The following is a 72,089-nucleotide window of genomic DNA, read 5'->3' as shown; positions in this document are numbered from 1 at the left end:
AGCAAGGAATGTAAATAACAGGTAGATAAACTAACAATTAAGAAAAGTTCTAGCAAGGGTTGATAATTGAATTTCCTATCCTCATTATCATTGTCAATTGTGATGGTAATTGCCTTTTGCTCTCACTTAGTTAGCCTCTAATAATGAAGGAAAGTCAAGTGGGTAAAGTTAACTTAAGTTCACAAGTCCTAGTCAAAGACTAGCGTTAGTGAAGCTCAAGCCAACTAGCAAGACTCAATCACCAATCAATTAAAGACCTTTGATAATTCAAGAGTCTCCAATTAATCAATCCAAGCTAAGAATATAAAAATCTAATTTAAAATCCAACCAAGCATTTTATCAAACACTTGGTGGGCACAAAACAAAAGTACAGAAAATTATCAGGGAATAATAAAACTTAAGACTAACAATTGCAAGCATTCAATAATAACAAACGAAGAAAGGAGCAATAAATATGAAATATAAAACTGCATTAAAAGGGAATTGAAAGTAACATAGGAGTTCATAAACTAAATGGGCAAAATCAAGGAATCAATAAGATAAGTAGATAACTAAAGTGCTAAAACAAGTAAGAGTAGAAGAAAACTAAATTAAACTAAGATAAAAAGTCTGAAATTGAGAAGAACAAAAAGAAATCCTAAAACCTAGAGAGAGGAGAGAGTCTCCCTCTATAGAAAACTACATCTAAAACCTAATGTGTGAATAATGAGGTGTGTCTCTTTGATTCTCCCACTCTGTAGCCTCTATTCTGTGTTTTCGGGCTTGGAACTGGGCCAAAAATAGCCCAGAAATTGCCCCCAGTGTTTTCTGATATCTGCAGCACGTGATGCTTTGTGACGTGTACGCGTCGCCCACGTGTACGCGTTACTTGACAAAATCCCAGTCACGCATACGCGTCGCTCGTCTGCTGCACTGGTCACGCGTACGCGTCGCTCACGCGTTCGCGTCGCTGCCAGCTTCTCAAAACATCATTTTCTTGCGTTCCTTCCACTTTTGCATGCTTCCTTTCCGTCCTCTAAGCCATTCCTGCCCTATAAACCATGAAAACACTCAGCAAACATATCATGGCAGCGAATGATAATAAGAGGGGATTAAAATTAACAAATTTAAGGCCAAAGAAGCATGTTTTCAATCATAGTACAGAATTAGGAAGGAAAATGTAAAACATGCAAATTATATGAATAAGTGTGAGAATAATGGATAAAATCTACTAAATTAAGCACAAGATAAACTCTAAAAATGGGTTTATCAAGTGGCTAGCCCTCATTAATACCAAGGAGGCTGAGCCTAAAATGGTACACACTGTTGAGGGACTAAATGAAAAAGAGACTCAAGAAGAGGCCGGAAGCACATTGTTGCACGCCCCTCTTAGGAGAAGAAAGCTTGAAATACCACACCCTCGGATGCCTCAAAAGGAGACCAAGGATGAGCACTACTCACAATCCTTGGAAGGCTATGAAAAGCTGTTGTTCAATATTTCTTTTGCTGAGGTTTTGGAGCAATGGTCTCTATCTACTAGAAGAAACATCTCTGATGCTGAGAGAGGTGAATTAGTGATGAGGTTACAGAAGGATTACATGATTATCAAGGTCCTTCAACCTCCACTACCCCCTGACAAAGGAGGTACTACCATGCAGTGTACAATACTAAAGCCTCCTCCCTTGATGAAAACTCATACAGTTTTTTCAGACATCAAACTTAGTTTGGTGTTAGACAGTTACCACCCACCAAGAAAGAAGGTCCTAAGAGGAAGATGCATAGGGAATGGAGAAACAATACAACCCCTACCCTAACAAGCAAAGAGAATCAAGCTCATCACACTAAAAGAAAGCTTGTTAGGAGGAATTCAAATCTGAGGGCACTAATCTCCTCCTCTTCTCCTATGGAGTCATTTCTATTAACCAACTGGAAGAAGAAGAAGAAGAAGAAAGTCAGCAATAAAGTGTCAAGCTAATGACATTAACGAAGCGCTTGTTGGGAGGCAACCCAACCATGAGTAGCGTATTTCTGTTCGTATTTCTTTTGCTTATTTTCCTTTGAGTTTATTTTAGTTTATTTTTAGAGTTTTCCCTTGTTTTTTAAGGTTTGTGAGTGCAGTAGTTGGAATAGAAACAGAAACAGTCAGAGTTGGAAACAGAACACCCTGGAGCAGAAATCTTGCTGGCGTTAAACGCTAGACAAGGAGGCCAGAGTGGGCGTTCAACACCCACAAGAGGGCAGGGAATTCGAATTCCCTAGCCTCCTAGGACCAGTGGGTCCCACAAAAACTTCACCTACCCCACCTAACTCTCTCATTCCTAATTGTTCATATTTGCTCGAGGACGAGCAAAATTCTTAAGTTTGGTGTTGCAAAGGCTTTACTTTTTTACTTCTACCACTCCTAAGTATGGCACCAAAGACTGGTGGAACCTTAAGGAAAAGGAAGGGAAAGGCACTTGCCTCCACTTCCCTTACCTCATAGGCCATTTATGCAATTCAGCTCAAATTGTCATAGAAAGAGACATCCTCATTGAGGAGGACAAGCACATAGACCACAGCATGAGCATGTGGAGCTGCCTCAACAAGAAATCCCTGAGATGCCTCAAGGGATGCATTTGATGCCTCAAGGGATGCATTTTCCTCTCCAAAAAATTTTTTTGGGACCAGTTGCACACTTCTCTAGGAGAATTGAGCTCCAGCATGGATCAACTAAGGATGGGACATCAAGAGCACTCCACCATCCTCTATGACAAAAGAGAAGAACAAAGAGTTATGAGGGAAGAACAACAGAGGCAGGAGCGTGACATAGAGGAGATCAAGCACTCCATTAGATCCTCCAGAAGGAGTAGTAGCCACCATCACTAAAGTGGATTCGTTCGCCTATTACTTTTTTGTTTTCCATGTATTGTGTTTTATTGTCTGTTTCTAGTGCATGATCATCTGTCATTATGTATTAAAGTTATGAAATGTTCTATGCATCTCTCACCTTGCTTAAAAGAAAAATTATTTTAATTGAAAAAGAAAAGTAAGATGCATAAATTTCAAGTTTTATCTTAAGAATAGTTCAATTATCTTGATGTGGTGGCATTGCTTTTGTTTTCTGAATGTATGAATGAACAGTGCATATTTGAAATTGGAATTAAGAATGTTGGCTCTTGAAAGAATGATGAAAAAGGAAAATTATTATTGGTAATCTGAAAGATCTAAAAATTGATTTTTGAAGCAAGAAAAAGCAGCAAAAAAAAAGCAAAATGCAATAAAAAAATGCATGCGGAAAAAAAATGGATGAAAAATAAAAAGCAGAAAAAGCCAATAGCTCTTTAAACCAAAAGGCAAGAGAAAAAAGCCAATAACCTTTTAAACCAAAAGGCAAGGGTAAAAGGATCCAAGGCTTTGAGCATCAATGGTTAGGAGGGCCTAAAAGGAGTAAAATCTTGGCCTAAGAGGCTCAAACAAGCTGTCCCTAACCGTGTGCTTGTGGTGTGAAGGTGTCAAGTAAAAGCTTGAGACTGAGCAGTTAAAGTCGTGATCCAAAGCAAAAAGAGTGTGCTTAAGAACTCTGGACACCTCTATTTGGGGATTCTAGCAAAGCTGAATCACAATCCGAAAGGGTTCACCCAGTTAAGTGTCTGTGGCATTTATGTATCCGGTGGTAATACTGGAAAACAAAGTGCTTAGGGCCATGGCCAGGACTCTAAAAGTTGTGTTCAAGAATAAAAAAGAATTGAACTAAGAGAGTCAATAATATTATCTGGATTCTAATTTCCTAAAGAGACCAACACTTCTGAGTTTCAATGGATAGTGAGATGCCAAAACTATTCAGAAGCAAAAAGCTACCAAGTCTCGCTCATTTAATTGAAACTGAGCTTCATTGGAAACTCTGTGATTTATTGTATCTTACTCTTCTTTTTATCCTACTTTATTTTTGGTTGCTTGGGGAAAAGCAATAGTTTAAGTTTGGTGTTCTGATGAGCGGATATTTTATACGCTTTTTGCCATCATTTCATATAGTTTTTAGTATGTTTTGTTTAAGTTTTATTAAGTTTTCATAGGTTTTAGTAAAAAATTCACATTTTTGGAATCTACTTTGAGTTTTTGTATTTTTATGCAATTTCAAGTATTTTCTGGGTGAAATTGAGGAGCTGGAGCAAAAGTCTGATTCAAAGACAGAGAAAGCACTGCAGATGCTGTCCAGATCTGACCTCCTTACATTTGAAAGAGCTTTTCTGGAGCTACAGAAGTCCACATGGAGCGTTCTCATCGGCTATAGAAAGCTAACATCCAGAGATTTCTAGAAATATATAATAGTCCATACTTTGTTTCAGAATTGAAGGCCCAAAACTGGAATTCAATGCCAGCCTCCTGTCATATTCTGGCATCCAGTACCCAAAGGAGAAGAGACTAGCGCCCAACGCCCATAAAGGACCCCCTAGCTAGCATTCAATGCCCTAGAGGCCTTCTAGCACATGGATCTCAATCAAGCTCAGCCCAAACACTCACCAAGTGGGCGCCATAAGTGAATTTTAGCACTAAAAGACTGTTTTATCCTTCTTATGTAATCCTTAGTCATTAGTCTAGTATTTATTTGAGAACTTTTACATCTTTTATAGACCTTTATGCCATATTTCAAATTCTATCATTGTATTTTCTATCAGTGTGAGTTTCTAAACCTCCTAGGTTGAGGGGAGGAGCTTTGCTGAGTTTTATGGATCAATAAAAGTATTAGTGTTTCTTTTCAATCCATGTTTGATTCTCGATTCTAAGATGTATCTTCGTTCTTCATCATTATGAATGCGTTGAACTGGAACAAGGTTATCTTATTTTATATGGGTTCAGAGTGCGTCTTTCATCGGACAATGATGAACCACTAGCTTGATTATACATCTCTTGGATGGCTAATCCAGAACTTCGTTGGGGACTTCTCGAGACACCAGTTCAGCCGAGGTATGGGGAGATTAGAGTCTTTGTGGTAGAGGCTAGAACCCAAAGGTGCAGCATTCTCTGATTCGGAAGATTCGACCTTGTCTGTAGCATTTTAAGTAGGGTCACTAAGGAGAATGGACTACAGGAGCTTCACCCTCAATCAGAATGGATCCACACCAACCTTGGGGTTCAAATTTGGAGGAGCATTGGCAACCTCTCAACTGGAATTGATCACATACAGCCTGCCATAGAAGAAATCATTCACAGTTGAAGAAGACTGTAAGACCAGAGTTATCTAGAAGAACAAAGCATCTCCAAGCCTTAACCATCTTCTTATCGCTGGTTGTAATCAAACATTGTAATTCCATCTTATTCCAATTGTATGCGCTTTAATCAATATACCTACTTCTTCTTTCCGCCTGACTAAGATCTACAAGATAACCATAGCTTGCTTTAAACTACAATTCTTGTGGGATCGACCCTGACTCACTCAGGTATTACTTAGACAACCCAGTGCACTTGCTGGTTTAGTTGTACGAAGTGTGGAAATTCGTGCACCAGGGATAGAACACAATAATTCTTTCAAGGTGTTAAAGGCAAGTTCTTGTTCTTGATCCCATTTAAAGCTGACATATTTCTTGATGATTTCAGTTAAAGGTGCAGCGATTAGGGGTGACAGTGGGGCAGGTAAGGGAGGGTTTTTGCCCTACTCGACCCCGCCCCGCCCTCCTTGCATTGCACTACTACCCGCCCCACCCCTACCCGTAGGTAGTAGGCTACTCTACCCTAACCCGCCCCCACGGGTACCCACCCCGCCCCTACCTGCCCCTATAAAAATTAAATGACATTTTAATTTTTACACATTCATATATAAATTAAGATACAAACTTAAAATGCATAACTAAATTAAAATACAAATATAAGATTCATACAATGTCATACAATGTCAAATAACTAAATTAAAATAAAAACATAAAGAAATTACATCATTAAAATATTAAAAAGTCTTCAATCCTTATTCTTGATCACTTTCCACATCTTCATCATCATTAAAGGTTTGAAGGTCAAGATTCAAATCTAAAAGTCAAAAGAGATAGCAATTAATATACTAATTACCATTATATAAAAAATTAACATAAATGAATATTAAGTAATATATCACCTTTATTCTCTAAAGCTGCCCACAACCAACTTTGGCCACACATCAAAGCTTCAATTATGCTTTCTTTGAGCTTTTTGCGCTGAGGAGAAATCACATGACTACTTGTACTAAAAGTAGATTCAGAAAAAATAGTGGATACCAGAATGGCATATATATCCTTGGTTATTTTTGCCAAAACTTTAAATTTCATTTGATTGTTCTTCCACCATTTCAAAACATTAAAGTTAGGATCATTTGGAGGATGAATTTTCTCCTCAAGATAATGATCAAACTCAATATTCACACATGAACCCCTTGCCATTTTTCTTCTTTTAAGATAAACCATATAATCATCACCCCCAAATCTTGTATTCAACTTTCATCGACTTCTTTTGTACCAACATGTGACACATCAGAACTCATTTTTTATTGTATTCATTACACAACTGATGAATTCTGTCAACTTGCTTGGAATATTCTCTTGGATCTGGATACATTTTTTCAAATTGAAATTCAACCCCAACTATCTTGTACCTAGGATCTAAAACAGCAGCAACTCCCATAATGCCATGAATCTCATTCCAATACTTCTCAAATTTCTTCTTCATGCTAGATGCCAATAGAGAACTATACGTGGGCTTGCTTCATAACCTTCAGTTCACCAACATCACTTAGCCACTCCAGTTTGTAAGGATTAGGGTGTTTGGTGCATTTCAACCCTAATTTTGTGATCAATGTAGAGTTAGCAACGTTTGTATGACTTCTAGCATCAATGATCATGAGTCCAACCTTGACTCCCAATAAAATTTTTGTATAAAAGATATTCTCACACTGTTCTAGATGATCGTCCTTGGCTTGTACATTTAAGATCTACCTAGTAACAAGGGCCTTGCCACTAATAGCATACTCAATGATATCATCATTATCTATAGCATCAACCGAATGTGGCATGTCCTCATACTCATCTGAGTTATCAGATTCCAAGAAAATATCATTCGCTTTAATAACCATGGTCCTTTTATTTGGACACTCGGAAGTATAATGGCCTAATCCGCGACATTTAAAGCAGGTAATGTCACGATGCCGTGTAGGAGGTTTAGAAGTGGAATTAGGCATGTGCATCTTCCTGTGCTGGTCTGTAGATTTCTCCTTCGATTCGGTAGGTTTGGATTTAGTTTTCTCCCCAAAATCAGCACCACTAGAATCCCACCTTGAAGTAGAGTTGGAAGAAGTACGCAGCCCTTTTACCTTTTGCTGTTTTTCCACTTTAATAGCCAGATTCACCAGGTTTTTCATATTCACAAATGGGTGACGTTCAACAGTATTTGTCATGTCTGGGTTCATCCCACTCAAGAAACGTGCCATAGTAGCAGCCTCAGACTCCTTTTCAAGATTTGCTTGGATTAGCAGCATCTCCATCTCCTTATGATACTCATCTACAGACTTAGAACCTTGGTATAACCCTTGGACCCGTTGATGTAGCTCCCCGTAGTAGTAAGAAGGGACAAACCGTTATCGCATGACCTTCTTTATCTTCTCCCAAGATTGAATTGGTGATTTTCTATTCCGTCTTCTCTTTTTGTCTAGCTCGGCCCACCAGACAAGGGCATAATCCTAGAATTTCATAGCCGCTAATCTTACCTTTTTCACTTCAGAGTAGTTGTGACAATGAAATATGAGATCCACCTTTCATTCCCATTTCAGGTAAGCTTTAGGGTCACTTCTGCCTTTAAATTATGGGATGCGCATCTTGATAGCATTGAGGTTACTATCAACATCATCCCGTAGTCCATGACGTCGAGATCTAGGTGAAGTCTCCTCCTCAAACTTCACAGAAAGATTATGAATAGATTCTCGGACCGCACTCTTCGACTAGGGGAAAAAGAATTGATTTAGGAATCCATGTCATCAAGACACTGTTCAATTCTTGCGAGGATGCCAGCGACTGTGTTGATGTAAAAAGTTATTTGTGGATCAAGATTTCCTTCGTTGCTAGCCATCAATAAACCTGTGAAAGAAAAGACCTCACAACACTCTTCTCACGTATATCACTCGGAGTAGGACACTCATGTTAACACTCAATACGTGGCTTTTACCCTCTGTGGAGCTCACCACTCTTGTCTTTTTCTACTCTTGGATTGCTTTAACAAGTTGAACTTCAGAAAATGAGGAATTGAGACACTAAACTAAGATAATCTGAATGATAGAGACGTTCAACTTGACAAGAAGACAATCAAAATATATCACAAAGGAAGAAAAACAAGAAGTGATACTAAGATGACAGAAACTAGCAAAATTGAATCCTAATTGGAACCCAAAGAAAATTTGGAAAGCTAAAACAAAGGTCAAAAAATTTGAAATTTTGATTTTTTTTACGGTTTTTTTTTGTTTGCAGACATTAACTTTAATATATGGAAATTGCAGTAACGGATTTTAAGTAAGAAATTTTCGTTGTTTTTTTTAAGCAACTGAAGTAAATTTGCAGAAATTGAAGAGAAAAATAAAGAGACTAAGCAAGAATCCTGGAACGTACCGATAAATAAGAATTTACTTACGACCTATAACTGATACCAAATGATAAGAAATCGATTGGGGATTAGGGATTTATCACAATAGATAAGGATTATTTAGTAAAGGGCACACCCAAAAAAACACAGCGAAAACACAAAAGATAAATAGGGTTTTTCCTACTAGACCTCTAAGAATCCTGTTCTTAGCAACTTAGGTCACAAGAAGGGGCTCCCTACTAGAACTTCAAAGAACCTATCCTTGACAACCTAGATAAGAGAGAAGAAAACTGAAAGCAACCACCATGCAAATCACCTTAGTGTTGGATCCCTCAATCTTCTTCATGCAATAAGCAAAGCAAATCACTCACCTCACTTAATCACACAATAAAAACTTGCTAAAAGCAACGAAAAATTTATTCATCAAAAGTTGTGTAAATGATCTCACCAAAAGTATTTAAATAGGCCCCTAACAAACTAAAAAAGATAAGATAAGATTTTGAAATGTAAATCAGATTTGATCTTTAATAGATTAGATCAGATTTGATTTAAATTTTAAATTTTAAAAAAATACTACTAAGCAAATCAGAACTAAACAAATCTTCTAACAAACTCTAACCGCAAAACAAACTAAAACAAATGCGTAAATTTTTGAAATTTAATGATAAATTATACTTTTCACTGAATTAGGCAAGCATTATTGGGCTTCTTGCTGTCCTAACTTAACCCAATGGGCCTTGCCCATTTTTTCTTAGTTAGAACTTGATGTAACTCCTTATGCATAAGTGCTGCCAAGTTTTCAAAGCTCTCCTTGAGTGTTTTTGCACGTGCTCTAGTGATGGGGCCCTCTGGAAGTGTGAAATTTCCATTCTGCTTTTTTTCCTTATAATGGCCCAGTTGTCTTTTCGAGCATATATCAATAGCTTTGGCTTTATCCTTCTGGGATGCATTATTTTCAGCCTTAATGGTATCTTCAAGATCCATTGAATTAAGATGAATTTCAGCATCTAATATCCATGATAAATAGTTATTTCTAGATATATCAAGAGCATTAAATTCAAGATGATAGAGTTTCGACATAATGAAATTTTGTTACCTAAGTCTTCCTAAAATTTGATCAGAGTCTCGTACTAATAACGTGTTGTGAAATAAATAACTAAGGAAGATGTACTAAATATAAAATAAAGATGTGTAAATAGAAGACTCTATATTAATATAATAACTCAATAAAGATGATTCATATATTTTTATGCAGAGAGAGAGAGAGAGAGAGAGAGAGAGAGAGAGTATTTTATTGCTATGTATATTGTAAGAGCCTTAAGCCTCTATTTATATATACACAAAGCTTTGAATTTTCAAACCTCATTAATTACACAGTAAACATTCTTTCATTGAAAAACTGAGCCGCCCAAATATTAATGGACATTCAACTCAACTCTCATCGTTGTCACAACAGGTAGGGGTGCATAGACCCGGCCCGGTCCGAAGGCCTGGCCCGGTCCCGAACACTTTAGGGACTAATTTGGTGTGATTTCATCGAGTTTAGGGTCGGGTACGGGTCTCAAAAATAGACCCGGTCATTATTTCGAGTCGGGTCCGGGCCATAGCTCGGGTCACCCGAAGTCGGCCCGGTGGCCCGGTCATCATACACAATTAATATTTTGTGTTATTAGTGATGGATCATGACTATTCTTATGTGGAATTTAAGTATTGTAAACCTTAATATTTTGTGTTATTAGTCATTATAAGACTATAAGTTAATGTTTTATGTTTAGAATGCATAAGACTTTAGACTAATATATAAGATTGTGTTATTTGTATTGATTTAAATATTTGGTATTATTAGACAATATTAGTATTGATTGTGGTTATGCTTTAATTTTGAAGAAGGGTTGGTTCTTGTTATATTTTTTCTAAGTGAATTTTACCATGTTAACTAATGGTTGGAGTCTTGAAAATTTGGATATTTTAACATGTTAGCTTACAAGAAGATATCAACGTAATGTAATGTTAACGACCCGGTTTTCACCCGGTATAATTGTGGCCCGAAAGTGTATTGGTTTTATCGGGTTTAGGGCCGAGTTCGGGTCTAATAAATAGACCCGGTGTATATTTCGGGCCGGGTGTGGGTCACATCAAACCCGACTTCACCCGGCCCATGTGCACCCCTAACAACAGGTACAATCGATTTTTGATTTCAGGCAACGTTACTTATTCCGAGTACCGAATCACTGGATTGTGTTTTTTTATAATTTTTGTACCTCAATACTAAAATGCGTAACACATATTTAAATTAGTAAATACTCTATTAATTACATATTTCGATAAATATTAAATTTATTTAATTTAAATAAAAAATTTCTTAATTTTAATGTATACTTAATATTTTTTATAATCAAACAAAATTTACTTTTTTTGGGATTTAATCATCACTATTTATTTAATAAAAATCATACATTATATGCACGAGCATATCATACAAACTAATAATTTCAATGGATACAATAATGCAATTCGTAAAATCATTATTGGATGGACTTATAATGCACATGACCATATTGTACAAACTAATCATTTCAATGCAATTCGTAAAATTATTATTGAATGATTATCACATACTATTATTAAACCGAATGCGACCTTTCAGATTCAAATCCTTTACGGCAGGGGGAACCCCTAGCAGGTCTCCCCTCAGTTGATCCAAAGTGGTTCTTGAAAAGCACCCATCAACACGTCACTATCATTTTCCTTCTCATCTTCAGAGCATAGCGCCAATACCCCATCGTACCACGTCGGCGTCCCATTCTCATACGCATTACACGTCAGCCTCCTCAACCCACTCCCATCCAACCTCACCGCATACAAGTCCCCGTACGGCTGAAACTGGTTCGGCAACGACACCGCCTCCGCCGTCACGCCCCCTATGTTCGCCGTGAACAGCAACCACTCTCCATTAGAGCTAAAGAACACGTGATTTAACCTCTCCCTCTCCGCCAATTCTCCCTTCGCCACTTCAACCCTCCGCAAACCACTACCATCAGGCTGCACCACATAAATTCCAAATACCTCTGGATTCGTTGGGTTATGCATGTTCGAAGAAAACGCAATTAGATCACCCTTAGGTGACCAACACGGCATCGTATCGATCCACGCTCCTTCCGTCAGCCTCCGTAAACCGCCGTTAAACTCGCCGTCAACAGCGTCAACTATGTATAAATTCTTGTGCCCTGATCTACCAGAACGAAACACGATGGATTTCCCGTCCGGAGAGCACGACGGGAAAGCGTTGTTTCCGGTGCCGGATTTGGTCAGAATCTTCATCTTAGATGGAATCTCTTGTCGGTCATTGGTTAGATGGTCCAGCTCGAATTCTATCCGTGCGATTTCAACCGTTTTCGAAACCGACTCGAAAATTGGACCCACGGAGGTGTATATAACGTGCTTCTCCGATGGGCTCCAAGAGTTGTAGAAGCACGTGCGTCCTTTCAGCAATGTCCAGCGCTTCGAACCATTGGATCTGATTATCTTGACGCCGCCGTTAGCGTCAAAATCGTGATTGAAAGCAATGAAATCACCGCATGGGGAAAAGATGGGGAACGAACCGTTTAGTCTCAGTAACTGTAGGTTCTGAATTGGAGACTGAACAGGATCAAGATGAGGGTACGTGGACTCGCCCTGAGTTGGGTCGCCTCTGAATCGGTGGTACCCAAGGTACCGTGAGTTGCGAGATACGAAAGGATTGTAATGGTGGAAACTTGGATTTATTGTTTCCGTGACTGGTTGAAACGATTGCAATTCAAGATCAAAGATCTCAATGTGGCGAAAACTGCTCCCTGGCCGGCGAGTTGCGACGGCGATACGCTTTCCATCGTGCATTGCCGCCGGCGTGAAGCAGTGTACCCCTGCCGGCGTGACCCGAACCGGCGGGTCCGATCGACATAGCTCCGAATCGAATAAATCAACCCGGAAAATGCTCCACCAGCCATCCTCTACAATTCTATGGAAGAATATCGTGTTGTCTTGTGACCAAGTCGGCCATCCGCCACGCTCACTCACGACGACGCGATTCTCAGGTTCGGACTCAGAGAAAACAACGATTTCCGTTTCAAGCTCTCGGAAATCGCCGCGCCACAGTCCGGAGCCGTGGGAAGCGACGGCCATGAATTTCCCGGTGAGTGACACGGCAGGGCTGTAATCAACCACACCTTTAGGTGTAATCCTAGTCACTACTCCATCGACGCTGTCTACGGCGGTGGAATAAACGGCATTCCAGCTCTTGAAAACAGTTTCAGGTTCGGGTGGCTCGTGGGTCGAAACGAAGTAGAGTTTGCCGTTCTTAATAGTTGGTCGATCGTGGAAGAGGCTATTAGGGACGAAGGGCAAAGGTTGGGGTTTATCTTCGGGTCGGGTTAGGTAAAACCGGGGCGACCCTGTTCGTTCTGAGACGAAGACGACACTGTCGTTTTCATCAGTAAACTGGGCGTTGAAGTTTATTGAGACACCGTCCGTCAGTCGGCGGTCCGCGAAGGCAGCAGTGTGGTGGTTGTGGAGGTCGACGGAGAAAATGTCGAAGCCGTATTGGGGCCTCCCAACGGTGTTGAAAACGATGGTTCCGGATGGTTGCGACATCGTTGATTTAGAGTGAGCGTTGGAGAGTTGGTAAGTGTTACTAAGAGTGATGGGTGAACACGATGAGGATATAGTGGTACGGTGGTTATTAATAGGGAAGAGCAGCTGTGACTGTGAGTGTGGAATATAAAATTGTGAGGGTGCCGGTCTCTTGCGCAAGGCATGACGTAGACTAGTCAACATTTTATCTGGCTTGGTTACTTTGTTGACACGGAGTGGTAGTGTGGAACAAGAACAACAGAAAGCAAAACAGAATCTTTATTTCGTTTGGATAGACGCTCTTGTACACACCACCCGTGCGACTCAAGGCTAAATATTTCTTTGGCCAAATATGTTCTGTCTTTAGTTTTACTTAACAGGTGGAATGCATTCGTTTATTGACGAATTATCGGGGAATATTATATTCAAAACTTATGTTTGATTCATGGAATTGTCTACGGTGAGAAAACTTAATTCTGGTCCTGTAAATATTCGGTGAGAATATTTGAAATTAATGGTCCTTTTTGTATTTGTACGATGAAGTTTTTTATAGGAGATTCTGTTCCAATATTTTTTATATTTGTAATTCATGCCAAATGGATTAGATAATAAATCAATGCTGAGTTAGCTTTATTAATTATAAAATTATAAATGACGTTGAATTAGATAAATGATCTCTTATTTGGACTCTTATTTTAAAATGAACTGAGATGAGACTGTGACACTGAATATAACATAATTGGAGAAGACCAATATGGTAGATTTTATGAGATAGAGAAAATCCAATATTAATACTTTGATTAAAATTTTATGGACATAACAGTGTTAAATCTTTTTAGATTAGATATTGAGTCGTATATCACTTACAGATGACAATAATATGAAAAAACTTTGACATAAGATAATAATGAATATAACAATAATATTAATAATTCAATAATAATGAATAACTCTAAACCTAGTAACATGTTTGGCTTGCATGAACCCTCTTTGATTGAAATAGAATTATCAATGTAAAGCTCTAAATAAGTTATTATAATTAGTATAAATTTATATGATTTATTGATTAGATATATAATTAGTTATATGTATTTAATTATTTAAAAATTTGAAATAAATAATCTATTACATAATATTATTCTTTTTATTTATGTAATGAGTATACTTCAATTGGGTCTAATTATAAGAATAAAATTAATTTTAAGTATAAATAGAATAAATAAAAATAGAAACTAGTGTAATAGATTATTCAATATATAAAATATCAATATGATTTTTGTGACAAGTAGTGTTCAAATGCAAATTATATGTTACTACTATACAAAAAGTGCTATTTAAATTATAAAATTGTGTGTCATTAATATATGAAAGGAGCTATTTTAATTATAATTCAATTTTAATTTGCAGTTGGATATATTGAAAAAGTCAAAAAAATGAAAAAGTTGGGGAATAAATTAGATATATAAATATAATAGAGATTTATTTGTGTAGAGGATGAAATGATCATTTTAGTGGTTAAAGGAGTCAAACCTGCTGTGCTATATGTGCAAATGAGTAAAAATCCCTAATTCTAGATTGATTTAATATCAAAAGATTCTCAAAATTAAAAATTGCATAAAGATCCTGATTCTTTAAAGACTTTAATATTCTTTAAAGACTTTAATATTCTTTCACCACCACTATAACATTTTTGAGCTATTGCAACATGTTCCATAAATAACCCTTAAAAAGTGTTGTCTAAAGTAGTTAAAAGCATCACTTAAAATTTATTGCAAAAAAATAAAGCTAATACAACACCTTGTTAATAAGTGTTATTTTTGATCAATTTAAAAAACATATAAAAAACGTTGCTTTAATAAATTAAACAAACAACATTTATAATATTTATATATTACACTTATCAAATGTTGCTATATTAAATATACAAAAACAACTATTATAAAAATAATATATTACTTTCTTTAAAAGTTGCCTTTAGAGTTATTTTAAACTTCACGTTTCAAGTGTTGCTTAAAATTTTTTAATATTTTTTAAAAAACAAAAATAAACTATATGGTATGCACAGAAAGAGAAAAAGAGGGAGAAGAAAACCCCAATCCATTCCAAAGTGCTTCGTTCCTAAAATCACAACCCTAACAAAATTCCTAAAATATTTCAATTAATAAAATCACAAAATCCTCAATCCATTCCAAATGTTTCGTTCCTCTATTGTTCTTCAATCCATTCGATGACGATGCGCATTTCTTTATTGAGCTTCGATCTCAATCTCTGCTCGCTAATGAGCTTCGATTTTTTCTTCTCGTGAATGTGCTTCGATCTTCTCTGCTCGTCAATGTGCTTCGATCCTCTGCTCCTCTCCTCGTTGAGCTTCGATTCTCTACTCGTTGAGATTCGATCATCTGCTTGTTGAGCTTCAATCCTCTACTTCTCTTTTCGTCGAGCTTCGATCCTCTCTGCTCGTGTTCATCACCGCCACTGTTCGATTATCACTGCTCGTGTTTTTGGTGAGATTCTCGTTTTTGACATTCTTCTACAGGTATTGATGATTCTACCGTTCTTTTTTCTGCTCTATTTTAGCACCTGTTTATATATCCTTCCTATTGACAAGTTTAGGTCATGCAAATAGCATTCCTGTTGTTACTTTGGAAAGTTTGGGTGGTGATGGTGTTTTTGGAGGGTTTGGGTGATGGTTGTTATGGGTAGCAGGCGAAGGAGCTTGAGAAATTGGTGATGGAACATATGGAGGATTAGGTGATGGTTGTTATGAGCAGGGGAAGGAGCCTGTGGTGGAGTTGGAGAATGATAAGGTGGTTGAAAAATTGGTGTTGGTACATATGGAGAAGGTAATGATCTTGGTGTTCCTGGTGGAACAATTGGAGTGTATGGAGGGTTATGGCCAGGGAAGGGAGCTTGTGAAAGAGGGGGATGATGATTAACTTAAATAACATTTACTACTTTTCTGCCAGTATTGAATTGCCTATGTGCTTCACAAAATAATTTCTTTAGAATCTCTATTTAACTGTGTAACGTGTCTTATTCAAATTTGCAGGCTGCTTTTCTGTCAGCTTTGGTTGGATCAGAGGTTGCATATTCTGCTGCACAAGCTACAGTGGCAACTCTCTCGGAGGCTTACGAAACAACTAAAAATCATCGATCATTCCCAAGAAACACATCACTACAAGGTGAGAATGGCGAATATCTTTGGCTTAAGATTATGAGCTTCTGAATCAATTAAGATAATGGTCATAATGGAGGTTATCTTGAAATGGATGGATCAATCTTCATCATGTACTTATTGGACTAGTTTTTGAAACGTGTTTTTCTAAATTATGTGAATCTATACACTGTGCTGCAATTTTTTTCGTTTGTTTTTCTTCCTCCCCTCTTCTTCTGGAGCTGATATAGTATGTTCATGTGATTCTCAGCAGAAAGTGAAGAATTTAACTTATTAACTCATTTTTCTTAGTATAATGCTGGCTTTGTTTTTGATGCAGAAGCTGGTATTAAACCTTAGCTTGTTAATAAACATTTCTGCAACTGACCTTTTCTTGAAAATAGCAAGACCCGCCGCTTTGACGCTTGTGAAGATCCAGAATATGGAATTTTAAATTTTAATGATGTCACTTAATTTGAATTTATGAGTTTTAATCAACTATCTTATCATATTGATTAAAAAAGTTCTCTTTATTTTGTTTAATTAAAACAGTGGTGTTTGTGTATCTTTACTCTGTTACTTTGAGATTTTTTCATTATAAATTTGGAGATTGAAAACTGTGTCTCTAACTAATAGCTTAAACTTTTAGGATAAGTGTTTATATGATAAGGTATTGGAGTTTCTATAATTTAAAGGTCTATGTAAAACTCATAGCCTGTTAGAAAAAATTGGGATTGCATGTTGGATTATTAGGCCTTGTGTTATGCTAGAGTTTCAACCATAATCTAACTTCTTTCATTCAGAAACAGGTTAAGAAATTATGAAAAGAACAGTGACTATTTGTGTTGTGTTTATGATGACTGTGACTGTTTTGATACAATCACTTGCAACATTAAAGACAGCTAGAAGTATTTGATTTTTGTAATAGAGACCTCAATGTATGATTGGTTGACAAATTGACATTACAGTATAACTGTGTTGAAATTCATTTCCTCTTTGGCATAACTGTTAATCTTTTGCTGCAAAAAATTAGCTACCATTTATGATTCCAATTCCTTCATGTAGGCAGTGGAAATTCATGGCTGCAACATGGTTTTAATTCAACAAATACTTCTGGCATCAATGAATACAGGTAAGGTCCTTTATATTCTGTATTCCCTACGAAACCGGCTCAAGTTTCCTCTGTGCAGGACCTTTTTGAGTTTATATGCTCAGGGCCTTTGCTAGAAAAAATAGGTGTGACTGCAGAGATGGTTGCAGAGTACATAGATAAGTGGTTGTTATACGGTCGGCTGCTATCTCAATTGTTTCAGTTGAACGAGTTGTACTTAACGGTGCCTCAAAAAGCTAGGATCTATCAATATTATTATTATTATTATTATTATTATTATTATTATTATTATTATTATTAACTGCCAGAATGAGTTGTATCCATTCTTGGAACTACTAAGACCAATACTTGCATCATCACATGCCTTGTTTCCATTGGGGGAACCTATTCGGAATAGATATATATGGCTACTTCATTGTACAAATTAATGCGTATATTCATAAATATTTCTTTGTATTTTTCTTTATATATAGTCATCATGTACGTATCTTATCCTTGTTTTTTTGACTGGCTCTGTGGACCTCTTCTTATCTTTGTTATCATTTTCTTTTCATGTGGCTCATAATTCGTTATTTAGTTTGGATGAGTAACTTTGTTTCTTGATTTGGGGATTTAAAAGAACAGCTTAGCTTCCAAATGATATAGATACAAGTGTCAAACACTTGGATGATCAAATTTCTACCTCCTGTACTTTTCAACCTTCCAAACTTTTAATCACAACCACGTTAATATATTTGGTTATTAAGTATCTTAAAAATATTAATCAAAATTATTTATATTTTTTTAATGGCCTTGCTAATAGTGTTTAAAAGCTTTTGTTCCCTTTATGTACAAAATTCATGAATGTGATTTGCAGTAATATATCAAAAGATGGACAGCTACAAAGAATAAAATGGCAGTAGTATTAATAGTGCTTTTGTTTATATAAAACCTGCACTCTCTTGTGTATATAAAAGCTGCACTAAGTGCAGAATCAGATTGATTCTATGCAAGTCACAATTCATTTTCACTCATACTCTTTCTCATCTCCTCTAGTCTCTCCTTCTTAATCAGATTGATTCCTTCACTCATACTTGGGTATAAGCAGCTGAACACTAAGTGCAAATTGTTGCGGCATGACCTCGTAAGATATTTTTATCTTATACTTATTTGTTTTTATATGTTTATATTATTCTTTTGCACTTTTTTATGTAACAAAATACTGATTGTTTAATTAAAAAATTAAAATATAAAAGCATTTTTATTCTAAAATATATCTTTTCAAAAGTAATTATTAATATTTCTTTTAGAATAATAAAAGAATTATGATTAGTTTGCATTTGGTTAGCTTTTTAGAATAATAAAAGAATTATTAATATTTCTTTTAAAATATAAAAGCATTTTTTTAATATTTCTTTTTATATATTTTATATTGAGCAACCGTGCATATATAGCAAGTTTTAGTTTAATAGTAATATCACTATGAACAATTAGGTTTTCCCAGGACTCATCCAAGAACTGGATGAGTTTACCAAGACATAGCCAAGAGTTTAGAGACGGCGTCAATAGATTCTTGGACTATGCTTACTCCGTTGGAAATCCTCAAGGAGAGGAAATTCTATGTCCTTGTGCTAAATGTTGCAACTTCCTTTGGGGTCAAAGAGAGTCTATTTATAGCGATTTAATATGCTTTGGATTTGTCAAGGGCTATACACGATGGGTTAATCATGGGGAAAGTGTAATTGGTATGGATGTCGATACTGGTGATACTGATGAGATTTATTCATGCGATGACATTGAAGGCTTGCTAGACGAAAGGTTTAGGAATGTGGCAGATGTTGAGGGAGAAAAAGAAGGTATGAACGAAGATGCAAAGAAGTTCTATAATTTGGTTGACGAGGCTAGCAAGGAACTATATCCTGGTTGCAAGGGATTTTCTACGCTATCTTTCACCATCCGACTATACTTGTTGAAGTGTCTACATGGATGGAGCAATGCCTCGTTCACTTCCCTCCTGGAGTTGTTGAAAGAGGCTATTCCTAACTTGAATCTCCCTTCTTCTTTCAACAAAGCCAAGGCTATGGTGAGAGATTTAGGTCTTGATTATAAAAAGATTGATGCATGCCCAAATGACTGCATGCTATATTGGAAAGAGCACGAGAATGAAACATGTTGCCATGAATGTGGAACTTCTCGTTGGATTGAGCCTGCGGTAGTTGAAGGTGATATATCTTCAAAGAAAGCTCACAACATTCCTGCAAAGACATTACGGCACTTTTCCCTAATTCCCAGGCTTTAAAGGCTATTCATGTGCTCAAAGACCGCTAAGAATATGAGTTGGCATCAGGAAGAGCGTAAAAAGGATGGAAAGCTAAAGCATCCTGCTGATGGTCAGTCATGGAAAGATTTTGATAACCGACATTCAGAATTCGCCAAGGAACCTCGTAACTTGAGACTTGGTTTGGCGAGCGATGGATTCAATCCGTTTCGAACCATGAGTATATCTCATAGCACATGGCCGGTTATTTTAATGACTTATAACTTGCCACCATGGATGTGCATGAAACAAGAATACTTCATGCTTTCTCTGTTGATCCCGGGACCAAAATCGCCAGGAAATGATATTGACGTGTACCTGCAACCATTGATTGAGGAATTGAAGGAGTTATGGGAACTTGGGATAGAAACATACGATGCCGCAAGAAATAAAACTTTTCAAATGCATGCAGCTCTCTTATGGACAATTAGTGATTTTCCTGCATATGCAATGTTATCCGGGTGGAGTACAAAGGGAAAACTAGCTTGCCCTTCTTGTAACTATGGGACTTGTTCTAGTTATCTTACACATAGTCGGAAGATGTGTTATATGGGTCATCGTGTTTTTTTGCCCGAGGAACATCCATGGAGAACTAATAAGAGGTCATTTAATGGAAAAGAAGAACATCGGAAAGCTCCACCGTTGCTAGAGGGCATGGAAGTTTTAAGTCACTTAGATTCTATGGAGAATTCCTTTGGGAAGACAAAAAAAAAGGTGAATGAAGGCCCGTGGAGGAAAAGGTCAATCTTTTTTGATTTACCTTACTGGAAGTATAACACATCAAGACACAATCTTGATGTAATGCATATAGAAAAGAATATAGTTGATAGTATTCTTGGAACTCTCTTGGATATATCTGGCAAGACAAAAGACCACCTAAATGCTCGATATGACTTGCAAGAAATAGGCATTCGTAAGAATCTTCATCCAAAAGAAATAAGAGGTCATAGAAAAGTGAAGTTTGCAAAAGCATGTTTCTCCATGACTAAAGTTGAGAAATCAATTTTTTGTGATGTCTTGAAGAAAGCAAAGCTACCTGATGGTGCTGCCTCAAATATTTCTCGATGCGTGAACCTTGCAGAAAGAAAAGTATCAGGTTACAAGACTCATGATGCCCATTTTATGCTGCATTATTTGCTGCAAATTCCCATCAAAAGTATACTTCCAGATTCGGTCGCAATCCCTTTAATTCGGCTTGGCTCTTTTTTTCGTCAGTTATGTCAAAAGGTTATCACATTAGAAGAGATAAATCAATTGGAAGCAGAGATTGTGATAACACTATGCCAATTGGAGAGGATTTTTCCTCCTTCATTTTTTGACATAATGATGCATTTGCCTATTCATTTGGCTAATGAAGTGAGACTAGGCGGCCCAGTTCAATTTCGGTGGATGTATCCTCCCGAAAGATACATGTGTACTTTGAAGTCATATGTTCGAAATAGAAGTCGTCCTGAAGGATCTATTGCGGAGGCCTACTTGGTTGATGAGTGTTTAACTTTTTGCTCACGTTATTTACATGATGGTGTTCAAACAAAATTGAATAGAATACCCCGGAATAATGATGCTAATGACTTTGAAGCGGAAATTCCACATTCATTTCCAATTTTGTTTCCTAAGAAAGGCTGTCCATTGGGAGCAAAGAAGGGTGAGATTTTTTCTCTTGACGACAAGTCTCGAAACCAAGCCCATAGCTATATATTATTGAACTGTGGAAAAATTGAAGACTATGTTAGGTAAATCCTACTTACCAAACATATTATTGAACTGTCCATTTCTTTTAATTTTTTTAATTATGAATCATGGTATTATCTCTAGGTTTTACTTACGAAAATCCTAATTTTGGATTTAGAGAGCATGAGGCTGATCAACAAGGAACAAGTTGGGTGAAAGCTAAGAACCATAGTATGAACTTTCCCTTATGGTTTAAAGCACGTGCCAAGCGTCAGAATGTTCCAGATTGGATTAAGGAGCTTTCTAGAGGGCCCAACAAGATTGCAAAAAGATATTCGGGGTATTTTATCAATGGGTATAGATTTCATACTAGGCAACGTGAGGCAAGACGCAAGACGCAAAATAGTGGTGTAACTTTAGTTGCGTTGACTACGAGCTTTGCAAGTGCAAAGGATCCAAATCCAATTCGTGCAAAAGTTTCCTACTATGGCAGAATAAATGATATAATTGAGTTAGACTACTTTGGAAATTTTAAGGTTGTATTGTTTAGATGTGACTGGTATGAGACTCAAGAGGATGGCTATGGCTCTTCGTATGTTCAATTCAACAAAAAATGCTATCAAGAAGAGCCTTTTGTGTTGGCATGTCAAGTACACCAATGCTTCTATGTGCAAGATCCATTTGATCAAAATAAACATTATGTTATGAAGTCAATTCCAAGGGATTTATTTAGCATAGGTGACGAAGCTGATGTTGATCCCCAAGCTATATATGAAAAAGAGCCATCTGACCAGTCAATGGGTCCTTCTATACCCAATGATAATGGTGAAATTGATTTGATTAGGGGTGACTTGCACGAAGTTGTTATAGATGCTTCAAAAGGAGTTCTTCTTTCACAAGAATACAACACAGAATCAGAAGATAATTCCGAAGACGACATTGAATGATTTATACTTTTTTCCTTCATTACACTAAATAGTAGGGAAGTGGAATGAAAGATGTATATACTTTAACTTTTTAATTGCATTAAACAGTAGGAAAGTGGAATGAAAGATGTATCACTTTTTTATATATGTGTCTTATGACATGCCTTCTTGTTTATTACTATTAAATAGTAGTCTTCAATTACATCCTCAGCAAACAGCTCCTTCAGTTCCACAATGTTATCTCCTTCAGCTCCTTCTTGTTTATTACTATTAAATAGTAGTCTTCAATTATATCCTCAGCAAACAACTCCATTCAGTTTCTTAATGATTTATTAAAGGCTGAATTTGGTGTTGGGAAAGAACTTTATTTACATTGCCAAATTCTAATGTCTAATGTCATCTTTTATTTTGTTTTATTTTAGAAATACAATGGAAACAAGAACTACTCCAAAGCGGAGAAGACTGGTAAAACAGTATCAAAGCAACAAGCAATTCATGCAGAAAAATACAGCAGAAATTCATAAGAAACAGCATTTTATCTCTCCAATGATGGCTGGTGGTCATGGACAAAAGAGAGTGACTCCTATGCCTTCTAAGCAAAGCACTCAAAAAGAAGTCCCAATTTCCAAAAGAATGAAAAGTATGCCGAACCAGAAAATTGGAGCTAGTGAAGAAGAACCAGAAAATCTTAAAAAGCGTCCAACCATGGGTATGGATAAATTTTTGGAGACACATGGGGTTCATTTGGAAAGAGAAGATGACGATTTTGAACCAAGTGCTGAAAACGAAAGATTTATTCAAGAAAAGCAACAAAATCTTAGGAAGACAAATACAAAATCAAGTTGTCAAGCCATGACACTTGATACATTTTTGGAGACAAATGGGATTCATGTGGAAGGAGAGGAGGAACATAGTGGAGTAAATGCTAATGAAGTTGGAGATGATGATGATGATGATGATTTCTCGGATGATGAGGACTATGTTGGTGAATATGAAGATGAAGTTCTTCATGGTGATGACAATCACCTTATGGAAACTAACAATGTTAAAGGTGCTGCACTTTATACATAATTATCATTTTACTTATTCATTAGCATGTATAGCTATATAATTCATTTAAATGGTTAAATTGCACATATTTATAGATACTCCAAAGACTAGAAGGACACGAGGAAAAACAAGGTGTGCTAAAATCCATGCAAGAAGTTGGGAAGAAAGAGAAGAGGTGACTTTTTATAAAGGACAAGCAGTGGGACCAACTCCAAGAAGAGTGAATGATTTAACTTACTTTATTGGAACAATGGGAAGGAATAGCGATTTCATAACATTGATGTACACTAGTTGGAAAGCTGTGCCCCTCAAAGTCAAAAAGCGCATATGGAAATATATTAATGTAAGTGTTTTATTTCTCATCTATTTTTTATGATCTGAAAATTTTCAATTTCGTATGGCTTAGCTGTAGTTTTGTGAAAATATATAGCTGCTGTTTTACACTGCAGTTTTGTCTTTGTTTTTAGTGTTCTTGAATTGTCATTTACAATTTTTGTTTTGTACTTTTTCGTAGTCAAAGTTCATTCTTCCAAAAGAGGGGAAAGGGTGGGTGATGACTGGTGTTCGAGAAGCTTGGAAAGGTTACAAAACAAGAATCAAGGGAAAGCATTTTGAGAGATATAACAACATTGAAGATATGCTGAAAAATCGCCCTTTAGATATTCCAGAAGTTCAATTTCAAAAGTTAATTGCATATTGGAGTATTCCTTCTGTTAAGGTGAGTTGTAGAATAAATAATTCTGTTTCTTTGTCTTTTTTTATGCTTTTGGTTTATTACATATAACTCCCTTTAATTTTGTTGGGTATAGGCTCTATCTCGTTTAAATTCTGAAAATCGTAAAAAGCAACAACATCAACATCGAATGGGACCTATAAGTTTTGCAAGAGTGCGTAATGAAATGGTAATAATTTTGATTTTTTATAAGTTTTTTCTTGTTGTATAATGACCATCTTAAAACTAGATAAATATTATTTTTGGCCATTTTTAATACTCTTTCCCCTTACTTGTAGCGTGAAATGAATGAAAACAAAGAAGACCCATCACAGGTTGATGTGTTTGTTGCAACTCGAACTGGACGAAAAGGAAAAGAGCTTGATTCAGGAACACAAGCTGTTATTGTAAGTCATAATAAGTTGAAGTAGAACTGCCTTAATTTATAAATTGATCTAAAATAAAACTGCCTTAATTTACAGTATTATTTTAAGTCAGATTGTCCTATATACAACTTAAGATCCTATCCTGAATATAAAATCCTGGATTCTCTTCTACCCTTAAGATTTCCACCGGAGGGTTTAAACTAAAAAAATGTATTGTTATAGATTTAAAACCAAAGTCAATTCCCCCTGGAGGAGGATTCTTCTTGAAAGCTAATATAATTTATAAATAACTAATTAAGTAGATTTAAAACATACATGATCATGTTTTGTGGGGTCCATAATTAAAATATACATGTGAATTGCTTATGCTTTAATTTATTTAGATATAGCAGGCGAGAAGTCAAAGATATAAATGTTAAATGATATATTACCTCTTAATTCTAATTAAAATAACAGTGATTTGGGATTTGGTAGGCATTAATTTAAGACAGCTTGCTTTTTTAGGTTTGAAATTAATCAAATCATCCTTTAATTTCTGTCATCTATTTATATTTAATGGGTAGCTGATATGGACATGACTGGTAAAGGACATAAAATCTAAGTTTTAACTTTTAATATGTTCATTATATCATTATTAAAAGTATTAAAAGTTTCCCCAATGAAGTTCTTATCTCAGAAACTTTCATTAATGCTGCATCCCTACTCTCATTTGCTTCCATTAACTCCCTCTTGAGTGTCTCAATTGAAACTATTCACATGTCCTTAAGAACTTGAGAAACTTTCTCAGATTCAGTTCTATTTGGGAAACTCATCATCACATTCTTGCTATGCTTCTTCTTGAACCGAGGAAATAGCCATGACATAACACCTTTACTTTTAGGCTGTTTTGGAAAGAAGCATGAGAATCAGTGAGTGGAACAAGCTAAAATTGTTATGTTTTCTTTTAATAGGATAAACTTAAGAGCCACCAAGAAGCTGGAGACACTCCCGAGAAAGCATTTACTGCAGTATTTGGCAAAGAACAACCAGGAAAAGTTCGATGTTATGGGAGGACAATCACAAAAACATCTCTGCAGAAAGAACGGGAGATTGCTAAAATTAAGCAACAACATGCAGAGACTATAAGTTCAATGAAAACTGAACTTCATGAGACAAAAGATAGAGTCCAAAGTTTGGAGGATCTTGTGAAGCTTCTCTTGCAACAGAGTTCTCTTGGCACAAATATTGATGAAGCACTATCTTTATTACGAGCCAAGGAATCAACACATGATATAAATAGTAAGCAATGTTCGAATGGCAACGATCGTCCTTCCTCATCAACTCGTGATCCAAAGTGATGACCAGGTATAATAAAAAAATTTGCAGTAATTTTTGTGATTTATCATTTATTGGGAATGGACTATCAACATTTTTGGCCTTTGCTTTCTCTGTCTTCTGCCATCTTACTTCATGGTGGCTTCTGCAATACACTCTTGCTATTTTTAATCAATCATCTTTTTTTTTCCTTTTTAATTACTTATTTTTGTAGCGTTGTGCTACTGTGAGGAAGAAAATTTTTTCCTCATTGCTGAAATAATGTGGCTATGTTGGGGAGTGATGCGTGTTGTCACTGCAACAGACTCTAGTAACTGCTGTTTCATTCGCAGGAATGACAGAAATTGTCAAGGGAGTTGTTTCATATCTTTATCTTTTCATTTTTTCCCCCTTCAAATTTATGTTTCAGTCATTTATTTCTCTGTTGCTTTCTCTCAAACATAAATTAATTAATTTTATACGATAGTGATAATAAAAGAATAATCATTAAAAAATAAAAGAGAAAAATCTAATATAGCAGCAACGTTATTTCCTTCCACACCAAACAGTTATGTGAGTGAAGTCTCTTCCTGTGAGCTTGTTCCTTCTGATTCTATGATTCTAAATAAGAACTACTAAGCTAATACCTTTTTGGAGCATTCATCATTATCTGAATTGCATTTCTCTTTCTCAGTTTACTCAGGTACTTCATCAAACACATACCATGCATCATTTTCCGTTATTGCACCTTTTATGTTTCAATTTTTTTTTAAATGCAACTTTAACTAAACCCCAATTCATTTAAATGCAGCAGTTATTGGACTCAGTGGAGGCAAGAGGATTTTGAGTTCATCATACCATTACTCTGATGTTACCGAAAAGCTTTCATTTGGCACTGATTTTGGATCCACACATTATCAGATTGTTCCAACAAAGTCAAGCATAGATATTTTGATATTATTTTGATTGATATTAATTACTATTTTGTTATGACAATTATTGTTAGACAAAAATTTTATTATTTTGTTGAGAATTATTGATGAACATGTATTAGAAATACTAATTGAACTTTTTAATATCTATTTTAATTAGAATTTTATTTTTAGTTATTTTGTCTCTTTTATAATTATTTTTTATTGTGCACAAATTTATTTATTAATTAAAATAATTACACATGTATGAACAAAAAATTTTATTGTAAATTTTATTTTTTATATTTTTATTACAAAAATAATTTTTATTTTTATCAAAAAGACAACCCTTTTATTAGTTGCATATTTTGAATATTAGACAACACTTGTATGGTTGCATATCCAAAAGAAAAAGCAACACTTGTATAGGTTGCATATCCAAAAGAAAAGGCAATATTTTAAAGGGTTGCATATTCAAAACTAATAAGCAACAACTTATAAGCAACACGTAAAAGAGTTGCATTTTATTGCAAATAGGCTACACTTTTTAGTAGTGACCAAAATACGAGAGAGGAGACAACACTGCAAAAGTGTTGTCTCAAACACACCTTTGAAGTGTTGTTGTTTTTCAACCAAAGGCAACACTTATCAAGTGTTGCTCTCAAAAGCGTTGCTTTTGAAACAAAAAAGTGTTGCCTTGATCTAAGGCAACGGCTGCATATGCAACGCCGACCAAAAACGTTGCCTTAGGCCCAAAAGTGTTGCCATTGATCAAAAGCAACTTTTTGTCAGCCTTTAGGCAACCCTTTTTAAATGTTGCCTCAACCTGAAAATGTTGTAGTGCACGATAGAACTCTTCTTCATTCATAAAGTTGTCAAGTAAAAGTAGTTGATTGAATATTAAAATTTTAGTTTCATGTTTGAATATTAAAATTTTAGTTTGATGATGGCTTTGCATCTATATTTCTGGGATTAAATTTATTAACTAATCAATTAGAGTATTAATTAACAGTAATTAACTAGTATATGGATAGCAAAAAAAAAATTCAATAAAAAAAAAACACTCAATCCGGACTTTATCCTTTTTTACGAAGGACAAGGTGATTTCAGTAAAAAAAAAAAAATAGATACTTCGACCTTTAATATTTTTATTTTAGAATAATATGATCTTTATATTAAAAAAATCCGTTAAATAGTAGCGACAATTATTTTTGTAAGAATTTTATTTGTGTTTTGTGGGGAGTTTTAGACCCTTACAAAATTCTTTTTAATAATATGACTAGCTATACCACTTTTTTCATCCTCATATTACAACATTTTAGAGCTGAGACAATATTTAAAAAGTGTTGTCTAAAGATTGATAAAAGGTTGTCTTTAATCTATAACAACGTTTTGGAACTTGAGACGTTTTTGGAGGCCTTGCAGATGCGGTCGTTACCTTAGGTCAAGGCAACGCTTTTTTGCTTCAAAAGCAACGCTTCCATAGACAACTCTTCAAAAATGTTGATAACTCTTCAGAAATGTTGATTATTCTTTAAAACACACAACGCTTCTAAACTGTTTTAGACAACACTTTACACCTGTTCTTTTAGCTGTCATACTTCAGCTACAAGCAAAAAGCATTGTCTTTTTTTCTGAGTATGCAACACGTTGAAGTGTTGCCTATTGTTTAGAATATATAACACGTTGAAATGTTGCCTATTTATTTAAATTTACAACCTGCTAAAGTGTTGCCTGTCAAGTTGATATGCAACCCTTGGAAGTATTGTCTATTCTTCTAGTTATACAACCCATATAAGTGTTGCCTCTAAACTAAATATGCAACCATTGAAAGGTTATCTTTTTGGCTAAAAATAAGGATGATTTTTGTATTGAAAATACAAAAGAGACATGTATATCATTTAATTATTAAATAAATTTGTACACAATAAAATTCAAAAATAAAGAGATAAAACCCCAGCTGAAATTCTTAAGAATTATAGGGACTTGAGACAAAGCATAATTACGCAAATAAATAAATAAAACTCCTACAATTGAACAAATTCAGAGTTTCAGACAGCAGAGGATTTTTGCTTAAGTTACAAAGTTTCTTGAGTTGAGTCCTTGCCACATATGACTATCTATGGTTACACATATGCAAAATGCATTATAATGCATATAATTTGAATTTAGTTTAGTTGTCAGCAATAACTAGAGACTCAATTAATAGTAATTATTATAAGATGCATAGATCAGTTTCCAAATCTACACGTCTTTGTACAATAATGGAAAAGAAGCCTGGAAACCCCTTAAGTCCAGATATCATATTTCCCAACTCAATCTCTACAACTCCCCTTGGATCTGTCTTTAACCAAAAGTATTTACGCTTTTCGTCATCATTAAGCAGATGTCTCCCTGGCCATACTAGTAAGTCTCTGTAAATATCTAGCACAACATCTGCAAATTCAAGATTACAAAGAATTTAGTATCTATTTATGATTAGGATTATCCCCATATATAAGGAAAACAATGTTGTGACTTGTGAAGCCAAATGTAGCTTACTCTTTTTCTTTTTGGTAATGGTTCCTGCAACATATCCGCTCTTCATTTTTCAGCATCACCTAAAAATTTTACAAACTATGATGAACTGATACAGATAAAGAATCCCATCATCTGGTGTGAATTCTTGAAAGGAAAAAAAGTTACCTGGCCTATTCGATGTATTTAAACAGAAACTATTTTCCACTAAAAATCACTTGCAGTTTTCATCATTATTCATTACTATGTCAAGTCATTTTGCCAACAAAATAAAATTGATTTAATACTAGCAGCAACACTTGTGATTGATGTTTTGTTACCTTTACAGGTTCGTTTGAGTAAGTCACTTCCCTTAGCAAGTAGCTCTTGGCTGCCGACGCCTAGAAAATTTTCTCCATTAAGAATCTCCCTACTATCACTTGTGTTTGTATTGTTATATTTATTGTAATTGGTATTTGTAGTACCTTTGCCACAAATTCCAATCCCTCCCCTGCCTTCCTCTAATGGTGTCACTGCAGCAATGTTCCATACCTCTTTTAATGCTCTTGCCTTCAGGGTAGCTACTTCTCTTAGAGCTGCAAACATTAATAATTAAGATCAGGGTCATCATTACTATCTCTTAGTGTCACACTACCCATGGCAGCATGAACACAAGACACATTTTGTCCTATGAGGGGCTAATTGACAATGCAACTATACACTTGTTGATTCTTAACAGTGTCATCAAGGAGTGCTACCTGTTGCAACTGTAGCGAAAAGAGTAGTGATATCATCATGAGAGCTGACATTGACAGCTGAGCTAACCACAGAAGCTAGGTGATCTTTCTCAGCCCCTATTGTCTCAGCAGCCTCGACACACTACGCGGCCATCGATGTGGTTGTAGAGGCCACAACCATGCTAGTTTTGGCCATCCTCTCATCCTTGCTTGGTGTAGATGAAGCAGCCATTGCAGTCGCGATGGCTGCCACAAAAGAAGCCACTATAGCCACTGAGATAGTAGCATGCAGCTGGGCATTATGAGTTCTTATTTCTTCTTTCTTCTTTTTCCTTCTATCTCCCTAGCCATGTTGGTAAGTTTGTGCAAATATCTAGCACAACATCTGCAAATTTAAGATTACAAAGACTTTAGTATCTGTTTATGATAAGGATTATCCCTATATATAAGAAAAACAATATTGTGATTTGTGAAGCCAAAAATAGCTTACTCTCTTTTTTTTTTGGTAATGATTCCTGCAACATGTTTGCTTTTGATTTTCAGCATCACCTGAAATTTTTACAAATCATGATGAACTAATATAGATAAAGAATTCCATCATCTGGTGTGAATTCTTGTAAGGAAAAAAAATTACTTGCCTATACATATAGCAAATTATTGTCTCTTGAAAACTTTATAACGACCAGACATAAAAAAGAAAGTAAAGACACAATAAAATTCAGTTTCATCTACTGGTTTTTACCAAGGCTATAGATCTAAGATGAACATATTGATAATTAAAATATAGGAAAAAAAAGACAATTAGTAGAAAGAGAAAAAATGTTAGTGAAAAAAAAAACTTATTTTTAAAATTTACCTGTGATTTCGTGTATGTATCTTTAGTGATGTAGCAGAATTTCTGCACATTCAAGGGTTAATTTTCTCATACTTCTTAAACATTGAGAAGTGAAAAAACAATAATCAATTAATCAGAATTATAAAGTTTGATAAGATATATCATAAAGAAAGGCATTGAATGAATGCCTATTGTAAGAACCAAAATAACCGCTTTAATAAAATAATAATTTTAACTGCCCAAAATAGGATAAAAAATATAGAAATGATATTTTAAAAATAAAAAGGTAAAATTTGAATTCAATGAATTTTTCTAAGTGGAAAAATGTATCTTTTGCGAAAATATTTTGAAAAAATACGGCAGTACCGGCTCTAGTCTTTCCGGTACTGCGTATTTAGAAAAATAAGATTTTAAAAATTGAATTTATTGTTTTGAAAAGACAAAAACAATTTAAAGTTGAAAACTAGACACTAATTCTAAGGAGTTAGCCCAAAGTTGGGCCAAACAGACCTTAAACGCTAACGGGTTAGAACGGCCAAACCCAACATATATAAACGCAACTAGTGAGCATTTTAGCCCATTTTTAACCCTAAAACAAGAAAGGGGCGCTGCTGAAGTGAGAAGAGTGGAGGTGAGGGTTTGCACTATTCACCTTCTTCTTCTTTTGTCCATAACTTGAGTTACGGAGCTCCGATTCGTGAATGGTTTGCGGCCATGCGAAGCTCTCGTCGAATCCGTCACTTCTAGCTAGGTATTCTGGTAAGCATTTCGAAAATCCCAGCCCAGTTTTCAGCCATTGTGAATTTTGAAATTTTGGATTTTGGTTTGAGTGGATTTTTGTGATTTTGGATGTTTAGGTACACTCTAGCACTTGGTTCCTATTGGGTTTTGTACTAATCAACTATGGGTAAGGTAAGCTTGCTCTTATCCCTTGTGAAATTGTGTATTTAGGAACCCTAGGTATTGGTTTGTGGTAAATTAATGTGTATAGGTTAGAAAATTTTATTGTTGATGCTTGTTGGAGTTGATTGGTGGATTAGTTGATGCTTGGAGGCTTCTTTTGGACTCAAATTTAGTGTGCGGTGCATATTAGAAATCGGCCAAGGTATGATTTCAATTTTCTCTATGTAATATGTAATATTTCTCGACACTTAGGCTAGTGGACCATAGGATATGTTTGAATTGTTAATAGTGGATTATCATTATTGGTGTTTATGATGATTTTGGATGAATTATGATGATAATTGTTGATGTTGGGGTGAATAATGATAACTATATAAATTATGATGAAATATGATAAATTGTGTTAGTGAAGAGTCAAATTCTGTAAAATTGTGAAGGTTGGAATCTTGATTGAGAATTTGGGAAGTTTTGTTGAATTATGTTTATAAAGTTGAATGAAATAGGTTTAAAATGATGGATGAAGTTAATTGGTAACTGGGGAAACATATGGTTGTGACGGTGGGAATGAATGGTGAGTTTTTGTGTGGTTTTGAATGTTTATGAATTGGTTTTGGTTGTGAAATTTTGAGATTTAGAGAACCTTGCTGATTTTGTAAAACTTGATTTTTGGCGAACTTTGGCAGATCATAACTTGAGCCTCGAATCTTCAATATAAAGGTTGTTTTAAGAATTTTAAAACAATATAAAGTTTGAGGAAAATGGAGTTTTGTAGAGGAAGTTATGAACATTTAAAGTTTGGTGTTTAAAACTGATTTCTGCAACTTTACAAAATTTTACAAGTCTGGGAGTGCATGCGTACGCGGAATGATGAACGGATATTTTATACGCTTTTTGCCATCATTTTCATATAGTTTTTAGTATGTTTCGTTTAAGTTTTATTAAGTTTTCATAGGTTTTAGTGCAAAATACACATTTTTGGATTCTACTTTGAGTTTGTGTGTTTTTATGCAATTTCAGGTATTTTCTGGCTGAAATTGAGGAGCTGGAGCAAAAGTCTGATTCAGAGACAGAGAAAGCACTGCAGATGCTGTCAGGATCTGACCTCCTTGAACTCAAAAGAGCTTTTCTGGAGCTACAGAAGTCCAAATGGAGCGTTCTTAATGGCTATGAAAAGCTAACATCCAGAGCTTTCCAGCAATGTATAATAGTTTATACTTTGCTTCAGAATTGAAGGCTCAAAACTGGCATCCAACGCCCACAAAGGATTCCAGGCAGGCGTTCGACGCCCCAGGAGCCTCCTAGCATATGGATCTCAATTAAGCTTAGCCCAAACACTCACCAAGTGGGCCTGATGAGTGAACAAAACCGTCGGCTAGGAATTTTATCTCAAAATAAGGTTAGCGTTGTAAGTATAGTTCCAAGCCAACAAGTAATGCTCAAATCAAATAATAAATTCAAAACAAATTATCCGAGAGTAATGAAACCTCGGGTCGTTCTCCCTAGGAATGCAAATGAAATGTTTTCTCTTTTGGTTTTGAGGGATGAGGAAAAGGGGGTTTTCAAGCAAGAAATGAAAGATTAAAAGAACGTAAGCAATAAAAGAACTAAGGAATGCTCAAAATTGTACTTTATGCAAGTAAAGGGGAGACAAGATAAAAACTTAGTGAAAATGCTATAAATGCAATGAAAGAGCCTTGACTTGGGAATGAGGATCCAAGGAATCCTATCATCGCCATAACCACAACTATGGTAATTATGATGAGTCAATCTTGCCTAGTCAACCCCAACCATCGAGGAGTAAGTCAAGCAAGCATAATTGACCTTAATCCATAAGTCCTAACCAACTTACCAAACTAGTTGATAAAAGGCTAGCGTCAATGGAAACAAGAGTCAACTAACTACCCAAAAATTACCACTAAATGTCGAACATTATGACTCTAGTATCCTAGGAACTCAAACCACGAGCCAAGGTGGGAAAATATACTCAGAATCTAAGGTTGGCATTTTCACAAATACCTTGTGTGCATAAGAATAAAACATGGGAAATTGCAAAGTAAAATGGAAAACTATAACCAACTATCAACCAAACCAAACACAAACAAGCAATCAAACGTAAAGGAAGCATGAAATGTAAAATTCATTAGTCAAAACTTCAAGTAACACAAAATTGCAATATGAAAAAAGTAACTTGAACCAAAAGGAAATGGAAGTAAAAGTGCTTGAATTAAAGAGGAAATTGAGAGTACTTACAATTGAAGAAGTAAAATCAAAGATCAAGCTTGCTATAAAATGCTACAATGGAAATTGATAAACCCTAAGAAAGCAAAGCTATACTACTCCTACTCCTACTCCTATAGAAGCTTCCTAATACTAAGAAAAACTAAACTAAAACCTAATGCCTTTAAATGTGTTGATATCCCCTTTATATAGCCTTCCATTTCAGCCTTCCATCCTTCCAAAATGGCCCAAAAGGCCTCAGAAAATGCAAGTCACATGTTTCATTAATGAAATCATGTGTTGGGACCTGTGCGGATGTACAGATGTGTGCGTCCACACACACGGCTAGAAATTCTCCTGTGTGTACGCACAGGCACTCGTGCGCATGCACACGTCACTGTGTGTACTTTCTTTGTTTTCTTCATGTTGTCTCCCTTGTACATGCTTTCCTTCACTTTTGCCCATCCATTCTTGCCTTCAAGGCCTGAAATTACTCACAAAATATATCACGGCATCGAATGGCACAAAGGTGGGATTAAATTGCTTTATTAAAGCACAAAATTGCATATTTGTACATTTAGGATCAAACTAGGGATTAAACACAAAAGTATATTATTTTGGTGCTTAAGTGTGAGTTCATGTGCTAGAATCCATCCAATTTGAGTCAAAGTATACCATCAAATATGGACTCATCAACTCCCCCACACTTAAACAATAGCATGTCCTCATGCTAAACTGACAAGGAGAATGATAAAAAAAGGGGGTAATCAACTTATTAAATGCAACTACCTATATGCATGCAAGTATGTAAATACTATATATCTATCTATCTATCTATCTATCTATGGTATCTATATGAAATTGGTGAAAACAAACAATCAAATTCCCAAGCAAGTTTAGACAAGTAGGGCCAAGCAAGGAAATGATCCAATGCAATTAAAAATCTAAAGAATTGATTCGACGCATTAAATTGAAGTAACTTGCATGAATGCATGATAAGAAAGGTGCAGACATAGAATTGAATAATTGAACCCTCACTAGGCGTGTGTACACTCTAATCACTCGGTGTCTAAGGGTCAATTCACTCAAGTCTCTTCTAATCATGCTTTCAAGGAATCACTTTTCATCTAACAATCAACAATAAGTGATGCATGAATGCAATTATCATGAGGACTTCATATGGTTGTAATAAGGTTAGAGTCAAGGTGGGGTAGATATGGTTAAGTGGACTAAATGCAATTGAATCCTTGATTAGTTTAAGTATCCACATCAACCTATATCAATCAAATCAAAACAAAATGCAATCCTAACATCCCATCAATTCTTATTCATTAACATTCATGTATGCTTGTCTTATAAACATCACATATGCAATTCTTTATCCATTTGTTTACCCTTTTGGGTGACTTTGCGCCCTTTTTATGGTAAAAGGTGTTTTGTTTTTTTTTTTTTTTTTTTTTTTTTTTTTTTTTTTTTTTTTAGTGATAATTGCATATGGTTAAGTAGTTCATACATGAATGTTCCTATTTTCCAAAGTTTTCAATGAGATACCAAAATTAAACATTTTCATTCCCTACCAGTGTTTCCCAAAAGATTCCCCTACACTTACACGAAACACACTTCATTAACCTAAGCTAATCAAGGATACAATCCAAGATAAATCATGGTTTTTTGCTTAAGGTTGTGCTGTGCTAATATCAAGAACAATGGGGTAGATAAGGCTCAAAAGGGGTTAACAATGGTAGATACAAGGGTAAGGCTATATGGGTAAAGTAAGCTTTTATCAAAGATGGCCTCAATCATGCTCAATGCAATTCAATACATCAACTAATGGAAATAAAGAATTAAGTAAAACCAAGATTACAATGATAGAAGAGATATATCATACAATGAACAGAGTTAGTGGTTAAAATGTGTAACCACTCAATGTAGCTCAAAAACTCACAAGGTATTTGTTCTTTACTCTTCTATGTTCCAAAAGAAATCATTCAAGCAAGTTTGAAAATAGTTTTCTCAATCAATTTAATAGCATGCCCTTGAAACAAAATTTCTTGGTAAATTTGTTGTTTTTCACCAAAATTATTTCCTATATGTATGTATGATGTGATGGATGCAAAATTTTTCAAACTTTCCTAGTTCTTTTCCTAATTTTCAACAAGCAAAAAGTAACATGAACAATTAGGATCAAGATATCTAGGCATAAGCTATTCACATCATCCAATCACAATCCATATCTATACTATGTACCAAGCAATATAAAGATGCAATATATATATACCAAAACTAGAAATGCAATACTAAGGATAACTAAAAGTGACTAATATATATATACCAAAATAAAAAGTGCATAAGTCAAAGTGCTAAAAGTATCCAAAAAAAAAGCATAATAAAAACTTAAAATAAACTAAATAGAAGTGTTCAGGAGAGAATATTTACACCCAAAAATAGAAGATCCTCCCCCACACTTAAGTCATGCACTGTCCTCAGTGCTAAAGGAACCAATCTGGAGAGGTCAACCATGTGAAGCTCCACCGCCGGGCGGTGGTGGGTGGTGGTGACGCTGGTAGACAATGAGGGCGCTGGATGGCTGTGTGGTGGTCTGTGCTCTAGGCTCGGCTACAGCTGTGGGCTCCTCTACTCTCGGCTCCTCAGCTGTGGGCTCCTCAATCTTATACTATGTAAGCTCCTCAACTATCTGCTCCTTAACTCCACGCTCCTCAGCTACTACCTCCTCAACCCTAGGCTCCGCTGGTCTCTGGCCTGGGTGCTCGACTACCTGGCTAGCTTCAGCTGCTGGCTCCTGCGATGCAAGCTCCTGGGCCTCTGGCTCTGGTGTATCTGGAGGAGGTGGCCCAGGGTCTCTACCCTCAGACTTTGCCACTATCCACTGGAAGCAGCGAGCATTACGGCGCTCATAACGGTGCATGGCCTGGAGGATATCTCGACACAACTCATACGGTGCCTGAGGTCGTGGTGTGGGTACAGGAGCTGTGGGAGGTGCTGATGGCTCTGCTGTGGCTGTTGAAGGCGCAGAGGTCTTCCTCTTCTTTTGGGGTGGCCCGTCGTAATTTCTGTATGGCAAGAAAGGCTGCTTACTGAGGTAGACAGACGTCCGATTTGTTGGGCGTCTCTCTACACCAGATAAGGCTGCTAATCTGGTAATCAGTAATGGAAAGGGAACGTTGAATTTTAACTGTTGGTTCACCTTCATCGTTGACTCTCTGATAAGGGGAAGAACAGAGATCCCCTTTCCCTCCAGAATAGCCCATAGTATCACTGCCACACGAACTCTGATATGCGTGGCATGCGTGCTAGGAAGGATGTAATCGGCAATGATCTGCTACCAGATCCTTGCCTCCGGGTTGAGATCTGTGCATGCAATGCTCAATGGGACTGCCTGCTCTCCCTTGCTATATTCCCATCTAGCGTCAGGCTGGCCAATCTTTTCCAGGACCACATCTAAGGAAATCTTGCCCAATGAGACGTCCTTCATTATTTGAGTGTAAGCGTCCCTAGCCGGAGGAATATGCGGGATGCCTAAGAGGGCCTCTAAAGCAGTATCAGAGGTATCCAAGGTGACACCTCTGAGAAAAACAGTTTGGGCATCCCTCTTTAGGAAATTTGCGTAAAATTCTTTGACCTGGTGTTCATTTACTTCCACCGGGTCGAATTTTACGAATTCCCACTGGTAAAAATTGATTCTGTTTAGAATGGCATCCGCATACTTCTCAGGCAGGTTTAGCTTCCTCTCATAATGAAAGGCGCGCTTTTCTAGTTTCTTATATTGTTCTTGGGCCTCAGAGTTAATGAAAGTATCCGGATGGTCACTTGGCGGCACGGGAGGAGGAGGACGAGCCAAGGGGTTGGCTTTCTCCTTTCCCTTACGGCCCATCCTGAAAAAGACAAAAATAGAATACAACTCAGGGAACAGATAAAATCACAAAAAGAAGAAGGATATAATCGAACAATTCAATTAAGAGCCAGTCAGATAAACAAATGCCAATTAGGGAAAAACATGTGTAAATAGTAGAATGTTCCAAAGAGAATGCATTTTCCCAAAATCAAGCAACCTAAGTAATAAATGAATGAATGAACAAACAATGAAAGCATGTATATGACTTAGGTGCATTGTGTCTGTGAATTGAATGGAAAGAAACTGATTGTCGCCATTGTGCCTTAAAAGTTGAAAAATTTGTAAAAAATTGGCACAATGGGTACAAATCAGATTCAGAGTGAAAGCCTATGCATATTCATGTTTAGAAGATATGAAATCACCACATATACACAATTTGTTGTCCAAAGCAATGTTCGATTGAAAAACAAGGTTGCATTGCTCAAAAACTTGAAGGAACAAGTTGTTGTGTACATGGCTTTGATGTTAAACACACATGAATAAGCAGTTATTCAATTCACCAAATAAACATTATATTCACTGCTGCAAAAGCGCCAAACAGAATTGAAGATTGATACTATTCAAGCTAGTTTGGATTTAAAACAAAATGGTTCGGTAGTCAGCATATAATGCAGTGGATCAGCATCGGATGATATGCTCAGCAACAGATTGACATCAAGTAACAAAATTCTCAAGGTAATGTGAGTTCTGGTTGATGTTTCAACAAAAGCATGGTGCATAAGCCAAATCATCTCATGCAGCAGTTACATTTTTCAACAGAAAGTGTGCACAATTAGAAATTAACAATGCCAAATGGAAGGAAATTCAAAACTTATGCTGATCAGACATAGAAGTTGGATCAAAAATTCCGTTTAAGCAATTTACAAGCATAACATGTACAAAAATTCTGAGCAGCAATCACAGTTTTAATCTACATTGCAGCAAGCACAGTTCAATATCATCACAATCTAGACATAGCAACATTCAGAGTTCAGAAAATGATTCAAGTAATTAGCCAGCATTACATATTCATATTCAATCCAGAAAACTATAAATTATCTAACCTAAAACCTCCTAATCCACTAAAGCAAAATTAAAGACAGAAGTAAAAGGAAGCAGTAAAATAAAGCATCAAAGAAATGGAATAGAACCGAAATGAAACCTGGAAGCAGATAGAGAAGGAAGGGTGAAGGAAGGTTGGGCGAGATAGAGGAGGCGCAGCGGCACAAGGGTCCGCCACTGCTGGGCGCTACTCGTCGGAACTGAAGAGGCACGGCCCAGGGCTGAGTCACGACATGGTGGCAGAGACAGGAAAGAGAGAGAAAGGGGAAATGTAGAAGAGAGAGAGAGGAAGAAGGAAAGAAAGAGAGAAAGAGAGAGAGAAAGTATGTGGCGGCGATGGCGGCAATATGGTCGCCGCCGGTGGTGGTTGGTCGCAGAGGGAGAAAAGGGGTTGGGGTAAGGTAAGGAAATGAAGCGCGAGCCCCTGGTCTTTTCGAACTAACGTTCGAAAATTGACCTGTGCGGATGCACGAGGTCATGTGCGGACGCACACAGGGGAGAAAGAAGGAGGCATGCGCGCGCACAGAAGCGTGCGGGCGCTGCGGACAGAAGATGTAAAGCAGTTTGTGCGGGCGCACGAAGGTGTGCGGACGCACAGAAAAGGGAAAAGGGGTAGGGTGCGATCGCACAAGAGGTGCGGACGCTGCGAACAGAGGGGTTTGTTTATGCTGTGCGGGCGCACAAGGAGTGAGCGCTAAACATTAGCATATCCTCATGCTAAGCTTAAGAAAACTAAAAGAGTGAAGGGGAATGGTAAAGAGTATGAAATGCAGCCTATCTATGTGAATGCAACTACATGCAAAATGTTTCTACCTACTTGGTGAAAAGTAAATAAATCTTTCAAGAATAAATATGAACTGGTTTTCACTAATTTCAAATCATAAAAAGGAAGTACAAGTAAACTTTCAAGAAGAAGATAGCTCATGAAAGCCGGGAACAAGGAATCGAGCATCGAACCCTCATTGGAAGTGTATGCACTCTAATCGCTCAGGTGTTTAAGGTTCGATCTCTCAATTCTCTACTAATCTTGCTTTTTAAGGCTTGCTCTTCTTCTACCAATCAACACTAATTTGATGCAGAAATACACATATCAAGAGATTTTTTAAGGGTTGTAATGGGGTTAGGGTCAAGGTAGGATTGTATTTGGCCAAGTGGACTAACATCTGAATCCTTAATTAACTTAAACTTCTCACCTAACTTAAAACAATCCATGTAATCAAAATATAAAGCCTAACTACCCATTAATTATGTTTTCCACATATTCATGCATCCGAATTTGAGTACAACTCATATGCATTGCTTTCACCATTTACTTTGGGGCATTTTGTCCCCTTTTATTATTTGCTCTTTTTTTTTCTTTTCTTTTTCTCATTTTTTTTCCTTTTTTTTCTTTTTCTATTTTTCTCTTCTTAAATTTTTTTTCTTTCTTTTCTTTTTCAATGCATATGATTAAGATATTGAATGCATAAACATGTCCTCAACATTTTTCACATTTTCACACAAAGTCCAACATACTCAATTCCCAAACCAAACGTTTCCAAACCTACTTTTCCCACACTTAAATCATAAGCACTCTCACTTAGTCTAAGTTAACCAAGGATTCAAATTAAGGACATTATTATTTTTCGCTTAGAGTTAGTGATGAGCTAAAGTAAAGAACAACGGGGTAAAATAGGCTCAAAATTGGTTTGCAAAGGATAATGAAAGGGTAAGGCCATATGGATATGTAAGCTCAGTGAAACAAGGCCTCAATCATATAAGTGCATACATACATCAAACCATGGAAATATAGAATTAAGCAAGACAAAGATCACAATTTTAGAGAGAACAACACACACCAAAATAATAAAATATTGGTTGATAAGATGCAACCAATCAAGTAGGCTCAAAATCTCACTGGTTTTGTGTGTTCGAGCTCTAAACCATGTTCCAAAATAAAATTTCTTCAAACAAGTTTTATCAAAAAGTTTAATTAAAATTAGTGAAATACTCTAAAAAGTTTCTTGAAAAAGAAAATATTACTTCAACCAAGTAGTGGTTAAATGCTCAAAATCAAGCAAACATGCAATCAAACATGCAAATGCAACAACTAACTTCAAAGAAAATTAAACATTGGTGTTAAAATAGGAAATAACTAACCCATGGAGATCGGTATCGACCTCCCCACACTTAAAGATTGCACCGTCCTCGGTGCATGCTGAGATGTGCAAGTGGACGGGCAGTTATAACTGATGCTTTTTTCCAAGGATTGCAGATGGACTTATTTGTCTCCCCATTAAGAAGCTTTTCCTCTCCCTCCCTTCATGGTGACCATCCTGAAAGAAGAGAAAAAAGAAGAAAAGTAACCCAAAAACAAAGATAGGAAACAAATAAAATATGGTTGGGTTAATGCCAAATAATGAGGGTCTCATTTACATGGTAACTACAACATGTACGTGAGAAAGCTATAGAAGCACATGGCATATCAATGGTGCAAAATTTGCAACAATGAGGGGGAGTGTGTGGGTAATGCAAGGTAGTATAAGTACATATCAATACAAATAGAATGCAGGTATCATAAAAGAATAGCATTGACTTATGAATAAGAATACCCAATCAGAATAAAACAGGTTATGAAACACCAGAATAATTCAAGAAAAGATGCAACAGTTGAATAAGAAAATTTTAACACCAATGGAAAAAATAATAAATTTAGAAAAGAAAATAAAAATATGTATAAAATTAAAATACAGTGAATGAAAGTATGCAAATGTAACTAAGAAAATAGAATGAAAGAGAATAAGGATGAGAAGTTAAATAAACGAAGAAAAAGAAAGTAAGAAAGGAGGAAGAAAGAATTTTAGGATTTGGAGAAAGAAAAGATAAGATAGTTGGCGCTGAGATGGATAAGTTGTGCGGTGCAAGCGATGCGGACGCGTGGGTCACGCGTTCGCGTGGGTCACGCGTTCGCGTGGTTTGTGATAATTTCAGGTGACACGGACGCGTGGGTCACGCGATCGCATGACCTAATTTGTGCTATTGGCGCAAGTGCAGCCTCGCGTTCACGCAACTCTCTGTTTTAAATGCATTTTGCCAAAAATCTGGGTGACGCATTTACGTGATTGACGCGATCGCGTGAATGGCCATATTTTGAAAATGACGCGGACGCGTAGGGCACGCGTTCGCGTGGTAGGGTCTGTGCTTCTAGCAAGGTTCCATCCCCACTCCATCACAACTTTCTGCCATACACCCATTTATGTCGATTTTACAGGGCCACGCGTTCGCGTGGGTGACGCGGACGCGTGGGGAGGCTATTTCGCAAACGACGCAAACGTGTCGGCGATGTGGTCGCGTGGGCATATTTGTGCCTAAGGCATGCCTCCAGCCTCGCTTTCGCGTGACTTTCTGTTCAATTCTCTTTTTTCGCTTATTCTCCCTTGACGCGGATGCATCAGCGACGCGGTCGCGTGCTTTCCCTTTTTTTTATATGTGCAGAATGCAAATGCAAATGTGAATGCAGACTATATGCAGAAATTATGAGAAGAGTCATTAACAAAAATAAAAATAGAATAAAGTAAAATAAAACTAAGACTGAAACTGAACGATCATACCATGGTGGGTTGTCTCCCACCTAGTACTTTTAGTTAAAGTCCTTAAGTTGGACATTTAGTCAGCTCCTTGTCATGGTGGCTTGTGCTTGAACTCATCCAGGAATCTCCACCAATGTTTGTAATTCCAATGGCCTCCGGGATCCCAAACTAGGCGCAAAGAGCCTTCAATCAAGATTAAGCAAGTGACAAGGCCCCAAGAGTGTTGATTGCTAGAATGAATTCCGAGGTCCCAAACCTTGATTTTGCACCCGTCTTTGTGTTGATCATCATTGTTCCAATCTGGTGGCAAGCAATCTAAATTCTTACTGAAGTGTCCAAACGACTTCCTAGACCCATTCAATTGAGATTTGTTCCAACTTTTGTACTTCAATTTGGAGCATGCAACTATATTGAACCTTGCATGACAATTCCTATCACTAACCATCTCCCGCTTACTCTTATAGCTACAAAAAGCTCTAAGTTGCCCATCTGTCTCAAGCAAAGCATATTCAAGTGAGCTAATTAAGCTTAGAGATGAGAGATTTATCCACTTGAATGAATGGATGGATGGTGATGGTTTTGGGGGAGAGGTCTCCAGCAACTTTGGCAAGGTGATTTCCAGCTCCATTCCCTTGGCCTTTTCTTTGACAACTTCCACCTCTTTGCAAGTTTCTTCAATATCAACCTCTTCCTCTTGGTAGCTTTCTTCCAATTCGATCTCTCCTTCATTGTTCACCAAGGGCATGGGAGGTTGTGCTTCTTCTTCTTTAATCCCCATGTCAAGTCCAATGGGAGAGGATTCAATTGTAGATAAGAATTCATCAATGATTGAATCCATCTCTTGATCATCCCCTTCAAAGTCTTCAACCATGATATGCCTTGGAGGTTGTACACCCTCCTCAACATCAATTTCAAACTCCTTAGAAGGGGGTTCTGTGACTTGAGGTTCCCATGGACGTTCTGCATCTCCTAAGTCCTTGACCACTTCTTCCTCTTCAGCGATTACGGCTTCCTCTAATTGTTCCAATACAAAGTCATGCTGCTCACTGTCCACCGGAGTTTCTAGTATCTCCTTCATGCTACGTTCTTCATTAGATTGTCCACATGAAGCCATGGGAGTTCCTTGAGTGTCCGAACGTCGAGAAGGTAATCGATTGATCGCTTGCTCCAGTTGGTGAAGGGTTGCATGAAATTTTTCCACTGTTTCCTTGAGACGCTCTTGTGATTCTCGGGTCGATGGATATGGATATGGTGTATATTGAGGTGGTGGTTCTTGGGAGTAATTGGGTTAGAATTGGGGTGGCTCCATGTATGGTTCATACGGTGGTTGGTATGGTGGATATGGGTTAGGGTCATATGGAGGTGTTTGGTTGTAGGGGGCTTGTGAGTATGGTGGTTCAAAGGTATGTTAGGGAGGCGGTTCATAAGCATATGGTGGGCCTTGTTGGTAACTACAAGGGGGTCCACCATATTCGTCATCTTGGTATGCTCCTTGGAATGGCTCTTGACCATAGTAATTTGGTGGAGGTTGGTTGTCACGAAAGGATCCACCATAACTATTGTCTTGGTATGCATCACAGAATGGTTGTTGGTTATAGCGCACTGGAGGGGGTTGTTGCCAAGACGGTTGATCAAATCCTTGTGGCTCCTCCCATTTTTGATTCTTCCAACCTTGATGCCTATTTTCATTATAGTTTCCATTCCTTACAACAACATTGGAACCAAACTTAAAGCCAAAGGGGTGAGAATTCATAGTAGCTAAAGAAAATAAAAACAAAAACTAATAAAAAAACTAATGAAAATAAACTCCTAAAACTAGAAACACTGACAACAATATAAGATAAAGATTTGAAAAAAGTTTAAATTTTGAAAAGGTTTGATTTTAAAATTTTAAATTTAAATTTTTGAAATTTGAATTTTGAATTTTGGAATTTAAATATTTAACTTTGAAATTTGATTTTGAAATAAGATAAGATAAGATTTTGAAAAAGATATGATTTTTGAAAAAGATTTGAATTTTGAAATTTAAAACTAAGATAAGATAAGATAAAATTTTTAAAATAAAAATCTGATTTTTTTGTAATTTTCGAAAAAATCAATTAAAATAAAGAGAAAAGATATTTTTGAATTTAATGAGGAAAGAGAAAAATAATAAAATGACACCAAACTTAAAATTTTTAGATCAAAACGAAGAAAACAACCAAGAACAACTTAAAGGTCAAGATGAACACGAAGAACAACTTGAAGATCAAGAAAGAACAAGGAACATTATTTTCGAAAATTTTAATAACTAAATAAAAACCAATAACCTCTTAATTTACGAAAAAGCAAAAATAAAAACAAAAATAAAAACAAATAAACAAGCAAAAAGCAAATATTTACAATAACCAATAATAAGGCACACGTTTGTAATTTCCCAGCAACGGCGCCATTTTGACGATCGGACTTCTGTTGGTAAAGAATTTTTAAAAGAATAATCGCATTGTAAGTATATTTTCTAAACCAACAGAGAATCCTTTCGTACAAAAGTTTGGTTGTCACAAGTAACAAAACCCAATAAAATTTAGTACTGAAGTATTTAAACCTCAGGTCGTCTTCTCAAGGAATTGCAGGGAAGTATGATTTATTATTGGTTATGGAAAAGGTAGAATTTTGGGTTTTTGAAATAAGGAACAAGTAATTTAAATGACAAGAAAAATTAATTAATAATTAAGAAAACTCTTGGCAAGGTATGAGAACTGGAAATCCTATCCTAGTTATCCTTATCAGGTGTGATGAGAATTGGATTCTGCTCCCACTTAGTTAACCCTTACTAAATAAAGGAAAGTCAAGTGGACTAATTAATTTGATCCTCAAGTCCTAGTCAACTCCTGTGAAAAGACTAGCTTTAGAGCGATCCAAATCAATCAGCAATCTCAATTTCCAATCAACTGCTAAGTTTGATAACTCAAGTGTCACCAATTACTCAACCAAAAGCCAAAAGGGAAGAAATTCTACTTGAATGAAAATAATTTGGATTATTTAGAAGCATTAATAAATTAAAGAAAGCAATCATAAGTATGAAATACCTCAAATTATATTAAATAAAGATATCAATTCTAACATGGGAAAATTCATAAATCAAATTGGGAAAGTAAATAAATTAAGTGATAAAGTAAATAAAAGTAGAAGAGAAAATAAATTAAAGTACATTGAACCTGTGATTGAAGAGGCAATCCTAAAATAAGAGAAATCCTAATCCTAATTCCTAAGAGAGATGAGAGAGCCTCTCTCTCTCTCTAAAACTACATCTAAACCTAAAATTATGAATTATGAATGTTGTATGAATTGTTCAATGATGAATGAATGCATTCTCCTACTTTATAGCCTCTAATTTGTGTTTTCTGGGCACAGAACTGGGTCAAAAACAGCCCAGAAATTGCTGGATGCGAATTCAAATACGCTGATTTTCGCAGATGCGATGCGTCCACGTGATGCACGCATTCGCATCACTTATCCTCAGAGAAAATATGGCAAATTATATAACATTTCGAAGCCCCGAACGTTAGCTTTCCAACACAACTGAAACCGCATCATTTGGACCTTTGTAGCTCAAGTTATGACCGTTTGAGTGCAAAGAGGTCAGGCTGGACAGCTTTGCAATTCCTTCAACTTCTTGTATTCCTTCCACTTTTGCATGCTTCCTCTCCATCCTCTAAGCCATTCCTGCCCTGTAATCTCTAAAATCACTTAACACACATATCACGGAATCGAATGGTATAAAGGGAGGATTAAAATTAATAAATTTAAGGCCAAAGAAACATGTTTTCAATCATAGCACAAAATTAGGAAGGAAAACGTAAAACATGCGATTTCTATGAATAAGCGTGAGAATAATGGATGAAAAACCACTCAATTTAGCACAATATAAACCATAAAATAGTGGTTTATCAAGTGCTCGCACGTTTTTTTTTTTGAAAGTGCGGCCGCACCACAGTGTGCGGATGCATAGAAGGGAGAAAAAGGTGGTGTGCACACGCACAAAGCGTGCCTGTGCTGCAAACAGAGCAAGCTGTAGGGGGCGTGCGTGCGCACATTGCTGTGCAGGCGCACAGGTCTCTGTTCCTGCAACAAAAATTTTGGCTCTAAGGCATCAAACTTGATATCCCAAACAGGTTTTCAAGCCCCAAAACATCACAAAACTCCCAAAAACACCTTATTTTACCGAAAACTACTTAACAAACATCAAAATAAAACAACCAACCAAGCAACTAACCCATTATTCATGAAACAAAAGCTAAAAAAGAGAGGGTTAGAAAGATATTACCATGGTGGGGTATCTCCCACCTAGCACTTTGGTTTATAGTCCTAAGTTGGACTTGGTGAGGAGATCCTTGTTAGGGCGGCTTATGGTTCCACTCCTCCTTAAATCTCCAACCAAGTTTGCTATTGATTTGACCTCCGGGGTCTCAAATGAATTTCATCAAACTCTTAAGAGACTTCAAGCTAGCATCTAGGATCTTCAAGTATTGACTCTTGAAATTAATTGCCGGATCCCATACTTGAGTTCTTCTATCACCATTGCCAAGATTGTGCACTCCCCGGAATCCATTAAATTGACTCTTACACCAAAAGATAAATTATCTCCATGGATGAACTTCTCATTCCCTTGCCAATTAACATTCTCCTCTTCACCATCCATTACTCCAAGAAGGTTTCGAAGTTGATCATCCATTTCCAAAACGGCATATTGATGTGGGCCTAAGAAGCTTGTTAGAGAAGTCTTCACTTCTTGGCAAATGGAATCTTCCTTAACCTCTTTAGACTCTTCTTCATCATCACTCAAGTCAAAGATTGGAGGTTGTGTGAAATCCACATCAATATCTCCTTCCAAATCTAATGATAGAGGTTCATGAAGGTCATAGAAGGAATTACCCAAGTTGGACAAAAATCTTGAATGATGGAATCCTCTTGATTAATTCCGACCAATACTTCATTTATCTCCTTTTGCACTTCATGTTGTGACTCAACTTCTTCTTCTTGATTTTACGATTCTTCTTTCACTCCACACTTTTCACTTGGTTCCACGCATTCGTCCACCGAAATCTCTTGCTTGTGGTATGAACGCAATGAAGCTAAATGATCCAAAGCTTTTGCTAAGGTGGACATGACTTGCTCTTGCTTCTTCTGGAACTCTTGTTGTTCTTGAATGAGCATGAAAAGTACTTCTTGTATGGCTTGATCCATGTATGAAGATAAAGATTAAGGTGATGAAGGTTGACAATCAAACTCATGAGGGTAAGGGTTTTGTATGTAGTGAGGTAATGGTGTGTAAGATTGGTAATTATAAAGGTAAGTGTTTGGTTCCATTGGGGTGCATTGTGGTGATAGTGTGAAAAAGTCATTAAGAAAATATAAACAAAAACCTATTAACAAAAGCAAACAAACAAACAAAAAGTGCTATTTACACTATTAACATATTCACAACAACCAAAAGATATAACACCGTTTGCATTCCCCGGCAACGGCGCCAAATTTGATGAGTGAACAAAATCGTAGGCTAGGAATTTTATCTCAAAATAAGGTTGGCATTGTAAGTATAGTTCCAAGCCAATAAGTAATGCTCAAATCAAATAATAAATTCAAAACAAATTATCCGAGAGTAATGAAACCTCGGATCGTTCTCCCAAGGAATGCAAATGAAATGTTTTCTCTTTCGGTTGTGAGGGATAGGGAAAAGGGGATTTTCAAGGAAGAAATGAAAGATTAAAAGAACGTAAGCAATAAAAAAACTAAGGAATACTCAAAATTGTACTTTATGCAAGTAAAGGGGAGACAAGATCAAAACTTAGTGAAAATGCTATAAATGCAATGAAAAAGCCTTGACTTGGGAATGAGGATCCAAGGAATCCTATCATCGCCATAACCACAACTATGGTAATTATGATGAGTCAATCTCGCCTAGTCAACCCCAACCATCGAGGAGTAAGTCAAGCAAGCATAATTGACCTTAATCCATAAGTCCTAACCAACTTATCAAACTAGTTGAAAAAAGGCTAGCGTCAATGAAAACAAGAGTCAACTAACTACCCAAAAATTATCACTAAATGTCGGATATTATGACTCTAGTATCCTAGGAACTCAAACCACAAGCCAAGGTGGGAAAATCTACTCAGAATCTAAGGTTGACATTTTCACAAACACCTTGTGTGCATAAGAATAAAACATGGGAAATTGCAAAGTAAAATAGAAAACTATAACCAACTATCAACCAAACCAAACACAAACAAGCAATCAAACGTAATGGAATCATGAAAGGTAAAATTCATTAGTCAAAACTTCAAGTAACACAAAATTGCAATATGAACAAAGTAACTTGAACCAAAAGGAGATGGAAGTAAAAGTGCTTGAATTAAAGAGGAAATTGAGAGTACTTACAATTGAAGAAGTAAAATCAAAGATCAAACTTGCTATAAAATGCTACAATAGAAATTGATAAACCCTAAGAAAGCAAAGCTACACTACTCCTACTCCTACTCCTATGGAAGCTTCCTAATACTAAGAAAAACTAAACTAAAACCTAATGCCTTCAAATGTGTTGATATCCCCTTTATATAGCCTTCCATTTCAGCCTTCCATCCTTCCAAAATGGCCCAAAAGGCCTCATAAAAAGCAAGTCACGTGTTTCATTAATGAAATCACGTGTTGGGACCTGTGCGGATGCACAGACGTGTGCGTCCGCACACGCAGCTAGAAATTCTCCTGTGCGTACGCACAGGCACTCGTGCGCACGCACACGTTGCTGTGTGTGCTTTCTTTGTTTTCTTCATGTTTTCTCCCTTGTACATGATTTCCTCTACTTTTGCCCATCCATTCTTGCCTTCAAGGTCTGAAATCACTCACAAACCATATCACGGCATCGAATGGCACAAAGGTGGGATTAAATTGCTCTATTAAAGCACAAAATCGCATGTTTGTACATTTAGGATCAAACTAGGGATTAAACACAAAAGTATGCTATTTTGGTGCTTAAGTGTGAGTTCATGTGTTAGAATCCATCCAATTTGAGTCAAAGTATACCATCAAATATGGACTCATCAGGGCCCCAGAAGTGGAGTTTTACACTAAAAGACTGTTTTACCCTTCTTATGTACTCCTTAGTCATTAGTCTAGTATTTATTTGAGAACTTTTACACTTTTCAGAGCTTCTTCCACCACTTTACACGTTTACATTGTACTTTCTATCAGTATGAGTTTTTAAACCTCCTAAGTTGAGGGGAGGAGCTCTGCTGAGTTTTATGGATTAATAAAGTATTTCTGTTTTATCTTCAATCCGTGTTTGATTCTCTATTCTAAGATGTATCTTCGTTCTTCATCATTGTGAATGCCTTGAACTGGCAAAAGGTTATCTCATTCTATATGGGTTCAAAGTGAGTCTTTCATCGAACAATGATGAACCACTAGCTTGATTATACATCTCTTAGACGGCTAAACCACGACTTCGTTGGGGACTTCTCGAGACACCAGCTCAGTCGAGGTATGGTAATATTAGAGTCTTTATGGTAAAGGCTAGAACCAAAGACGTAGCATTCTCTGATCCGGAAGATTCGACCTTGTTTATAGCATTTTGAGTAGGATCATGAAGGGGAATGGACTGCAGGAGCTTCACCCTCAATCAGACTGGATCCGTACTAACCCTGAGGTTCAGATCTGGAGGAGCATTGGCGACCTCTCAAGAAAGGCGTTGATCACATACAGCCTGCCATAGAAGGAATCATTCACAGTTGGAGGAGATAGTAAAACTGAATTGATCCAGAAGAACAAAGAATCTCCAAGCCTTAACTATCTCCTTAACATTTTTTTCACCATCAATTGAGTAACATTTTCTTTATTTTAATTTTATGCGCTTTAAACAACCAACCAACTTTTCTATCCGCTTGACTAAGATCTATAGGATAACCATAGCTTGCTTCAAATCACAATCCTCATGGGATCGACCCTGACTCACTCAGGTATTACTTGGACGACCCAGTGCACTTGCTGGTTCAGTTGTGTGAAGTTTAATTCCGCGCACCACGGACATCTTCGTACGCGGATGTGCGTCTCTACCAAGCTTTCTCGCGTACGTGGCACATGCATGCATATGTGGGATAGGCCAAAAACTTAAGGATGCGTATGTGGCCCCATGACAGGATACGCGGGCGATCATAAATGACTTGCCAGCTTGCGTACGCGACACATGAGTGCGTACACGGAATGGTCCAATTTTTGAGTGTGCGTACGCATACAAGGGCGTGCGTGTGCACAGAGCCTGTTGCCGAAAAATACTTTTTTCTTCATTTTTCATGGGTTCTCTAGCCTTCCAAATTTCTTTATCTACTATTTAATATTGCTAACCAGTAATTAGGCTTTAAGACTAATAGAGATGGGTTAGTGAACAAAATTGGTAATTCATGTATGAATTTAGAAGACAGAGACTTAGGTTTCTGGGGTACTGAGGATGGATTAGTTGAGTGGGATGGCGGGGTAATGTAATAATGATTAATGTGATGAGTTGTGGAATTATGAATAGATGGTGGTTGAGACGAGTTTAGGACTCGGAGTTGAAAAATGACTTTACTGAGTACTAAAAATGATTTCTGAAAACCACTGATATATTATTTTATGTTGAGACTGTTGAGTCGTTATGTGTCTCGGGCAAGGGCTGTGGCAGTCTCCCGCTTGTCGAGGTCGCGGTGCCGGTGTAAGGACGGTGGTTAATCCTGCTTACATAACCTTCTCTGCTGCATGAAGTGTGCAGGGCACTATATCTCTCGCGTGGCAAATTTTCTGCTACATGAGTGTGCATGGCACTATATCTCTGGCATGGCAGAAAGGCTACATCTGGGAGGATGTGCCAGGTTGGCATTTATAGACCGACAAGTGATATCACGAGCCAATAGGAAAGGCATTCATCATATGCATCTTCTACCTGTTTGTTTGCTTTGCTTAATTTCTGTTATGCCTAAATGAACCACATGTTTACTTGCTAATTGTTCGACTTGTTGTACATGTACTTTACTTTTGCTTTACTTGTCTCTATTACTTGTGTTTTCTGCTGAGATTGAGGAGGTTTGGTAGGCGGTGGCGATGGGATCGCATGAAAGTTAGGCTGGCGAAGGCTGTGGGACAGCGGTGCTATGTTAGTTAGAAATTCCTTAAGTTAGAATATCCTGTTTACGGTTTAAGTTAATTATTTGTTTTAAGCTTGAATATTCTGTATCGATGTGAAGTTCTAGTATTACCTCTGGCATCCTGGAATCTTATATCTTACATTACTGGGGACAGTTACCATGCTGAGAACCTTCGGTTCTCATACCATATTCTGTTGTTATTGTTGTTGTTATTGTTGTTGTTGTTGTTGTTGTTTTTCAGATATAGGTCGCAACCCACCTCAGTGAGTTTGCAGATATGGTGACAGAGCGGAGGATCTTATGCACTCTCTTGTATTTTAATTATTTGTTGTAGTACTTTCTCTCACCTTTTTATTTTAGACTTTATTGCCTTAGAGGCTTTATTTGAGAGATAAGTTGTATAAGCTGTCTTAAACTTCAAAAACCCTTTTGTATTTCAGTTTGACTAGCCGGCCTAAACTCCACAGGCTATGACTAGTCCTCTTTTTGGTATATCATACTCATATATATATATATATATATATATATATATATATATATATATATAATTTAGTTATTACCTTGTGTATCCTAGAGCTATCTACAAAGTTTTATATATATATACATATTATGTCTTGTTATGTCCATGCCTACGCATTTTAGTTATTGTGTGTGAATGTTTTGCGTCTCATATTTCCGTTTTATGCGACTTTGAGCTTTACTCCTTCACCGGGCTTCTAGTTATATAAATTCTTGGATATATATTATATATTGTAAGCTTTAGAACTGTCGTGGCACTTTGTTATCCTTTGCTTTACGGCTAGAGGTAAGGCTTGGGATAACGGGGTGTTACACCTATGATGCAATGAGCATGGAGAAAACATTGATAAACCGAAACACCGAGCATGGAGAAGTAGAGTTTATAGATAGGAATTTATCAATGTAAAAAATGGAAAGAAAAAGAATTTCTACTGGACACAACACATTACTAATTGCTTTATTTTTATGAAAGATCTAAGTATAACAGTTTTGACCACTAACATGAATTCAAGTATACTGAGAGTTGAAGAACTTGTCAAGAAACTTTCTTGAACTTTGCTGAATCTATCAACCTCTTCCTCCTCCTTGAAGAAGTAAGTTTATTTAAGCAGAGAAAAAGAAAAAGTCAAGGTAATTCGAAGCATTGTGAAAAACCTAGCAGTAAATTGATTGAATAGAAGCATTCTCAGCCAACTCCAATACCTATAATAACTATGAATCTAATGTTAAGTTCCCTAAATTGAGATTCTACCAACAATAATCAAATTTAAAGCCCTAAAATTGATATCATTTAGTGATTAAAGCACAGGCTGGCGAATACACAATAACAATAAAATATCGGAGTGATTTAATAGGATCATAATTAATTGAACAATAATTTCTCATCAAAGAAGAAAAAATTTCATTACCAGAATTTCTCATTAACTTCAGCCATAACAAAGCTAAGTAAAGCAAGGAGCCTATTGATGAGCGGATAATTTATACGCTTTTTGGCATTGTTTTTAGTATGTTTTTAGTAGGATCTAGTTACTTTTAGGGATGTTTTTATTAGTTTTTATGTTAAATTCACATTTCTGGACTTTACTATGAGTTTGTGTGTTTTTCTGTGATTTCAGGTATTTTCTGGCTGAAATTGAGGGACTTGAGCAAAAATCAGATTCAGAGGTAGAAGAAGGACTGCTGATGCTGTTGGATTCTGACCTCCCTGCACTCAAAGTGGATTTTCTGGAGTTACAGAACTCAAAATGGTGCACTTTTAATTGCGTTGGAAAGTAGACATCCAGGGCTTTCCAGCAATATGTAATAGTCCATACTTTGGCCGAGTTTAGATGATGCAAAAGGGCGTTGAACGCCAGTTCTACGCTGCAGTCTAGAATTAAACGCCAGAAACACGTCACGAACCAGAGTTGAACGCCAAAAACACGTTACAACTTGGCGTTCAACTCCAGAAGAAGCCTCTGCACGTGTAAACTTCAAGCTCAGCCCAAGCACACACCAAGTGGGCCCCGGAAGTGGATTTATGCATCAATTACTTATTTTTGTAAACCCTAGTAACTAGTTTAGTATAAATAGAACTTTTTACTAGTCTTTTAGACATCCTATGATTTTTAGTTCATCTTTGAATCATATTGATCACGTTTGGGGGCTGGCCATTCGGCCATGCCTGGACCTTCATCACTTATATATTTTCAACGGTAGAGTTTCTGCACTCCATATATTAAGGTGTGGAGCTCTGCTGTTCCTCACGAATTAATGCAAAGTACTACTGTTTCTCTATTCAATTCAACTTATTCCGCTTATAAGATATTCATTCGCACTTCAATATGAATGTGATGAATGTGACAATCATCATCATTCCCCTACGAATGCGTGCCTGACAACCACTTCCATTCCACCTTAGATTGAATGAATATCTCTTGGATCTCTTAATCAGAATCTTCGTGGTATAAGCTAGATTGATGGCGGCATTCATGAGAGTCCGGAAAGTCTAAACCTTGTCTGTGGTATTCCGAGTAGGATTCAGGGATTGAATGACTGTGACGAACTTCAAACTCGCGAGTGCTGGGCGTAGTGACAGACGCAAAAGGATAGTAAATCCTATTCTAGTATGATCGAGAACCTCCAGATGATTAGCCATGCCGTGACAGAGCATTTGGACCATTTTCACAGAGAGGATGGGATGTAGCCATTGACAACGGTGATGCCCTTACAGAAAGCTTGCCATGGAAAGGAGTAAGACTGATTGGATGAAGACAGCGGGAAAGCAGAGATTCAGAGGAACGAAAGCATCTCTATACGCTTATCTGAAATTCTCACCAATGAATTACATAAGTATTTCTATCTTTATTTTCTGTTTATTTATTATTATTATTCGAAAACTCCATAACCATTTGATATCCACCTGACTGAGATTAACAAGATGACCATAGCTTGCTTCAAGCCGACAATCTTCGTGGGATCGACCCTTACTCACGTAAGGTTTTATTACTTGGATGACCCAGTGCACTTGTTGGTTAGTTGTGCGAAGTTGTGAAGTTATGTTTGGACCATGGTATTGTGCACCAGTTATTGGCGCCATTGCCAGGGAGAGAACGAACAACAAATTTTACAACCTCAGAGTAACAATTTCGCATACCAAGTTTTTGGCGCCGTTGCCGGGGATTGTTCGAGTTTGGACAACTGACGGTTCATCCTGTTGCTCAGATTAGGTAATTTTCTTCTCATTTTGTTTTCAAAAAGTTTTCAAAAACTTTTCAAAAATATTTCCTTCTTTTTCGTTTTTCCCAATTAATATTTGAAAAAAAAAATTTTTAATTATTCTATGACTTCAAAACATTCAAGAATGAATTCTAGAGTTTCATGGTAACATGTTGAATCCTATCTGGCTATAAAGCCATATCCAAACTGCTTTGGGATTGGTCTTCAACTAATCACCACAATGCATGTAATTCCATCCTAAAGCTGACTGGCTATTAAGCCATGTCCAACCCTTTGATTGGAGCTTTGGGCTAATATTGAAAGATTCCTGGAATTCTTCTTAAAGATTTTGGATTTCTTATTTTCTTTTTCCATATGTTTTTCGAAAAAAATTAAAAGAAAATACAAAAAAATCATAAAATCATGAAAACCAAAAATATTTTGTGTTTCTTGTTTGAGTCTTGAGTCAAATTTTAAGTTTGGTGTCAATTGTATACTCATCTTGCATTTTTCGAAAATTGCATTCATGCATTGCATTCATCATGATCTTCAAGTTGTTCTTGATAAACCTTCTTGATTGATCTTTATATTATATTGTTTTGTGTTGTATGGTGTTTTTTATATGCATTCTTGCATCCATATTGTCTAAGCATTAAAAATTTCTAAGTTTGGTGTCTTGCATGTTTTTCTTTTCTTAAAAATTTTTCAAAAATAAGTTCTTGGTGTTCATCTTGACATTCAAAGTGTTCTTGGTGTTCATCTTGACATTCATAGTATTCTTGCATGCATTCATTGTTTTGATCTAAAATTCTCATGCATTGAGTCTTTTTCATGTTTTTCTCTCTCATCATTAAAAATTCAAAAATCAAAAAAATATCTTTCCTTTTTTCTCTCATAAATTTTGAAAATTTGGATTGACTTTTTCAAAAATTTTTAAAATTCAATTGTTTCTTATGAGTCAAATCAAATTTTCAATTTAAAAATCTTATCTTTTTCAAAATCTTTTTCAAAAATCATATCTTTTTCATTTTTCTTATTTATTTTCGAAAATTTTAAAATTATTTTTTAAAAATCTTTTTCTTAATTTTACATCATATTTTTGAAAATATCATCAACAATTAATGTTTTGATTCAAAAATTTCAAGTTTGTTACTTACTTGTTAAGAAAGATTCAAACTTTAAGTTCTAGAATCATATCTTGTGATTTCTTGTGAATCAAGTCATTAATTGTGATTTTAAAAAATCAAATCTTTTTCAAAACTAATTTCAATCACATCTTTTCAAAAATATCTTTTTATCTTATCTTTTTCAAATATCTTTTCTAACTTCTTAACTTCTTATCTTTTAAAAATTGATTTTCAAAATTTGTTTCAACTAACTAATTGACTTTTTGTTTGTTTCTTATCTTTTTCAAAACCACCTAACTACTCTTCCCTCTCTAATTTTCGAAAATACCTCCCTCTTTTTCAAAAAATTCTTTTTAATTAATTAATTATTTTAATTTTTAATTTTAATTTTAATTTTATCTTAATTTTCGAAAATCATTAACTCTTTTTCAAAAATTAATTTTCGAAAACTTCTATCTCTCATCTTCTTCTATTTATTTAATTACTTACTAACACCTCTCTTCATCTCATATCTCTGCTCTCCTCACCCTTGTGTTTGGATTCTCCTCCCTTCTCTTTCCTTACATTACATTCTTTTCTTCTTCTACTCACACAAAGGAATCTCTATACTGTGACATAGAGGATTCCATATTTTCTTTGTTATTCCCTTCTTTGTCATATGAGCAGGAGCAAGGACAAGAACATTCTTGTTGAAGCAGATCCTGAACCTGAAAGGACTCTGAAAAGGAAACTAAGAGAAGCTAAAATACAACAATCCAGAGATAACCTTACAGGAATTTTCGAACAGGAAGAGGAGATGGCAGCCGAAAATAATAATAATAATGCAAGGAGGATGCTTGGTGACTTTACTGCACCTAATTCCAATTTACATGGAAGAAGCATCTCAATTCCTGCCATTGGAGCAAACAATTTTGAGCTGAAACCTCAATTAGTTTCTCTGATACAACAAAACTGCAAGTTTCATGGACTTCCATCTGAAGATCCTTTTCAGTTCTTAACTGAATTCTTGCAGATCTGTGATACTGTTAAGACTAATGGAGTAGATCCTGAAGTCTACAGGCTCATGCTTTTTCCGTTTGCTGTAAGAGACAGAGCTAGAATATGGTTGGATTCTCAACCTAAAGATAGCCTGAACTCTTGGGATAAGCTGGTCAAGGCTTTCTTAGCCAAGTTCTTTCCTCCTCAAAAGCTGAGTAAGCTTAGAGTGGATGTTCAAACCTTCAGACAGAAAGAAGGTGAATCCCTCTATGAAGCTTGGGAGAGATACAAGGAACTGACCAAAAAGTGTCCTTCTGACATGCTTTCAGAATGAACCATCCTGGATGTATTCTATGATGGTCTGTCTGAATTAGCTAAGATGTCATTGGATACTTCTGCAGGTGGATCCATTCACCTAAAGAAAATGCCTGCAGAAGCTCAAGAACTCATTGACATGATTGCTAATAACCAGTTCATGTATACTTCTGAGAGGAATCCTGTGAGTAATGGGACGCCTCAGAAGAAGGGAGTTCTTGAAATTGATACTCTGAATGCCATATTGGCTCAGAACAAAATATTGACTCAGCAAGTCAATATGATTTCTCAGAGTCTGAATGGAATGCAAGCTACATCCAATAGTACTCAAGAGGCATCTTCTGAAGAAGAAGCTTATGATCCTGAAAACCTTGCAATAGCAGAGGTGAATTACATGGGTGAACCATATGGAAACACCTATAATCCCTCATGGAGAAATCACCCAAATCTCTCATGGAAGGATCAACAAAAGCCTCAACAAGGCTTTAATAATGGTGGAAGAAACAGGTTTAGCAATAGCAAGCCTTTTCCATCATCCACTCAGCAACAGACAGAAAACTTTGAACAAAATACCTCTAATTTAGCAAACTTAGTCTTTGATCTATCTAAGGCCACTGTGAGTTTCATGAATGAAACAAGGTCTTCCATTAGAAATTTGGAAGCACAAGTGGGCCAGCTGAATAAAAGAATCTCTGAAACCCCTCCTAGTATTCTCCCAAGCAATACAGAAGAGAATCCAAAAGGAGAGTGGAAGGCCATTGAATTAATTACCATGGCCGAACCTGTAAGGGAGTTTGAGGACGTAAATCCCAGTGAGAAAGACCTCCTGGGACGTCCAGTGATCAATAAGGAGTTTCCCTCTGAGGAACCAAAGGAATCTGAGACTCATCTAGAGACCATAGAGATTCCATTGAACCTCCTTATGCCATTCATGAGCTCTGATGAGTATTCTTCTTCTGAAGAGAATGAGGATGTTACTGAAGAGCAAGTTGCCAAGTTCCTTGGTGCAATCATGAAGCTGAATGCCAATTTATTTGGTAAAGAGACTTGGGGAGATGAACTTCCCCTGTTCACCAATGAACTAAATGCATTGGATCAACTGAGATTGCCTCAGAAGAAACAGGATCCTGGAAAGTTCTTAATACCTTGCACCATAGGCACCATGACCTTTGAGAAGGCTCTATGTGACCTTGGGTCAGGGATAAACCTCATGCCACTCTCTGTAATGGAGAAACTGGGAATCTTTGAGGTACAAACTGCTAAAATCTCATTAGAGATGGCAGACAATTCCAGAAAACAGGCTTATGGACAAGTAAAGGATATGTTAGTAAAGGTTGAAGGCCTTTATATCCCTGCTGATTTCATAATCCTAGATACTGGAAAGGATGATGATGAATCCATCATCCTTGGAAGACCCTTCCTAGCCACAGCAAGAGCTGTGATTGATGTTAACAGAGGTGAACTAGTCCTTCAATTGAATGAGGACTCCCTTGAGTTTAAACTCAAGGACATCCTTCTGTAGACATGGAAAAGAGGCATAGTAAGCTTCTCTCAAAACAGAGTCAACCAGAGCCCCCACAGTCAAACTCTAAGTTTGGTGTTGAACTCCCATATCCAAACTCTAAGTTTGGTGTTGGGAAGTCTCAACAATGCTCTGAACATCTGTGAGGCTCCATGAGAGCCCACTGTCAAGCTATTGACATTAAAGAAGCGCTTGTTGGGAGGCAACCCAATTTTTATTTATCTAATTTTATTTTTATTTTATTGTTCTTTCATGTTTTATTAGGTTCATGATCATGTGGAGTCACAAAATAAATAGAAAAATTAAAAAACAGAATAAAAAATAGCAGAAGAAAAATCACACCCTGGAGGAAGGACTTACTGGCGTTTAAACGCCAGTAAGGAGCATCTGGCTGGCGTTCAACGCCAGAACAGAGCATGGATCTGGTGTTGAACGCCCAAAACAAGCAGCATCCTGGCGTTCAGACGCCAGGAATGCACATTGAGGAAAGCTGGCGCTGAACGCCAGAAATATGCTGCATCTGGGCCCTGAACGCCCAAAACAAGCATCAATTCGGCATTTAAACGCCAGAGTTGCATGCAAAGGCATTTTACATGCCTAATTAGTGCAGGGATGCAAATCTTTGATACCTCAGAATCTGTGGACCCCACAGGATCAACTCAGCATCTGTGGACCCCACAGGATCCCCACCTACCTCCACTCACTCTCTTCCCTCTTCTCAATGTTCATCCTCTCTTCCCAATAAACACTCTTCCCCAAAACTCTTCACCAATCACCTCAATCTCTCTTCCCTATCACTACTTCACCACTCACATCCATCCACTCTTCCCCATAAACCTACCTCATAAACTCCACCTACCTTCAAAATTCAAAATCAATTTTCCACCCACACCCACCCTATATGGCCGAAACTAAACCCCCCTCCCCTCCCTATATAAAGCCCTCCATTGTTCCTCATTTTTACACAACACAACCCTCTCTTCTCTATCTTGGCCGAATACACCTCTCCCTCCTCTCCTCCGTATTTTCTTCTTCTTTTTGATCTATTCTTTCTTCTCTTACTCGAGGGCGAGCAATATTCTAAGTTTGGTGTGGTAAAAGCATAAGCTTTTTGTTTTTCCATTACCATTGATGGCACCTAAGACTGGAGAATCCTCTAGAAAAGGAAAAGGGAAGACAAAAGCTTCCACCTCCGAGTCATGGGAGATGGAAAGATTCATCTCCAAAGCCCATCAAGACCACTTCTATGATGTTGTGGCCAAGAAGAAGGTGATCCCCGAGGTCCCTTTCAAGCTCAAGAGAAATGAGTATCCGGAGATCCGACATGAAATCCAAAGAAGAGGTTGGGAAGTTCTAACAAACCCCATCCAACAAGTCGGCATCCTAATGGTTCAAGAGTTCTATGCCAATGCATGGATCACTAAGAACCATGATCAAAGTAAGAACCCGAATCCAAAGAATTATCTCACCATGGTTCGGGGGAAATACTTAGATTTTAGTCCAGAAAATGTGAGGTTGGCGTTTGACTTGCCTATGATGCAAGGAGATGCACGCCCCTACACTAGAAGGGTTAACTTTGATCAAAGGTTGGACCAAGTCCTCATGGACATATGTGTGGAAGGAGCTCAATGGAAGATTGACTCAAAAGGCAAACCGGTTCAACTTAGAAGACTGGACCTTAAGCCTGTGGCTAGAGGATGGTTGGAGTTCATCCAACGCTCCATCATTCCCACGAGCAACCGATCTGAAGTTACTGTGGATCGGGCCATCATGATCCATAGCATCATGATTGGAGAGGAAGTAGAAGTTCATGAAGTCATCTCCCTTGAACTCTACAAAATAGCCAAAAAGCCCTCCCCCTTGGCAAGGCTAGCTTTCCCTCATCTTATTTGCCATCTATGTTACTCAGTTGGAGCTTTCATAGAAGGAGACATTCCCATTGAGGAAGAGAAGCCCATCACTAAGAAAAGGATGGAGCAAACAAGAGAGCCCACTCATGGAGCTCAAGAAACGCATGAGGAAGCTCACCATCAAGAAATCCATGAGATACCTCAAGGGATGCACTTTCCTCCACAGAATTTTTGGGAGCAAATCAACACCTCTCTAGGAGAATTAAGTTCCAACATGGGACAATTAAGGGTGGAACATCAAGAGCACTCCATCATCCTTCATAAAATTAGAGAAGATCAAAAAGCAATGAGGGAGGAGCAACAAAGACAGGGAAGAGACATAGAAGAGCTCAAGGATATCATTGGTTCCTCAAGGAGAAAACGCCACCATCACTAAGGTGGACTCATTCCTTGTTCTTACATTCTCTGTTTTTCGTTTTCTTTATGTTAAGTGCTTATCCATGTTTGTGTCTTATTACATGATTATTAGTATTTAGTAACTTTGTCTTAAAGTTATGAATGTCCTATGAATCCATCACCTCTCTTAAATGAAAACTATTTTAATTCAAAAGAACAAGAAGTACATGAGTTTCGAATTTATCCTTGAACTTAGTTGAATTATATTGATGTGGTGACAATGCTTCTTGTTTTCTGAATGAATGCCTGAACAGTGCATATATCTTTTGAAGTTGTTGTTCATGAATGTTAAATATGTTGGCTCTTGAAAGAATGATGACAAGGAGACATGTTATTTGATAATCTGAAAAATCATAAAAATGATTCTTGAAGCAAGAAAAAGTAGTGAATACAAAAGCTTGCAAAAAAAAAAAAAAAAAGAGAAAAAGCAAGCAGAAAAAGCCAAAAACCCTTAAAACCAAAAACCCTTATCCATGTGCTTGTGGCGTGAAGGTGTCAAGTGAAAACTTGAGACTGAGCAGTTAAAGTCAAGGTCCAAAGCAAAACAGAGTGTGCTTAAGAACCCTGGACACCTCTAATTGGGGACTTCAGCAAAGTTGAGTCACAATCTGAAAAGGTTCACCCAATTATGTGTCTGTGGCATTTATGTATCCGGTGGTAATACTAGAAAACAAAGTGCTTAGGGCCACGGCCAAGACTCATAAAGTAGCTGTGTTCAAGAATCAACATACTGAACTAGAAGAATCAATAACACTATCTGAACTCTGAGTTCCTATAGATGCCAATCATTCTGAACCTTAATGGATAAAGTGAGATGCCATAACTATTCAAGAGGCAAAAAGCTACAAGTCCCGCTCATCTGATTGGAGCTATGTTTCATTGATAGTTTGGAATTTATAGTATATTCTCTTCTTTTTATCCTATTTGATTTTCAGTTGCTTGGTGACAAGCAACAATTTAAGTTTAGTGTTGTGATGAGCGGATAATTTATACGCTTTTTGGCATTGTTTTTAGTATGTTTTTAGTAGGATCTAGTTACTTTTAGGGATGTTTTTATTAGTTTTTATGTTAAATTCACATTTCTAGACTTTACTATGAGTTTGTGTATTTTTCTGTGATTTCAGGTATTTTCTGGCTGAAATTGAGGGACTTGAGCAAAAATCAGATTCAGAGGTAGAAGAAGGACTGCTGATGCTGTTGGATTCTGACCTCCTTGCACTCAAAGTGGATTTTTTGGAGCTACAGAACTCAAAATGGCGCGCTTCCAATTGCATTGGAAAGTAGACATCCAGGAATTTCCAGAAATATATAATAGTCCATACTTTGGCCGAGTTTAGATGACGCAAAAGGGCATTGAACACCAGTTCTACGCTGCAGTCTGGAGTTAAACGCCAGAAACACGTCACGAACCAGAGTTGAACGCCAAAAACACGTTACAACTTGGCGTTCAACTCTAGAAGAAGCCTCTGCACGTGTAAACTTCAAGCTCAGCCCAAGCACACACCAAGTGGGCCCCGGAAGTGGATTTATGCATCAATTACTTATTTCTGTAAACCCTAGTAACTAGTTTAGTATAAATAGAACTTTTTACTAGTCTTTTAGACATCCTATGATTTTTAGTTCATCTTTGAATCATATTGATCACGTTTGGAGGCTGGCCATTTGGCCATGCCTGGACCTTCATCACTTATGTATTTTCAACGGTAGAGTTTCTGCACTCCATAGATTAAGGTGTGGAGCTCTGCTGTTCCTCACGAATTAGTGCAAAGTACTACTATTTCTCTATTCAATTCAACTTATTCCGCTTCTAAGATATTCATTCGCACTTCAATATGAATGTGATGAATGTGACAATCATCATCATTCCCCTACGAACGCGTGCCTGACAACCACTTTCGTTCCACCTTAGATTGAATGAATATCTCTTGGATCTCTTAATCAGAATCTTCGTGGTATAAGCTAGATTGATGGCGGCATTCATGAGAGTCCGGAAAGTCTAAACCTTGTCTGTGGTATTCCGAGTAGGATTCAGGGATTGAATGATTGTGACGAACTTCAAACTCGCGAGTGTTGGGCGTAGTGACAGACGCAAAAGGATAGTAAATTCTATTCCAGTATGATCGAGAACCTCCAGATGATTAACCATGCCGTGACAGAGCATTTGGACCATTTTCACAGAGAGGATGGGATGTAGCCATTCACAACGGTGATGCCCTTACAGAAAGCTTACCATAGAAAGGAGTAAGACTGATTGGATGAAGACAGCGGGAAAGCAGAGATTCAGAGGAACGAAGGCATCTCTATACGCTTATCTGAAATTCTCACCAATGAATTACATAAGTATTTCTATCTTTATTTTCTATTTATTTATTATTATTATTCGAAAACTCCATAACCATTTGATATCCGCCTGATTGAGATTAACAAGATGACCATAGCTTGCTTCAAGCCGACAATCTCCGTGGGATCGACCCTTACTCACGTAAGGTTTTATTACTTGGACAACCCAGTGCACTTGCTGGTTAGTTGTGCGAAGTTGTGAAGTTATATTTGGACCATGGTATTGTGCACCAGTTATTGGCGCCATTGCCAGGGAGAGAATGAACAACAAATTTTACAACCTCAGAGTAACAATTTCGCATACCACCTATCTGTGATGTTTCACGAGCAGTGCAGGGGATCAGAGCATATCAGCACCTAGCTAGGGGGCAAGCAAAACATCGCAAGTAGAAGAAGGCGAGAAAATTGGAATCGAGTAAAACAAAATTCAAAAGCTCAAAATGCAGAGCAACGAACACGACGACGAGGCGAGCAGCGATGAGCAGGAAGGCGCGCGAGCAGCAATAAGAACGACGGCTCACGAGCAGAGATGAGCACGACAGTGACGCAAGCAGAGAGGAACACAACTTCAGAAGCAACGATGAGGAAATGCAGAGTAGCGACAAGCACGACGATGCGCGAGCAGCAACGAGGACAACGACGCTCCCAAGTAGCGACAAGCACGACGATGACGTGAGCAGAGAGGAACATAATTTCACAAGCAACGATGAGAAAATCGAACAAACAAGGATAAATCGTGCATCAATAAAATTTTGAAAATAGTTGGGGTTAGGGTTTCTAATTGAAAATAAGGCTTGGAATTTTGTTTTGAGCTTAGTAAGGATTTGAATCAGTAAATAATATATAAACTATAAAGATGTATTTTGTGCTAAGTTACAAAAAGGAAAAAGTCATTTTTGTTAAAATATTTGAAGAGAAAGACAAAATTTTAAGTGAAAAATTTAATTTATTTTTGGCAATATTTATAATGAGAAGCTTATTAAAAATTTAAGAATAACACTTATAAAGTGTAATATATAAAAATCACAAATTGCTTGTTTAATTTACAAAAGCAACACTTCTTACATGTACTTTAATTGATCAAAGGGGACATTTATGGTGTGTTGCTAAGAAAGAGTTGCAACAGCTCTAATTTTATGTAACAAATATTAAGTGTTGTCTTTAATTAGTTTACACAATATTTTTTGAGTGTTATTTGCAATATATATTACAATAGATGAAACATATTACAGGGTCATCATTATCACTTCTACTTTTATTTTTTCTACTGTGTAACCATATTTTATCATCATCATTATTTCTTCTATAATTATCATCACCAATACCAATATCGTCAACATTAATATTCTCTTCTTTCATTTCTTATTTGATGATTTTTTTCCTTTAAAAGGTCTTCATATTGCAATTGTTTTTTTCTTGTGACATCATTTTCATTAATGGTATTTCTCCACCTAACCACTACTGGTAAATGAATTTTTCAGAAACAAACTTTTTAATAGTTTGTGGATGTTTAAAACTCCCACAAATTACCACTACAAGAAATTCGCTGGATACCGTCGGATTTGCTGGTGGATTTACTAAAAAATCTGCCGATAATCTGTTTAGTGTGTGAATAAACCCGACGATATAAACTGAAGAACAAAATTCCTGCGCGGTCTAGAATTTTCAAAAAATAAATCCTCGTTGCAAGTATAGCTTCTAAACCGGCAAGGAATCCCTTTCTTACAAACGTTTTGGTTGTCACAAGTAACAAACCCCTTTAAAATTGATAACCGAAGTATTTAAACCTCGGGTCATCTTCACAAGGAACTGCAGGGAGGTGTTCTTATTATTGGTTATGAGTTTTGTAAATTGGGGGTTTTGAAAGTAAGGAACAAGTAATTTAAACGACAAGAAAAATAAATAAATGATTATAAAATAAACTCTTGGCAAGGTATGAAAATTTGGAGGTCCTGTCCTAGTTATCCTTGTCGGTGGTGATGAGAGTTAAGTTTGATCCCACTTAGTTAACCTTTTCTAAAGCAATGAAAGTCAAGTGGACTAATTAGCTAGATCCCCAAGTCCTAGCCAACTCCTAAGGAAAGACTAGAGTTAGTAGAATTCAAGTCAATTAGCAAAGATAACAATTATCAACCACGATAGGTTTGATAACTCAAGAGTCTCCAGTTAATAAACTAAAGCCAAGAATATAAAAAGCTAAATAAGAATCATAAATCTGAAATACCTCAATTGCATTAATGAGAGAAAATCAATCTAAACATAAAGAGTTCATAAGCCAATTTGGCAACATAAGTAATTAAAGAAAAGCATCAAAGTGTCTGAAGGTAAAAGAGAAATATAAAGAAAAAGGAATATTGAACCTGATGAAGAGTTGAAATCCTAAATCCTTTAAGAGGAATCCAAATCCTACAACCTAAGAGAGAGGAGAGAACCTCTCTCTCTAAAGACTACATCTAAAACTAAAATTATGTGAATATGAGCTGATTATGAATGAATGGATTCCCCAACTTTATAGCCTCTAATCTGTGCTTTCTGGGCCAAAAACTGGGTCAGAAATAGTCCAGAAATCGCTCCCAGCGTTTTCTGGTACATATAGGTTGCGGAAAAGTGACGCGGAAGCGTCGTCCACGCGTTTGCGCGGATTAGGTTTTCGCCAGGTCACGCGTCTGCGTGATCCACGCGTTCGCGTCGCCTGGCTTCGAGGTAGTGATAAACTCATATTTTATGATCTGTTTTGTGCTCAAATCAAGTGATTTATTCATTCCTTCACCCACTTATTCATGTGAATTGCATGATTTTACTTTCCCTTCCTTATTATGTGATATATATGAAAAACATGTTTCCTATGCTTTAAAAATATTTATTTTAATTACCCTTTATTACCATTCGATGCCGTGATTTGTGTGTTGAGTAGTTTCAGATCTTCTAAGGCAGGAATGACTTAAAGGATGGAAAGAAAACATACAAAAATGGAAGGAAAGCACAAAATGGAGTTTTTGAAGAAACTGGCAGCGACGTGACGCGTGAATGGCGCGGACGCGCGCCTTGAGCAGAACACAAATGACGCGTACGCGTGACCGAAGCAAACGCGCGACAAGGAAAACCCTAGATGACGCGGCCGCGTGACCCACGCGGACGCGTGATAGGCGCCACGTGCAGCAACTGCAGAAAACGCTCCCAGCGATTTCTGAAGCCCTTTTTGGCCCAGATCCAAGTCCAAAAAGCACAGATTAGAGGTTATAAAGTGGGAGAATGTATCCATTCATGAGGAGGGCCTTCGATCATTCACTTTTCATATTTTAGATGTAGTTTTTAGAGAGAGATGTTCTCTCCTCTCTTTTAGGTTTTAGGATTAGGATTCCTCTTAAAGGATTTACGATTTCAACTCTTCATCAGGTTCAATATTCCTTTTACTTTATATTTCTCCTTTATTTTCAGATACTTTAATGCTTTCCTTTAATTACTTATGTTGCCAATTTGGCTTATGAACTCTTTATGTTTAGATTGATTTTCTCTTATTAATGCATTTAAGGTATTTCAGATTTATGATTTTGATTTAGCTTTTTATATTATTGGCTTTAATTGATTAACTGGAAGCTCTTGAGTTATCAACTATTCGTGATTGATTGTTATGTCGGCTAATTGACTGGAATTCCACTAACTCTAGTCTTTCCTTAGGAGTTGGCTAGGACTTGGAAAATCTAACTAATTAGTTCACTTGACTTTCCCTTGCTTACACAAAGGTTAACTAAGTGGGATTAACTTCCATTCTCATAGGAGTAACTAGGATAGGACTTCCGAATTTTCATATCTTACCAAGAGTTTATTTTATAGTTGTTTATTTATTTTACTTGTCATTTAAATTACTTATTCTTTACTTTCAAAACCCCCAATTTACAAAACTCATAACCAATAATAGGAACATACCTCCCTGCAGTTCCTTGAGAAGACGACCCGAGGTTTAAATACTTCGGTTATCAATTTTTAAGGGGTTTGTTACTTGTGACAACCAAAACGTTTGTAAGAAAGGAATTCTTGTCGGTCTAGAAGCTATATTTACAATGCGAATTTATTGTGAAAATTCGAGATCGCGCGAGAGTTTCATTCTTCAAAATGGCGCCGTTGCCGAGAAATTGCAAACGTGTGCCTTATTATTGGTTATTGTAAATATTTTTCTTTCTACCTGTTTATTTGTTTTTGTTTTCTCCTTTTATTTCTATTAGCCACTATGAATTCTCACTCCTCTCGCTTTGAGTTTGGTTCTAAATTTGTTGAAAGGAGTAGAAGCTATAACAGGAATATGCATCAAGGTCTAAGCAATCAAGGATGAATGGAGCCAAGAGGATCTGATCAACCCTTTAGGCAACCACACCCTCCAAGATATCATGGGCAAGGACCACTCTACAATGCATACCAAGCTGATAGATATGGTGGACCGCCTTGTAATTACCGACAAGCCCCATCCTGTGCTTATAGACCATCCTCTTAACGTAGCTTTGAACCACCACACTCACAAGTTCCTTTTCACCATTCACCACCGTATGACCCTTATCCACCACAATTCCAATCCAATCACTCCCAAGAACCACCACATTCTTATTATGAACCCTCTCTCCCAACCAACGAACCCTCGTATCCACCCCAACCTCCAGTGAATGACAAACTTCGTTTTCTTCTTCAAGGGCAAGCAAAGATACAAAAGGGCGTACTAGAACTCACTACTGCCTTAACTGAGGTAGTAAATATAATAGCTTCCCGACATCTGAGCACTCGAAGTACCCCCATGGCTACATGTGGAGAATCATATGAAGAGCGTAGCATGAAGGAGACTCTAGAAACCTCGGTGGACAATGAGGAGCATGGCTTTGTATTGGAACAAGTGGAGGAAGCCATGATAGTTGTAGAGGAAGAAGTGGTTGAAAATTTAGGAGATACTGAACCTCCATGGGAATCAAGAACTATAAAGGATTTCGCTTAGAAGTTCGAATTTGATGCCAAGGAGGATAGTGCACAACCTCCAATGCATATACCTTGTGAAAAATTGGACGGAACAGACCAAGAAGGTGATTCCATGGGCAGTGATGTTCTTGAATCAAGCTCTCCTAGTCACGAACTCACATCCGCAACTGAATTCCTTAAGCCTGAAGAAGCTTATCCAAGTGAATACGAAGATGACGTTGAGGTAGATTTCTCTCAACCTCCAACCGGTGACTTGAGTGACGAGGAAGACATAGAAGACTTTGATCAGGACGCAGTTGCGGTTGAAAAATTTTGCAAGGAAGTGGAGGAATTCACAGAAGAATACAAGGGAGTAGAGCTTACAAAACCACTGGAAACACTTACCCCAAGGCCATTACCACCTAATACAAGCTTCAAGTGGGTACAATCCTTAACCTTTATCTTTACTTTTCCACTTGAATATGGTTTACTTGAAACAGATGGCCAGCTTAGAGCTCTCTGTGGCTTTAAGAGTAAGAGGGAAATGGCTCGTACTCAGAGCTGGTATACAAGAGTCAATAAGGTTCCACGCTTCGATTCGAAGTGCAAGGATTGGTATCGAGTTCAATTGAATGGGTCTCGGAAGATGTTTGGCCACCTTGGTGAGAATATAATTTCTAAACCGCCCGGATGGAAGAATATAGATCAAGACATAGGCGAATTTAAAAGCAAAGTTTGGGATCCTAGAATCTATTCTAACATTCGTCACCCCGGGAGCCTGAGAACCTGTTTGAAGCTGCTTAAAAGCTTTACATGCCTAGTTTGGGACCCCGGAGGCTGCTGGAATTCCAAACATTGGTGGAGATTTCTAGATGAATTTAAGCACAAGCCACCATAACAGGAAGTTCATCAAATGTCCAGCTTAAGGACTTTAACTAAAAGTGCTAGGTGGGAGACAACCCACCATGGTATGATCGTTTCTGTTTCAATTTTATTTTGTTTTGTTTGTTTTTATATTATATTATTTTCATTGAACCTGAATTTTATTCATAGCGTTTGCATCAGCATTGCATACTGCATAATTGCATATAAAAAAAAATCGCACGCAACGCGACAGCGTCGCTGACGCGTCCGCGTCACAAGTGCATTAGGTAGAAAAAGAAAGTGAACAGAAAGTCACGCGAAAGTGTGGCTGGAGGCGTGCCTTTGGCACAAATCGATCCATGCGACCGTGTCGATGACGCGTTCGCATGATTTGCGAAAAATACCTCCCACGCGTTCGCGTCACCCACGCGAACGCGTGATCTGGAAATCGGCGTAAAAATCCAACGCCCAGAAATCTGGGCTGGAATCGTGCGGCTGGTGTGCGTTTAGCACAAAATGGCCCACGCGTCCGCGTCCCTGACGCGAACGCGTCACTTGCTAAACACTCATCCCACGCGAAAGCGTGAGCGATGCGTCCGCATCGCATGGATATCATGGACCCCTAAATGGATATCATGCTCCACGCGTTCGCGTGGATTCAAAATCACTAACCCAACCACGCGAAACCCTATTTAACCCCCGCGTCACCATTCTCTTCCCCCCAACCCCATCTGCTCCCTCTCTGCTACCCACCCAAACACCACTATCCCCAACCACCACTCCGACCGCCGCACCACCCCCAACCACCCAGACTACCACACGACACCCCTCTCTCCCCTTCCTCTTTTCTTCCTCCCCTCCCCTTTTTCTCTCTCTGCTAACCTCCACCACCGCTGCCCCCACCGTGGCCAGCCACCACCACCACACCACCAGCGCCATCTCCCACCAGCGCTGCCTCCATCCCAACCCTCGCCCCCTTCTCCCTTCCTCTCCCCCTCCACCCTTATACCCTAACCGAACAGCCGCCCACCGCCGCGCCAACCACCCATCACCGCCGCATCAGCCCCACCACCACCACACCCCCATCATCTCTCTGTTCCATAAACTTGTTCTTCACACACCAGGTTTCGCCAAATGCTAATTTCTCTTTCCTTCATAGTTAGTTGCTTATTTTTTCGATTATGTTCAAATTAGGCTAGTTAGAGATGCATGTTTGTAGTGGATTCTAGGTGGTTAGGTAGCTAGGATGTGGTTAGTGGATTTAGGCCTGATAATTGCACCGTACTTGTTGCTTGTTTTATCTATTCTGCAATTTTAGTCTGGCTGTGATGTTCATACTGTTCATATGCTGTTCTTCCATGTTTTGTGCTGCTGTTACACTGCTCCTTCATGTTCATATTACTTGTGTGTATTTGCAGCTTTATTTTAATTTATATGAACTGCTCTGCTTGCTGTTTATTACCCGCGAACATCAAATTTTAGCCGGAATGCTGCCCAATTTTCTGCAAATCATTTTCATTCATGTTCTGGTTTTGACAATTTTGAATTTTGCATTACTTTGCTATACCCAAACCATTTCATGGACTCACGGGCCAGCATTCTTATTCCTTTCGATTTCCTGGTTACTAAACTACAATATTGATGATTAGATTTTAATTTTTGCTACTCATGCATCTATATGATTATCATCAACAACCTGATTTCCTTGCTTGAATATGAGTTGACTGTAGTTTAAAATTGTGAAATTAGTGTTACTTAGGAACCATTTATCATGCCACTCACTTTAACATACTTTCTCCTAACACACTGATTTCTACTTTCTAACCTCTTTTTCAATCCTAACCATTCTACCTTTCAAACGTCTATTTTTGATTTTTAACTATTTACTTTAACTTTCTAACTCCAGGCATGATTCTTGTTTTTCCTAATTAACATGAATTCTACTTATATTACATTTTGGATTGTGATTTTTCATCTCAGATTTCTAACTCAAATACAATCCATAATGCACATATACTCAACTCATTTCATAATTCTACTGCTCGTTTGCCTTTATGCTTACATTTATAAATCCTATTTGCCTACTTGTTTTCCTGTTTTTATTCTTCAATTACATCCTAGAATTTCTGATTTTCAGGATGTCTGACACTCAGCGCAAAGGAAAAGGCAAAGCCACCACTGGCAAAAGAAAAAGAGGCGAATCCTCTATGTCCATCCTGGACATTCTGCATGATGACTCCTGGCGGGAAAAGCACTTTACCCCGCAGGAGAAGGCTGATCAGCTTCTCCCTGCCACTGATCAAATCAAATTTGCAAACAGATACTGTGAGCTGAAGTATCCAGTGTTTGCTACCTCCAGGAACCTATACCTGGAAAGGACTTTGAAAATTCCAGAAGAACTACAGTAGTACACCTCCGATCGGATCAAACAGAGAGGCTGGTTCTTCTTAGAAAGGAACTTGACAGAGGTCAATGCTTCCTGGGTCTGAGAGTTTTACTGCAACTATTTCAAGACTTCCCTGTATGCAGTGCACCTCAGAGGGAAACAGATATTGATCACTGAGGAAGCCATTGAGGACATTCTACAGTTTCAGCCTAAGTCAGATCAGCCTGATGGTTACAAAAAGGCTGAGGAGGATATGCGCTATATGAGATTTGACTGGGATGCTGTCAAGGAGAGGATAACCCTTGATCCTACTGTCCCATGGGTCATGGGTAAGAACACAGCAATGCCTAAGGGGATCAAGTTGATGTATCCGAATGATGAGGCTCGGCTCTGGCACCAGATCCTGAGCAATTTTGTTATGCCGAGCACTCATGAGACGGAGCTGCCCGCTGCTATGATCACCTTCATCTAGTGTGTGATGGAGGGTAAGGACCTGTATCTTCCACGATTCATCCGGTACTTGACACGGTCCCAAGGGTGTATTGGTAAAGATTCTCTTTGATAAA

The 72,089-nt window shown here is 37.2% G+C and overlaps 2 protein-coding genes, 1 non-coding gene and 1 pseudogene across 3 annotated transcripts; 1 reads left to right on the top strand and 3 right to left on the bottom strand.

The window, feature by feature from the left end:
* Positions 1 to 10,960: 10,960 nt before the first annotated feature.
* Positions 10,961 to 13,798, bottom strand: LOC112727349 (uncharacterized). Its single transcript, XM_025777062.3, has one exon. It carries the CDS (start codon positions 13,360 to 13,362, stop codon positions 11,242 to 11,244), a length of 2,121 nt encoding a protein of 706 aa, XP_025632847.1. The 5' UTR covers positions 13,363 to 13,798; the 3' UTR covers positions 10,961 to 11,241.
* Positions 13,799 to 15,645: 1,847 nt separating this feature from the next.
* On the top strand, positions 15,646 to 26,679 carry LOC112727347 (uncharacterized). Its single transcript, XM_029290718.2, has 11 exons — positions 15,646 to 15,662; positions 16,208 to 16,340; positions 17,378 to 17,444; positions 18,477 to 18,546; positions 22,739 to 23,367; positions 23,462 to 23,709; positions 23,881 to 24,084; positions 24,176 to 24,268; positions 24,378 to 24,485; positions 25,415 to 25,808; positions 26,569 to 26,679. Exons 4-10 carry the CDS (start codon positions 18,539 to 18,541, stop codon positions 25,799 to 25,801), a joined length of 1,677 nt encoding a protein of 558 aa, XP_029146551.2. The 5' UTR covers positions 15,646 to 15,662; positions 16,208 to 16,340; positions 17,378 to 17,444; positions 18,477 to 18,538; the 3' UTR covers positions 25,802 to 25,808; positions 26,569 to 26,679.
* Positions 26,680 to 28,899: 2,220 nt separating this feature from the next.
* On the bottom strand, positions 28,900 to 37,067 carry LOC112730001 (uncharacterized; annotated as a pseudogene).
* Positions 37,068 to 57,069: 20,002 nt separating this feature from the next.
* On the bottom strand, positions 57,070 to 57,177 carry LOC112731810 (small nucleolar RNA R71). The gene has a single exon (XR_003167568.1). It is a non-coding gene; the product is annotated as a small nucleolar RNA R71 (small nucleolar RNA).
* Positions 57,178 to 72,089: the final 14,912 nt, after the last annotated feature.

Source organism: Arachis hypogaea, chromosome 12 (assembly GCF_003086295.3).
Source record: "Arachis hypogaea cultivar Tifrunner chromosome 12, arahy.Tifrunner.gnm2.J5K5, whole genome shotgun sequence".
NCBI lineage: Eukaryota > Viridiplantae > Streptophyta > Magnoliopsida > Fabales > Fabaceae > Arachis > Arachis hypogaea.
This window is presented reverse-complemented; position numbering and strand designations above follow the sequence as displayed.

What these genes read in the sequence shown, in the direction of transcription:
- LOC112727347 (XM_029290718.2), top strand. An exon ending in GGAGTATTCCTTCTGTTAAG is followed by an intron (nt 24,085 to 24,175) that starts GTGAGTTGTAGA and finishes TGTTGGGTATAG; the next exon opens with GCTCTATCTCGTTTAAATTC. An exon ending in CAGGAACACAAGCTGTTATT is followed by an intron (nt 24,486 to 25,414) that starts GTAAGTCATAAT and finishes TTCTTTTAATAG; the next exon opens with GATAAACTTAAGAGCCACCA.
- LOC112727349 (XM_025777062.3), bottom strand. Translation starts at nt 13,362, where the DNA reads ATGTTGACTAGTCTACGTCATGCCTTGCGCAAGAGACCGGCACCCTCA.